The 72,089-nt window shown below is 37.7% G+C and overlaps 1 protein-coding gene and 1 long non-coding RNA gene across 2 annotated transcripts; both read right to left on the minus strand.

Moving 5' to 3' along the window:
• Positions 1-3,184: 3,184 nt before the first annotated feature.
• MTPN (myotrophin) lies at positions 3,185-58,197 on the minus strand. The gene is made up of 4 exons (XM_047694537.1): positions 57,864-58,197; positions 23,320-23,433; positions 22,479-22,562; positions 3,185-4,576 (listed from the first exon to the last, which is right to left on the minus strand). The coding sequence occupies exons 1-4, from the start codon at positions 57,933-57,935 to the stop codon at positions 4,490-4,492; spliced, it is 357 nt and encodes a 118-aa protein (XP_047550493.1). The 5' UTR covers positions 57,936-58,197; the 3' UTR covers positions 3,185-4,489.
• On the minus strand, positions 7,985-21,893 carry LOC125080622 (uncharacterized). Its single transcript, XR_007121432.1, has 3 exons — positions 21,881-21,893; positions 19,227-19,230; positions 7,985-9,440 (listed from the first exon to the last, which is right to left on the minus strand). It is a non-coding gene; the product is annotated as an uncharacterized LOC125080622 (long non-coding RNA).
• Positions 58,198-72,089: the final 13,892 nt, after the last annotated feature.

Consider the following 72,089-nt stretch of genomic DNA (forward strand, 5'->3'; position numbering starts at 1 on the left):
CTAGGAAGGCAACCTCGATGATGTCCCATTTGCAGGTTTTTAGACTCTAATGGTCTCTCACAGTAGTCCTCAAACTCGAGTGTGCATCAGAATGTCCCAGAGGGTTAGTTACACCATGGGCTGATGGGCTCAGCCCATGTTGCGATTTGGTTGGCCTGGATGGGGCACCTCAATCAAGTCCTCAGGTGGCAGTGACGTGGCTAGGCCAGGGACATTTTAGGAACCCCTGGTCTCATAGAAGGAAAAAAAAAATCCTGTAACCATCTCATCTACTCTGTTGCATCGCAGTCCTGTGGTTGCTGGTGTCTAACTGCAGGTTTTCACAGTAACTCTTAAGTGCTTTTTGTCTAGATATATGCCTTCCTTGACTAATGCTGGTCTGTTCTTCAGTGATTACAGAAGATGCCCTGTTCCCTTTTACACATATTTAACTAGATTTAAACACTTAGATGGACCCCACTTCTTTTTTTTAACATTTATTTTAGAGTGTGTGCAAGCAGGGGCAAGGGGCAGAGGGAGAGGGCGGGAATCTCAAGCTGACTCCCCAGTGAGTGTGGAGCTGGATGTGGGCTGGATCCCAGGCCCCTGAGGTCATGACCTGAGCTGAAACCAAGAGTCAGACACTTACCGAAGTAAGCCATCCAGGCACCCCTGATTCTTAAGGTTTCATTGATCAAAAAATCTGTGAATGCTCACATCTACCCCTACGCGGTGTCCCACGCTTACACCTCGGTTGGCAAGAGGAAGGTCCTGGAAGATGGCTTTTGCTGCCTTTGAGCACCTGCACATATTGTTATTATTCACTGGCGACTTCAAAAGAAAAAAACACGGCCGTTTTAGGTTGTTGACAAGATTACAACAGAACCAAGCTGAATATAATCTTGTTCAGATTTTGAGGTTCAAAGTGATTTAATGTTAAATCAGACCATTTGTTCTGAGGAGTACATGCTAAGAGAGCGCTCATGGTCAAGTAGGTCTGGCAAACCCTGGGATGTGTAGCAACCTCCGTGAGCACAGGAAAGATCTGAGCGGCTGCCCATGACTCTGGCCCGGATGCTCGAGGACATGCTGGCTAGCCCTTGCTTGAGAAAGTCAGGGTTGCCGAACATTTTGTAAGTGAGCCAGTCTGCGTCAGGAGACTGCTACAGGACCAAAGCTTCCAGATGCGGAAGAGCAGTTTATTTCAATTAAATCTTTCCTGTCTTATTTCTTTCCACTTTTTTCTAGCATCGGGGGGGTTACGAGGGGGAATATGGAGGATACCAAAGTTGGGAGTCAATCACAGGCTGGGTTGAGGGTGAGAGGAGGGCTTGGAAAGGAAGGCTGCGAGCTGAGGGAGGAAAAGCTGCCAACTCGTTCCTTGTAGCACAATTCAAGTTTATTCCATTTGTTCTTGCAACACAAAACTGAAACACAGTATTATTTAGCATTCGGATGTACATGAACTAGGATCATATGAGAAACCCAACTGTGTCAAAAGTATTACATGATGGGAAAAATGAACTCAAATATATCAAAATGCACAAAGCACTAGTCTTCCTTCAGTACTGCTTAGAAAGATATGATTGTTTCTCCATTTACGAAATAGAATCAGGACGATTTAAATTCTTAAAATTTTGCATGCAAAACACTGCAATTGCTTAGGTAGGAGGGCACTCTCACCAGCTTCTTCTATACACAACTGAGTACACAATATTGCAAGGAAGTAAAGAGCAGCTCAGTTGAAGTTTTAGGAAAAAAAAAAGTCGGTACATCTAGATTTAAGATCCATTATTTGGGGGGAAAGAAATCAATGAGTAAAGGGCCTTACTTGCAGCCTGCACACACTGTACCCGCCTACCTCTCCTTTGTGCCCCGCTGGGTGTAGAAGGTGAGCTATGCATAGAAGGGTGACTTGGGTATTGTCGGGTGCTGTGTTTGAACTCTAAGTCTACTTAGATACCAGTCTGAAGCTGCAAGGCGGGGAGGGGAGTTTGTTAGGATACTAATGTAAACAGGTAAACCACCTGTTTTTACTTGATATAGTGCATACAAAATGACTGACTTAATACAAAAACTACAGAACATGCAAGATTTCTTCTGAGATGTTAAATATTCAGCGGAGAACAAAACTTACTTAACCTTTCACTAATGCATGTAGTACCAAAAGCAGACCTGTTTTTAGCTTCCTTTACTTAATGAACATTAAGTGTTGTGAATTTCTCTGCCAAGTGGTTCAGAAATACATTATAAATAACCTAGTTAAAAAAAAAAGTGTAAACCACGTCGGCCAGTCTATTCTATGTTTCCGTTATTTTCTCAAGCAGTTGCCCCGGGGTGACGGGGCTTACAAAATGGCTGAGAAAGAAGAGGGAAGGCGAAGGAGCCTCTACTGCGACACGAACAGCAGGATGAACTGTACAAAGAACCACGTGCTTTCTACGCTGGGTGACTGAGGAAAGCAGACCAGGTTTAGGAATGACGGGACACTGCGCACTCTCTGCAACAGCCACCCGCAGCACAGCGGCTAGAAAGGAAAGGTAACAACCAGAGCGGGTAAAACCCAAGCCCTGTCAACAGCATTATGCCAAGAGGTGAAAACGAAGGTACTGAAACACCTTGTTGTTCCCAAAGTACAGACCGATAAAATGCCCTCCATCTTCATGAGGATCGCTCTGCTTCCATTCAGTCGTGTGATGAAGTCCGTTTGCAGACTTCTAATCCAACTCTAATAAGCTGTATTAAGACAGCAGAATTAGCCAAATATATCGAAGTATTTAAACCGCTATTTTAGGATTCTTTTCTTGGATGCAGGAAAATTACAGGGTTAGGCTAGCTGTAAGCAAAAAGCCACAAGATTTAAAAAAAAAAAAAAATTTCATGGGGAAAAATACACATGCACACACGCGCACACACACGCACACACCCACCCTAACAACCGATCAGCAACCAATCACTCAAATTTGTTATTAGCTGGCTACTCTTGATACTAGTTTAACCCTGCTTTAGAATGCTACATTGCCTTACAAAATCCTAATTCTTTGTTATCCATAATCTGAATACAAGCCCCTAACCCAACCCCCCCCCTTTAAAAATTTGAGGTACATTCAATTATTGCATGATTTGGCTAAGGAAAAACCCTAACATTTTTAGCAAGCTTTTATGGATGGCAAGTCAAAGGAGTCAATATTTTAAATGCGAGATAGCAAATTTAAGGGTGTATGTTTTAATTCGTTGTACTGCTCACGAAATGAACATCTGAACATGTGTCTGAGTATTTCCTGCAGGTCAGAACACCCATTGTAGGGCCCTGTATTTTTAAGAACACAGAATACGTTTTGAAGGGGTCACATTAAATGCGATGCATGGTTTAGTAAAGAAACAAAAGATCTGTTATGCAGGTGGGCTGGCATATGTTCAGCAGAAGCCGACTGACAAGGTGGGGAAACCTGGTAATGAGCATACTTTTGAAGGGACAGGGCTCGGTTTGTCCAGATCGTAAATCTCACCCGAGTGACAGCTTTGGTGCAGTAATCCGCATCCAAGGTGGGTCTGAGAGAGGATTTCCAAAGAATGTTCCTTGATTCTCCAAACATAACCGAGGCCAATCCATTCAAAGAGCAAATAAAGAAAATCCAGAGGTACTAAGACAACCGTTCTCTATAGGATACTAACAGGCTATGGCTATGATTCTAAGTTTAAATCCCCTTTTACTACCAGCAGGAGGTTGAAAGTGTTTCAATGTTATATAAACGTCTGAATCTAGAGGAGAAAAAAATATGCACACTGGAATGATTTCTCCTTTAGGCTTCCAAAATTTAAGATTTTATAAATAAAACTAGTCAGTTTTATCTAAAGATACATGAAATCCATGTGAAAGGGGAGAGGAAATCCAAAGTTGAGTCATCCGGGAATTTAGGAGTGTGCCCCCTCACCTTAACTGAGCTCCCATGTAAAGCTGAAAGTCGCTGAGGGAAGATTTGGTCGCCGACCACGGGCAGCGCTCTTAACTACGCCAGGAGGCCCCCAGGAGAGTGCGTCTTAAGGCAGAAGGCTAGAGCTGATTGCTTATCTCCGCACCCGGAGTTCGGTCCCAGCAGCCGCCGCCGCTCGCGCAGTTTCGGCTACCCCGCACGGAGAGCTGGCCTTGGTAGGATCAGACCCTCGACACCATCTCATGAATAAACTAGCTAGGGAGCTGAAAGGGTCAAATGGTACTGGTAGGTTTTGTCTTTGCTCTCCCTTGGGCATAAGCTGTATGTTTTGTCGGAAATGGAAAAGAGGCGGACTTGATCAGGAATCCGAGTAAAAGCCTGATCACGGTTTTTTTCCTCTCTTCCCAAACATTGTTTTTTTCTGGTAGTCTGATTTGTTATGAATTTCTCTCTCCCCTCACCCCTCTTAAAGTATTTAGCTGAAGAAGCTGGCAGATAGAGAGTGACAGACAGACAGGCAGCAGTGTGAGGCCACAGGAGAGCCCTTCTTCCAGAGCTGTCAGCCCATCCGTCCGTCACTGAAGAAGGGCTTTGATCGCCTGGTTGTCCGTGGCTTCAAAGGCAGTTAGTCCGTCTGGACCTTTCACGGTCTTATCAGCACCCTGAAAAGAGAGGAAATGGCCATTAATACTGAATGAGTCCGCCGGAACACAGAGACTCCATCACCTGCATAGGCTAATGTGTAGATCAAGAATCAAGAATCTCTATACTAATGGGGTCCCTTCTGCTGAAAAGAAACCCCAAACATCTGGCAAGTTTGTAGACTAAGTGGTGAAAATACCAGATTATTTTTCAGGCACCAGAAACTGTAAGCTACAAACATAACTTGCCAATAATATAGGCAACGACTGCCTTTCATTTCTACTATCATGCATTCACTAAGCTTTAGAAAAGAGTTTCCCTAGGTGCAATATGGGGAAAATCACTTTGGCTAAAGGGAAGTATTACTGTGGCAAAATTACTTCTTTGCAACACCTTGTGGAGAGTGCATAAATACTACATGTCTATTTCTACAATTCAGAGCTTACAAACCATTTACTTGAGACACGTTCCTAAAGAACGCTGTGGAACTCTCCCATTAACCTAGGGAACTTCTCATCATGCTCACATGCCATGTGCCATGTCGTTATACATGCCGGGTTCTAGACAGAGAATGCCTTACCCCTGTGCTCTGGGAGAGTCATTCATTCAACAAGTATTTAGTGAATGTGTAGACACTGTGTAAGGAGCTGGAAAATCCAAGAAAAACAAGATAGTCTGCAAGTCTGGCTAGCGTGGGAGACAAAGGAACCAATACGACAGAGGTGGACGAGAATCCTAGTGTTACGCACATGCATGAGAGCTCTGTTAGCCAAACCGGGGTGTGAGAGGAGGGTGTCAGGGAGAAAGGCTTCTAACAAGGCAGTGCTTGAGCTGGGTCTTGATGAATAAGACCAAACTGATCAGGTAAACCAAGAAGAGGACACCTTAGGAAGTGTTCCATTATTACAAAGTCCTCTTCAATAGGATTATAAAAACCTTTATTTCCTCATTTTCTAATTGAATATAACTGCTTCATGGAACACATGGAAATCCTAGTCAAGTGGAAATCTGAGAGAACTTCAGTGGGTCAGTCCTCTATGGGCTGTGGGACAGTAACTGGGATCACTGTATTCAAAACCATTTATTCGATCCCTGCTTTTTACAACGACTAGCATTAGAAACTATAATTCTGCACTAACAAAAAAGTTAAAGATTTCAGTGAAGATCGCTTGCTTTTTAGCTGCCAGAATGCATTTCCCTTCTTTTGATAACAGCATCCTAATTTCATTTTGAGGGTTCTTTGGACCCTACTGTGTGGAGTCCTAGGACTATGTAACTGAAAGGGCCATGTATTTTCCTCCGTAACATGTCAAAGATTTATTTGACCTAGTCAGGACTCTCACTTCTGGATTTTGAATCTTAATAAGGAAAAAAATCCAGTTCATTTATTCCTGTGGCATGACCCAGAGGAGATGGCCGAGGAGTTTCTGCTACCTAGAGACCTGGAGCTGCCAGAGCTCCTCCCTCTTCTGAGCCTAGTCTTCCAGCGATCCTGTTGGTTCTACGGCTAGTCCAATATCTTCAAAAATTGCTTTTTCTACCTGGTAGAGTCATTGCTGCTTTTTGTAGCAACAATAACAAAAATCTAGCTCATTTACATAAGTCACTTTTTCTCCCTAATTTTAATAGACACACCACAGAACTCAAAATACCAAAGAACTCCACAAAACTCTTAATTCTATAGGTCACATACTTTTTTAGTGTTTATCTACTCTTTTGTTCTAAATGTGCATATATAGGTATTTCTTTTAAAAATAAATGAATAATCCTAGGAGAACTAGAGTGACTTTATCTCGGACAACAGAAAAGATAAGCCAGTATTACTACCAAGAGGGGCATTTCATAAGATAAAAGGTTCAATATTCAAATTTCAAAAATGAAACTGGAGAAAACAGTTCCATTTATAATAGCATTAAAAACAATAAAATACGTAGAAATAAATCTAACAAAGTCAAACCAATTCTGAAAATGATGAACCAATTTTATTAATGTGGATAAGAATATTAAAGTGATTTTTAGTGCTTAATGCAATTACTAGCAAACTTATGTAAGTTAGTATATTTGACTGCACCCCTTCCTTGAGGAAAGCATTTTTAATCATTTGTTTTTAATTCTAGTGATTATTTTCATAGCTCTAAATAATACTCCTGTTTATTTGCATTATTAACTTTGGATATTATCTTCTTACTTCCTGCCACATGGATGAGGCTTTAGCTCACCACCACCTTCTTCCCCAGACTGTCCTATTTCTTATATTTAAAATATCCGTTTGTTTCTTTAGAGGTTTAAATAACTAGCATTTAAATTTATATTTCTTGTTCCATCAGTTCTGACAGTATCTCATCCCTCTACTTTATAAGATATTTTCTCTAATTTCCCATCATTCCCTGTACTTCTTCACTTAAGCTTTTCTATTTTGTCAAGATCAACTTTTATATTGTTCTGTAAGAATACTTTTGATTCTTTTTTACCTCTTATAGTCACCATGGTGTGTATGACATCCCCAGAACTCCCTCTTTCAACTGCTAAGTGTGTATCTTTTGACCACCTTCTTTCATTTTGTCCATTCCCCAACACCCCACTTCTGACAACCATCAATCAGCTCACTCTATGAGTCTGGGTGTGTGTGTGTGTGTGTTTAAAGACTCCACATATAAGTGATTATATAGTACTGGTCTCGGACTTATTTCACTATTATACTATGCCCTGAAGATCCATTTATGTTGCTGCAAATGGCGGAATTTCCTTAATGGCTGAATAATATTCCTGTGTGTGTGTGTGCACACGTGATTGTGTATTATACACCACATTTTCTTTATCCATTTGTTGATGGACACTTAGGTTGTTTGGATGTCTTGGCTACTGTCAATAAATGCAGCAGTGAACATGGGGCTGCAGATATCTTCTCAAGATGGTGATCTCATTTTCTTCAGATAAATACCCAGAAGTGGAATTGCTGGGTCATACGGAAGTTAATTTTTTTGAGGAAACTCCATATTGTTTTCCATGGTGGTTACACCAATTTAAATTCTCACCAACAGGGTTCCCTTTTCTTCCTATCCTTGCCGACATTTGTTGTATCTTGTCTTTTTGATGATAGCCATTCTAACAGGTGAGAAGTGAGATTGCATTGTGGTTCTGATTTGCATTTCCCTGATGACTGGGGAAGCACCTTTACCCGTACCTGCTGGCCATCTGTATGTCGTCTTTGGAAAAATGTTCACCCCTCTACCCATATTTTAATCAGATTGTGTTTCTTCTTCAATTGAGTTGTAATTCTTTATATATTTTTGGGTATTAACCCCTTATATACTAGATTTGCAAATCTTTTCTCTCATTCCATTGGTTGTCTTTTCATTTTGTTATTTCCTTTGCTGTACAGAAGGCTTTTTGTTTGAGGTAGTCCCACCTACTTAGTTTTGCTTTTCTTGCCTTTGCTTTTGGTGTCAAATTAAAAAAAAAAGAGCCAACACAGATGTTAAGGAGTTTAACCCCTACGTTTTCTTCTAGGAATATTACAGTTTTCAAGTTTTATGTTTAAGTCTTTAATCCATTTTTAGTTGATTTTTATGTAAGGTGTAAGACAGCTGTCCAGTTTTCCCAACACCATTTATTGAAGAGACTGCCGTTTTCTGACTGTATGTTCTTGGTTCCTGTATAGGAAACTAGTTGACCATATACATGTGGGTTTATTTCTGGGTGCTCTCTGCTATCCCATTTATTTCCTGTGTGTGTCTGTTTTTATGCTAACACATTACTGTTTTGATTACTATAAGCTTTAGGTTTTGAAATTATGAAGTATGATGCCACCAAATTTGTTTTTCTTTCTCAAGACTGCTTTGGCTATTTGGAATCTTCTGTGGTTCCACATACGAAGTTGGGAATTTTTTCTTCTGTATCTGTGAGAATGCCATTGGAATTTTGATAGGGACTGCACTGACAGTCGATTATTTGGGGTAATTATGTGCATTCTAACAATATAAATTGTTCTCTCAAATAGTCTAGTGCCAAGAGTATTAAGATTGGTAGGGTGGTTCCATCCCATAAGGCCATTTAGGGAATAGGCCCCTTTTCCTATGTTATTGTTCTCATCGTCTGGCTCAAGCTGGCTCACCTCTACATGTGCTTCCTCCATAATCTTTTCCTACAACAGATGTGTTCATTTTTCAGTTTTTTTCTATCATGGTAAAGAATACCACTATCTTCCACGAAATGTGCAGACATCATATAATTTTGTTTACTTCCCACATAATCAGTCACCAAGTCTTTAGAACAGACTATTCTTAACATTTCTCAGCTGTCCTTGCTACCATTACTTTCTTAGTTCAGGATTTTTATACAGAAATCCTAATTCAATAATTTCCTATCATTTCTCACTTTTTAAAAATATTTATTAGGCAAAGAGAGAGCACAGAGTGGGGGGAGGGGCAAAGGGAGAAGCAGACTCTCTACTAAGAGGGGAGCCGGATGCCAGGCCTGATCCCAGGATTCTGGGATCATGACCTCAGCCAAAGGCAGACATTTGACTGAGCCACCCAGGCACCCCTCTTTTTTCACTTCTTACACCATTTCGGTTCAGATTCCGTACACTTATTTGGGTGATGTCTGTTAAAATCCAAGTCTGATCATACTACCCCCCTACCAAAAAACCTTAATGGTATCCTAACAGAAGAGAATAGAGATAAATAATATGACAAATGAGGCATAATTTGCTATTTACCTGTCTAGCCATATTTCTTGCTAAATCCTTCCTAGTGTATGTTGTAGCTGTGAATAATTCTTTATCTTACCCTAATGCATCAAGGCCTTTGTCCCTGTGACTTTTCTATCATTGTTGCTTCTGTTTAGAATGGTCCCACAATTCTGTTAGATTCCTGGACAACACTTTAATGCACTGGCTTTCTGTATTTGTCTCCCTCTATTAGACTAGACTTTGCTCTCCCCTGCTTCAGAGGTTGAAAAGAAACTGAATCCCCAGATGCCTACAGAGCTACAGATGGCCATCTGACACAAATTTGGCCTCTCCCATGGAGGCCTTTCCTTCTTCAGTAAAGCCCCAGGAGGACAGAGTTCTTAGCTCTTTCCTCTTGTTCCTACCCAAAACACAGACACAATGCCTGGAGGTTCAGCAGTCCTCTTGTGACCATAAGGTCTGGGGAAGATGGAGAAGGGAGTGTGGGATGTTGATGACGCAGCACATCCGGCTGCCCAGCCTTGGACTACACACCTCAGACATCTTGTTATGAGTTACTTTCTTGGTTGAATCACTGTAGGAGGAGTTTTTGTTACCGATAAACTCTACTTCTCTTTAGGCAGTTACCAGTCTAATTATATTAAAAGAGTTGTCTCCCCCAAATTAGGCTGGGCTACAGGAGGGCAGGGGTCTCATTATATTCACCTCTGTACTTTTAACACCTAGAATGATGCTTGGTGTGTAACAGTTGCTCAACAAAAATGCATACGTGGGTCACAGTGCAAGGGAATATTAGTAACATCAATCTTACCCTTAGTGATCATATATACCCATCACATTAAAAGGAAAAAGACCTTTCTACCATCTTATGTATATACATACCAAATCACTATTAACTGCAAAATATTTATTTTGGATTAATTCATATGCATTTTAGAACAGTCTTGAGAAACTGCTCATTAAGAACTCCCTTATCTCATGATTTGGGGCATTTCTTTATAGTTCCATAGTAGTATGATAAAGTGCTCAGAATCTGGGAACTTTCAATTGTTTGAGTACACACTTAAATACTACCATTACCACAGAACTTACAACAATTCAATTTTGAAATCTACTAAAAACGGTAACATTAAAAAATTATTCAAATATCTATATCTACACATGTTGTATAATGTTATTTACTGGTATAGGATTTAATAACACATTTAATTTACATAATGACACAGGAGATAGAGTGAAGAATATTTCTGGGTACCCCAAAGAATCTAATGTAATACTCAATGCACCGAATGTTAGGTTTCTTTGTAGCAGTTTTGAGTTTTTATCTAATACTACAGATACATCATCTCATTTTTTCTTCACAGCAGCCCTGTAAAGTAGGTACTGTTCTTTTTTTATTTTGAAGATTTTATTTACTTATTTTTGAGAGAAAGAGAGTGAGAGAGCGAGCAGAAATGGGGGAGAAGCACACTCCCTACCAAGCAGGAAGCCTAATGCAGGACTTGATTCCAGGACCCTGGATCATGACATAAGCCAAAGGCAGACATGGAACCAACTGAGTCACGCCGGCGCCCCATTCTCTCTTTTTAATAAGAGATTTAACTCTAAGCTCAGAGAGGTTAAGGAACTTGCCCAAAGTCAGTTAGCAAGTTAAACTAGAGCTTTCTGACTATACATTTTGTGTTCCATGCTATCTTTAGTTAAAAATGACCTATGGCTTTTCTCCCTAAAAAACATCAGGGTAGACCCAGATTCAAGAATTTATTAACTTTAAGTATTTTTGTGCCTCCTACAGGAAAATGAAGAACCTTATACAATTATGTATACAGTATGTCAACTATTGAACACTTTCAAGCTAAAAACACTGTTATAGATAACCAATTCCTAAGACTATTCAACATATATTTATGAAGTATTCCATTCGTTGCTAGACATAGTTTTGGTAACATTTTACCAGAGCACAGACATCTCATTCCCCCCCGCCCCCGGACATTGCTTATGGCTGCTTTCATGCTACAACAGCAGAGCTGAGCAGCTGTAACAGAGACCATGTGCCCTGCAAAGCCCAAGATATTTGTTATTTGGTCTTTTACAGAAAATGGTTGTCAACTCCTATTCTGGGGCATTAAAGAGAACAAGAAGCCAGTTCTCTGCATATTTTCACAACCTGGAGAGGACAAAGGAAAGGCTCACGTATGCAAAACATTACTCTGTGGCAAGGACAGGCATACCTCATTTTAATGTGCTTTGCTTTATTGTACTTCAGATACTTTTTTTTTTTTTTTTAAGCAAATGGGAGGTTTGTGGAAACCCTGGATCAAACAAGTCTATCAGTGCCATTTTTCCAATAGCATTAGTTCATTTCACATCTCTGTGTCACATTTTGGTAATTCTTGCAATATTTCAAACTTTTTTCATTTTCTATTTTGGTGATCTGTGAGTGATCTGTGATCTCTGATGTTCCCACTGTAACTGTTTTGGGGCACCATGAATCGTGCCCATAGAAGATGAGGAACTTAATCGATACCCAGTGTGTGCGCTCTGACATTTCCACTGACTGGCCACTTCCCCTGTCTCCCTCTCCTCCAGCCTCCCTATTCCCTGAGACACAGTATGATATTAAGCCAATTAATAACTCTACAGTGCCTCTAAGGGTTCAAGTGAAAGCAACAGTTAGGTGCATGTTGCTCATTTGAAAGGTGGTGGTATGAGATGATCGGGGCCTACATAATGAGGTGCAGGGGGTGAACGATGTCAGCATGGCCACAGCATCAGGCTACTACTGACCTTCTTCGGACAGTCAGGAGGAGGATCATTTGAATCTGGACTGTGGCTGAGTGAGGGTAACTGAAACTGTGAAAAGTGAAACTCTGGATGGGGGGTGGGGGGACTACTGTGCTGGCTCCGTGCTGCAGGAGAGAACACTCACCAGGCTTACATGTGAAGGAACTTGCTCAAAACCACAAAAGCTATTAAGCAGCAGAACTGAGAGCTAAACTGGGTGGGGCGGGGTAGGGGGGTTTTGGTGTGGAAGCAGCAGAGCCCCAGTATACACCCCTGACAGAAACTATTCAATAATTACTCCAGACTAAAAGATCTAAATGGGAAAAAAACGAGCTTACCATGGCTTATCTGTGTATGAGACTCAGGAAACATTAAACAGTGTAACAACTGAGTTCTTCATTTGAGGCAGTAAAATTTGTGGCTGTATTAATTCTGGCCATTCAGAAAGGCATTGCGGGATTCTTTGAGAGTCATCTGTCCTAAAGCATTTTTAAAGCCAGACTTGCCCCTGTGAAATGGAAGAGAACTTGGGGGTTCTGAGCAATCAGAGAATCTGTGCGAGGAGGTATGTAAGGCTGTCTAGGTTTTACTGGGGGTGGAGCAAGGAGTAATTAGAGTGAAAAATGGTTCTACCTGCAAGCACGGACTTGTCTCTGCTGAGAGGGGGGACTTCCCAATCTTTGGCTCTTATCCATTAGATTCTCCGTTCAGCAGCAAAATCTGTACGACGGACACTTTGAAAATTTGACAATGCTGGTATTTGAGAGGGATATTCAGTTTTTATCATTAACTGGCTGCTGCATTTTAAAAGTACAATGCCAATATGTTTAGCAAAAACATTAATGTTATAAGATGGTCTTCTAAATTTTCTTAAACTGATGTTTAGTATTTTTTACTCTTTAGACCAACTGTACATAAAACACTAATAGTTTCATTTCCTTTTTATAAGAGGAAGGTATCTCATTTGTCCTACTCAAACAGGAGCAGACAACTTAGTTGTCTGCAACAGCTAGGAGTCACTACAATTAGTGTTGCACAATCAGCGGTCACCTATCTGTCATTCGGTTATAGCAGACATGTCCTGCTAAGGAGGGAACTTCGTTGACACAGTGAAGCCGAGAAATCATGGAAAACAAAAAAAAGCCCAGTTTCTTTGGCTTTCTTCCTCTCAGATACAGCTTACGGTGCTAATTACCACTAGTAACAAATGATCGTGTATAATAACAACTGAAATATGCTGTAGGTTTGTTAATCTAGGAAAACGGTAATTACCATGTTTTAAAAACTTGGATTACATCTTCAATTTACAAGATCTTCATTCTCACGTGCTAGGGTACAACTTTTTCTGTTTATTTAAAAGAATCCTTATTTTCACAGGAAGCTGAGTGGTCATTTTTTTTTTTTTTTAAAGATTTTATTTATTTATTTATTTGACAGAGAGAAATCACAAGTAGGCAGAGAGGCAGGTAGAGAGAGAGGAGGAAGCAGGCTCCGCGCTGAGCAGAGAGCCCGATGCGGGGCTCGATCCCAGGACCCTGAGATCATGACCTGAGCCGAAGGCAGCGGCTTAACCCACTGAGCCACCCAGGCGCCCCTGAGTGGTCATTTTTAATAGCGATGTGTACTTACATGGGGACAAAATAGGAACACACACCAGGGTAGATGACTCAGCTTACCTGTCTACAAAATTATAGTAAACTCAACATCTTTGAAAGAGGAATAGAAGTAAACATTTAAATATTTCCCTTTTCACCACACTGGTTTATTTAGAAGTGGTTTTCCTTAGGATTAGGAAACAAGGATACTTCTTAAAATCCAATTATCAATTATATAAATTATAAGATATTACATAAATTATAAGGAATTTTAGTATTAATATAGAAATGTTGCTATATTTTAGATAATATATATCATAACAATATTATAGGAAATGCCTAACATGACAGTGTATTAATGCTACAGGCAAACTTTCTCTCAGAAAATTAAGATACTAAAATATATGTAGCTGTGGGAAAGAAATGAATTTTGGACTTATGAGAGTCCACTGGCTAATAATAAAATTCAAGAGTATCATTTCATGATTAACTCTCTTCTAACTAACGTCTTCATGAAACAGTGCTATTGATGAGATTTTAGTCAGGAAGATCAGTAATAAACAAGGAAAATTCCAGATCACTGTCCTATCAGCTCTTGTTTGGCTCCATTAACTGATGATAAAACTTTTCAACAAATAAGTATTAACACAGGTGAATAAAAGCACCCAGAATGATAGATACATTCTCAACTTGTATCATTAGGAAAGATCACTTTCCCACTGAGGGTTGGTGTTTTAAAATGATGTGTGCTATAAATTCCAAACTATTCGTGAGCTAGAACAGGAGTGTGCTATGACCCAGATGCTTGCTTTTGCAAGTAAAGTTTTACTGGAATGCAGCCATGCCTGTCCTTTCTCCATGGCAGCTTTTTTACAACTACAGTTGACACACAATGTTACATAAGTTTCAGGTACACAACATAGTGACTGGACAACTCTATCCGATATTCCTATGCTGTACCTTTCATCCCCCTGACATATACATTCCATAGCTAGAAGCCTATACTCACCCCCCCCCAATTCCCCTTCACCCATTTTGCCCATCCTCCTGCCCCGTCCCCTCTGACAACCACCAGTTTGTTCTCTGTAATTATGGCTCTGTTTATGCTTTGTTTTGCTTCTTAGATTCCACATATAAGTGAAATCATATGGTATTTGTCTATGATTTCACTTAGCATTAATACCCTCTACATCTGTCCATGTTGCAAATGGCAAGATTCCTTTCTTTTTTATGGCTAATATTCCATTGTGTGTGTGTGTGTGTATCCTTTATTCATTCATCTCTGTATGGACAGTAGACTGCTTCCATATCTTGGCTACTGTAAATAATGCTGTCATAAACACAGGAGTGCACATACCTTTCTGTATTAATGTTTGAGTCTCCTCTGGGTAAATACCCAGTAGTGGAATTATTGGATCATATGGTATTTCTATTTTTAATTTTTCTAAGAAACCTCCATATTATTTTCCACAATAGCTGTACCAATTTATGTTTCCACCAATGGTGCACAAAAGTTATTTTCTTTCTGTGTCCTTGACAACACTTGTTATTCCTTATCTTTCTGATACTAGCCATTCTGACTGGTATAAGGTATTGTTATCTCATTGTGGTTTTGATTTTACATTTCTCTAATGATTAGTGATACTGAGCATCCTTTCATGTGTCCGCTGGCTATCTACATGCATTCTTTGGAAAAATGTCTATTTGATTATTTGGGTGTTTTTGGTGTTAAGCTGTATGTTTATATAACTTGGATATTAACCCCTTATTGAATATATAATTTTTAAATCTCTCCTTCGGTAGGTTGCCTTCTCATTTTGTTAATAGTGCCTTTCACGGTGCAAAGGCTTTTTATTTTGGTGTAGTTCCAAGAGTTTATTTTTGTTTCCCTCGCCTTAGAAAAATGTTGCTAAGGCCAATGTCAAAAAGATTACTACGTTTTTTTCTGGGAAATTTCAAGTCCCATTTACAGGTCTTTACTCCATTTTGGGTTTACTTTTTGCACTTGATATAAGAAAGTAGTCCAGTTTTACTCTTCTGTAATTGTGCAGTTTTCCCAGCATCATGTTTTGGAGACTTTCTTTTCCTCATTGTATATTTTGCCTCCTCAGTCATAGGCTTATTGACCATATTAAGCACGGGTTTGTTTCTGGACTCTATTCTGTTCCACTGAACAGAATGTGTATTTCTGTGACAGTACCATAGTGTTTCATTATAGCTTTGGAGTATTTATCTTGGAATCAGGGGTTATGATGCCTCCAGCTTTGTTCTTTCTCAAGAATGCCTTGCTATTCAGGTTTTCTGTGATTCCATACAAACTCCTGTACTTGTTTTAGTTTGTCCATGGCTGCGTTAGAGCTCCAGTGACCACATCGTCCGCAAAGTCATACATGACTGTAATAAAACGTGTGCCAACCTCTAGACTATAGATTTTTTTTTTTTATCACCTTTTAAATATCCCTTTTACTCCTCACATTTCCTGGTTGAGATCTTTTAGGGCAAAAACCCAACCAAACAAAAAACCTTATTCAACTGAGAAAATTACAATTCAAAATAATATATACTTCAACAGTCTGTTTTGCTTTGATAAAAACAAGGGGACGTCGATTAGGCTCGGCCTTTTCACGGACTGCTGTGCTGTCTGGCTGCTGCTGGTTCTACGCAGAAGTTTGTTTCACACTCTTGCTTGGGCTGCTTCCTCCTCTGCTACTGCTACATTTCCCAGGATGCCTCTTGAGCCTGCATTTTAACCTGTTTCACCTGTGTCTTTTCCCTGGTCTCTTCTCCCCAGTTTTATATAATGTTTTTCATGTACTCCTTTCCATCTTATAGGTTGTTATTTAATAATTCTATAGTAGCTTATTTTTTTTAAACTTTTTTTTTTTTTTAAAGATTTTATTTATTTGACAGAGATCACAAGCAGGCAGAGAGGCAGGCAGAGAGAGGAGGAAGCAGGCTCCCCACCGAGCAGAGAGCCCGATATGGGGCTTGATCCCAAGACCCTGGGATCACAACCTGAGCCAAAGGCAGGGGCTTTAGCCCACTGAGCCACCCAGGTGCCCTATAGTAGCTTATTTTTTTAACTTCAGTGTTTGCTTTGTATTTTCATATTCATTTAGATTTATTCACAGATTAATTTCTTGATTCTGATCCTTCTTGCGTCTCAGTTTTTCTCTTGGGTTGAAATCTGTTTCTTCCTGAAGTGCATCCAAATCTTCACTTATTTGTTACTCAGGATGCTCACCACTTCTGGGCTTACAGCAGTCTTGGATCAGCTCCTACCTTTTCAATACTCTCTTGCAATACTCTCTTGTTCATTTCAGGGAACGTTTTCTTCTTCAACTCCAACCCCTCTGCTTTCTGTGTCTCAAGGATTCATTATAACTTCTCTAATGGAGCCCTGCTTATGTTCCAAAGCAAATACTGATTCATTCATTTTAAAAACCACTTTTCTGTCATAGGAGGGAAAAAGGGGATACCATGGCATGTGCTTGTACCTCAATCTTGAAGTGGAAGTTCCACATGTATTGATCTTTTTTAAAAAAATTATTACTAGTTCAAAAATAAAAGATCGGGCCAAATAACTTTATCTACAGAAATAAATGTGTTTCATTCTTGTAACTGTCCCTGCCTGTAATTCTGATAGGGAAAGAACATGGACTTCTGAGTCATAATCCTGGAACAAATCTTAATTCCATTATATTTTGTTTAACATTGGATAGATACTTAACCGTCGTGAGCCAAATGGTTTCCTTATCCACAATATGGAGATGATTATACCTATATATTTGGGTTGACAGAAATTAAAGGTGATAAGATAAACAAATTGCTTGTACATATTATGTTCTCCACAGATATTAGCTTCTTCTTTTGTTATATGGACAATCAAGAAGTAAATGTTTCTAATTCCCACATGGGTCATAAACTTCATCTTCCATTGCATTAAATTAGAAACAAAAAAACTTGTCCAGTAAGTGATCTAGCATATCCCATAGTTTGATTTTGAATGTTCTACTAAACCTCTTTCTTTTGTTTTTGTGGTTTTTCTTTCTTTTTACCCCTATTGGTTGTAATCATACTAAGTTTTCAACTTCGTTTACTTTGGCTTTTTTTCTATACTAATGATATACCAGCGGGATAATTATTATAAATGTTAATTTGGTAAACTTTTCAAACTAAGTACTTTTAAAATGAATTCATAATAATCGATAAGGATTCAAACTTTTGACAAAAGGCAGAACCAGATTTCGTAATAGAAACATTGATTTTAACAACAAAAAAAGTGCTCTGGACTAGCCTTATTTTAGCAACGAAGGATTTTTGAAAGAGCACAGTCAATTTCCAAAAAAGTATTTGGCTAACAAAACTATAGGGTATCCATTAAAGAAGCTTATGCAATAATAAAAAATCAAAGTAATTTTGAAAAAGCAGAACTGAATTTTACTATGCTCAAAAAAAAAAAAACCCCTTTCATCTAAAATAACAGCTCTCTGCATGGGTACAATTCATCTGCCATTAACAGAGCCGTCTCTGAACGTCACTTACCTTCAAAAATCAAGGCTCAGACACAAACAAAAGAACAGTATTAGAGTCACAAGTGAAAGAAAAAATAAGCTAGTTAAAAGTGAAACAACCAACTTACAATCAATAATGGAGCAACATTGTATATAATTACAGAGACCCTTCTAAGAAAACATATTAAGGCCTAATGTACATGCAAATCAAGGCAGAAAATGGAATCTTGTAGCAATGTCTCAATGACCTGGAGCATCATGCTTTGGAAATAAGGAATACCAATGATGGTTTGGGACTTCTCTAGCAAAACAATAACTGTTTTGTTTCTCCTATGGAGAAAGAATGGCTTATCTGAAAGAAACAGAGTATGAGATATGGCTAAAAAGAAAGAGCATGCTTAGGAGCATCTCATTAAATGATCACAGAGCCTAAGCTAAAAAGGATCCCTTTTTAGTTTTTTAAATTAGGTTTTTATTAGGGTGTTTTTATTTTCAGAGAAAACCTGAGCTGCATCAAAAAATATCAGGAAAAGAGAGACAAGGGGGGGGTAGAAATCTTGTTTTATCTTTTATTCTGACTTACAAATTTGTATTTTGGGCTGTAATTGACATATAACATTTGTATTAAAGTTGTATTAGTTTGCTTTGATACATGCATATATTGCTAAATGATTATTACACTAAAGTTGAGTTAACATCTATTACCTCCTCACATAGTTTTTTTTTCTTGTGATGAGAACTTTAAGATTTACTTAGTAATTTTCAAATTTATAAGACAGTATTATTACTGTTTCTTTTACTATACACGTAGCAGACAGGTTGAGGCCAGGGGAATTAAATTAAGTCCATGCTGAGGAACAGAGCTGAGAAGCGAAGAGAAATCAGATCCTGGTAATATGGCTTAAGCCCCAGGGTCAGGCTGTGTGCCTCAACTGTAGGTATATGAGTCAACAGGATCTTTTTACTGTTTTAAGCCTATCTGAGCTGGATTTAGTTACGTGCAATATAAAGAATTCTAATAAAATATTGGAATTACATAAATCTTTAAGAAATTATAAATCAATACTTGTAGCCTGTGACAAACAGTTCTGAATATGGTAAGCAAAAATATTTTCCCAGGGATGAAATGGTCCACTAGTTTTCAAAGGTACTTTTTTTTTTTTTTTTTTTTGAGGAGAAAAATAAGGTATTTTTATTCTGTGCTTCCCACAGCAAGGGAGTCAGCCACCAAGCCTTGCATTTTGGCAGACTCAAAGGCAGGTGGGGCAAGTGATACCTTCACGGAGTACTGATAAAAGGAAGACTTTCAGAAGCTGTCAGCTTTCAAAAGAATCTTTCCATGGGTGTGAGGGAGGAATGGACAGGGAGGAGGAAGACAGAATGACTAGAAATCTCTGTGAGCATACCCTACCACAGATTCTGGATCAACTGCAGTGACCAAGAATGATATTTTCATTTGTTTGGCTTTGGGAAAACCACATCATTCATATCAGTATAATGTGTAGTATCTAAAAATTACTCTTGATTTATACCCTGTCAAAATAAAAACCCAACCCCAAGCCAGTAACAACCACACGCTTAATGAAATTTAGTAATGGTGTTTAACATGCAGCTATGGGGAAAAAAAAACCCTAATTTTAGAGAACTTGAATTAACTGCATTGAGAACAGTTTAAATCCTTAAAATCTTCAAAAAATTATCAAGAGTTAAGAGACAAATGTGCTAGCCTTCTTTCCTAATTTTTTTTAAATCTATGAAGCATAAAATCCTCTTCAGTCTTAGTTAAAATAGGAGCTACTATTTATTGATCGTTTGTCAGGTACTGGGGCAAAATACTTTATATACATTTATTTACTCATTTAATTTCGGTATCTTTCGTCCTTTAGCAGGACTTACTTTAAAATCCCAAGTGAAATGCTACAAACAGTATTTTCTAGAGTATGCCATAAAATGATAAGCTTGGGATTAATACTGGTGCCCTGTTTTATAAAGATCTTGTCTTCCATCATTTGCAACTGACTGGTTTGTTGAGACTGGAATTTGAACTCCATCTTAGAGTTAACACTGGAAAATTCCAAACTTACCAGGACCGCAAGTATATCAAGACACCAGATGACGTGGAAGGCCCTTATTTAAAGCAAACTGCCCCTAATAATCTTACTTGGTATGTACAACAGAAAATGAAGCTTACACATTTCATACCAGGGCTACTCAAAGTGCAGTTTGTGAACCTGGCACCAGTCTGCAAACTTAGTAGTCTAGGACATTATCTACATCACTAAGTATAATGCTTAGTTCAGCTAACTTGGTTTTTTCATAGCAAGATATTCTTGATGAAGGAGACTGGACTGATTTAGAGTTTAGCCCAAGCTCCTTATCCATCATGAACTGGTTAACAGTTTGTGGACCAGCTATTTGGAATAACACTTGTTCTATACCTCAATTTTAAATACTGCCTCTAGTTTTCTATCCCTGATGCCACACACAATTTAACTGACCAACCATATACTTAGCCTAAACAGTCAAAAAGTAATTGAAAAAAAAAACAATAAAAATTAGCAACTGAGATAAAAAATAATAGGACACCTAGGAATAAACCTCACCGAAGAGGTGAAAGACCTGTACTCTGAAAGCTACAAAAACCGATGAAAAGAAACCAAAGATGACACAAAGAAATGACAGGACATCCCATCATGCTCATGGATTAGAAGAACAAATATTTGTTGAAATGTCTATACTACCCAAAACAATATACCCATTCAATGCAATCCCTATCAAAGTATCAACAGCATTATTCACAGAGCTAGAACAAAGAATCCTAATAATTTGTATGGAACCATGAAAGACCCCGAATAGCCAAAGCAGCACCGAAAAAGAAAAACAAAGCTGGGGGGCAACCACAAATCCAGACTTCAAGTTATATTACAAAGCTGCAGTAACCAAAACAGTATGGTGCTGGCCCCAAAATAGACACACAGATCAATGGAACAGAACAGAATACCCAGAAATGAACCCACAACTATATGGACAATTAATCTTCGACAAAGCAAGAGAGAATACCCAATAGGAAAAAAGACAGTGTCTTCAACACACAATGTTGGGAAACCTGGACAGTAACATCCAAAAGAAAGAAACTGGACCACTTTATTATACCATACATAAAAATCAATTCAAAATGGATGAGAGACCTAAATGTGAGACCTGAAACCATAATAATCCTAAAAGAGAACACAGGCAGTAATTTGACACTGGCCATAGCAACTTTCTAGATATGTCTCCTGAGGGAAGGGAAACAAAAGCAAAAATAAACCCATGCGACTACATTAAACTAAAAAGGTTCTGCACAGCAAAGGAAATGATCAACAGTGCTAAAAGGCAGCCTATAGGATGGGAGAAGATAAAGAACTTACAAAACCTAAAACCCAGAAACAAATAATCTGACTAAAAATGGGCAGAAGATACGAGCTAACATTTTTCCAAAGACAACATCCAGATGGCCAACAGACACATGACAGGTGATGTTAAATGTCTTTTCATCAGGGAAATGCAAATCAAAGTTACAATGAGATATCACCTTATACCTGTCAGAATGGCTAAAACCAACAACACAAGAAACAACAGGTGTTGGCAAGGATGTGGAGAAAGGGGAATCCTTGCACACTTTAGTGGGAAAACAAACTGGTGCAGCCACTCTGGAAAATGGTATGGAGGTTCCTCATAAGTTAAAAATACAACTACTCTATGATTCAGCGAATTGACTACTAGGTATTTACCCAAAGAATACAAAAATACTAATTCAAAGCGATATACACACCCAATGTTTACAGTGGCATTATCTACGATAGCCGAATTATGGAAACAGGCCAAGTGCCCATCAACTGAAGAATGGATAAGGAAGATGTCTACACAAACACACATATACACAGTGGAATATTACTCAGCCATGAGAAGAATGAAATCTTGCCATTTGCAACAGTACAGATGGTGTTAGTATTATGCTAAGCAAAATGAGTCAGAGAAAGACAAATACCATGATTTCACTCATTGTGGAATTTAAGAAACAAAAACAAACGAGCAAAGAGGAGAAAAAAGAGCGGCAAACCAAGAAGTAGACTCCTCACTACAGAGAACAAACTGCTGCGTTACCAGAAGGGAGGAGGGTTCTGGGATGGGGGACATAGCTGATAGGGATAAAGGAGCACACTTGTGGCGAGCACCATGTGTTGTATGCAAGTACTGAATCGCTATATTGTACACTTGAAGCTAATACTACACTGTACATCAACTAAGTGGAATTTTAAATAAAAACTTAAAAACAATTAGCAATTGACCTCACCTTTGACAGAAGCAATTTCACACAGGAAACATGACCTTCATAGACAGCAGACAGAAGAGGGGTAATATGATGTTTATCTGGAGCCTATGAAATAATGAGATAAAAAACTTTATTTTTCATTTCTCTCTTCCTTCTAGATTTATTTAGAGAACTCTCAATGTTTTCCTATTTGCCTTGTTACACAAAATTGCTTCATAGCTACAAGTTTTCCGCTTTTCAGACAGTGGCCAAGGCCCATGCCCATAAGAAATATCTCCTTGGGTATCAGTGCAGTGAAGTATAGGGCACAGGGTTTTGACCTCAACTCAGACCTTGACTCTGCTACTTATTGTATTGATTATTTAACCTCTTTGAGCCCCAAGTCCTCACTATTGTAGGAATGCCAGTGAGGTCCAGGAAGGGAAGAGGTGGGTAGAAATTAGCTGCTAAAGAGGTAAAAGACTGACACAATGGGGCCAAGTGACACGGTGTCCCCTGAAATGTATAAAGTGTATCTCACTTGTTATCATGGTTACTTAAACATTTGTCCAAAACTCTGAAAAGCTATAAAAGGCAAGAGCCGGGAGATGATTGCTCTCGTCTGACCTTCTGCCTATTGACCTTTGTCCAAAACTCCAATCTGGATTTATCCTAGGACTGCAGAGTCCTCCACTGCATGATAGCCATTTGCTACCTGTAGTTTTAAAAGTCCGTCTGTGCTGCTTATTTTTAAAAAAATTCTAAGTTACAGGAAATTCGGTATAATTTTAGACTTTATTCTTATTTTACAAGCCTATAGAAAATAATTATTCAAGGAATACAACAAATTTTTTTTCCTAAAATGACACTGTTCTTTACATACATTAATATCTGCTCCTTTCAGCAGCAGAAATTCCAGGATTTCAAGCTGCCCACAGTCTGCTGCATAATGAAGAGGCTTCCTTCCACCTTCTAGTGTCCGGTTGACATCTTCTCCCTTATAAGAGAAGCCAAATGAAAATGATATTTAGATGGATGGTAGACTGAAGATGGAACATGAAAATACCCGGTATTCTTCCCTCTTAAGTCATAAGAATTTCATGAAACAATTACATTTTTTGCAAGGTGAAATAAGTGACCAAGAAGTTGAAATTAAATTCTGCGTAGTAGCACACATACAGTATGAAGGTAATTCAATCATGTCTAGCCAAACTGAAAACGATAGACAATACTAACTCTCATGAAATACTTTATTGTACTCTAAGGAGTTCAGTCAGCATTATGTCAAGATGTGACCACAGAAGACTGGTAAGTTCAAATACTGAGAGTTTATGCTGAGCACAGGACATGTATTATAATTCAAGGAAAAGCATCATGACTTTGAAGGAAGCAGACATCATTATCACAAGTAGTTAGTATTGCTACTAAGAATCCTTTCCTTCATTTAACATTTACTAAAGCCCCACTATATGGCAGGCACCGTGCACAGAGACAAAGGTAAACAAAATCAGACATGGCTTCTGATTGGATGGAACTAACCATCTTGTGTGGGGAGGAAGATATTAATCAAATAGTCACATAATTAAACAATGTTAACAAAAAAAACCACACACACAAAATACTTACACCAAAAAAAAAAAAAATCAAAATATAACTTATAAAGGAAAGGAACTCAGTGCTGCACAAATACTATCAGAAGAACAGGACACAGCCTCCACCCCAAACTACTCGAACTCATGCAGCAATTCAGTAACGTGGCAGGATACAAAATCAATGTACAGAAATCAGTTGCTTTCTTATACACTAACAATGAAAACATAGAAAGGTAAATGAGAGAATCGATTCCATTTACTATAGCACCAAGAACCATAAGATACCTGGGAATAAACCTAACCAAAGAGGTAAAGGGTCTGTACTCGAGGAACTACAGAACACTCATGAAAGAAATTGAAGAAGACACAAAAAGATGGAAAAACATTCCATGCTCATGGATCGGAAGAATAAACATTGTTAAAATGTCTATACTGCCTATAGCAATCTATACTTTCAATGCCATCCCAATCAAAATTCCATTGGCATTTTTCAAAGAGCTGGAACAAACAATCCTAAAATTTGTATGGAACCAGAAGAGACCCCAAATTGCTACGGAAATGTTGAAAAAAAAACTGGGGGCATCACATTGCCTGATTTCAAGCTTTACTACAAAGCTGTGATCACCAAGACAGCATGGTACTGGCACAAAAACAGACACACAGACCAGTGGAACAGAGTAGAGAGCCCAGATATGGACCCGCAACTCTGTGGTCAACTAATCTTTGACAAAGCAGGAAAAAATATACAGTGGAAACAAAGTCTCTTCAATAAATGGTGTTGGGAAAATTGGACAGCTACGTATAGAAGAATGAAACTTGACCATTCTCTTACACCATATACAAAGATAAACTTGAAATGGGTAAAAGAACTCAACGTGAGGCAGGACTCTATCAAAACCCTAGAGGAGGACATAGGCAGTAACCTCTTCAACATCAGCAACAGCAACTTCTTTCAAGACGCATCTCCAAAGGCAAAGGAAACAAAAGCGAAAATGAACTTTTGGAACTTCAACGAGATCACAAGCTTCTGCACAGCAAAGGAAACAGTCAACAAAACAAAGGGGCAACCAATGGAATGGGAGAAGATATTAAGAAATGACAGTACAAAGGGTGATACCCGAGATCTATAAAGAACTCCTCAAATTCAACACACACAAAACCGATAATCACGTCAAAAAATGGGCAGAAGACGTGAACAGACACTTCTCCAAAGAAGACATACAAATGGCTAACAGACACATGAAAAAATGTTCATCATCATTAGCCATCAGGGAGCTTCAAATCAAAACCACACTGAGATACCACCTTACATCAGTCAGAATGGTCAAAATTAACAAGACAGTAAACAACAAGTGTTAGAGAGGATGTGGAGAAAGGGAAACCCTCTTACACTGTTGGTGGGAATGCAAGTTGGTGCAGCTACTTTGGAAAATAATGTGGAGAATCCTTAAGAAATAAAAATAGAGCTACCCTATGACCCTGCTATTGCACTACTGGGTATCTACCCCAAAGATACAGATGTAGTGAAAAGAAGGGCCATCTGTACCCCAATGTTCATAGCAGCAATGACCAGTCACCAAACTGTGGGAAGAGCCAAGATGCCCTTCAACAGACAAATGGATAAAGAAGATATGGTCCATATATACAATGGAATATTATGCCTCTATTAGTAATAATGAATACCCAACTTTATCAACATGGATGGGACTGGAGATTATGCTGAGTGAAATAAGTCAAGCAGAGAGAGTCAATTATCATATGGTTTCACTTATTTGTGGAGCGTAAGGAATAACATGGAAGACTGGGTGAAGGAGAGGAGAAGGGAGTTGGGGGAAATCGGAGGGAGAGACAAACCATGAAGAGACTGTTGGACTCTGAGACACAAACTGAGAGTTTTGGAGGGGAGGGGTGTGGGTGAGTTAGGTGAGCCTGGTGGTGGGCATTAAGGAGGGCACGTATCACATGGAGCGCTGAGTGTGGTGCATAAACAATGAATCCTGGAACACTGAAAAAATTAAATTAAATTAAAAAAAAAAAAAAAAAAAAAAGACCAGGACTTAATCTTGGTGATGGATGGGGAGTGGGTCATGTTGGAGAATGAACTTAAGGCCTCAAAAAAACTTTTCATTCACTGAGAAGATTCTAAGAGTAACAAATACAACCAGCCTCTTTGCTGACCAGCTACTATGGGTTTGGTACTGTGCTAGACACATAATCTCTAATCTTTAAACCAACCTTAAAGGAGAAAGTCTCTATCTAATAAATGAAAAGCCTGAAGCTAAATTAGGTTAATTAATTTACTGTGGCTTAGTTAACAAGTGAGATCTAAACTCACGTTGCCTCCAACTCAGTATCTGCCCATCTTTCTTTCTTTCTTTCTTTTTTTTTTTTTAAAGATTTTATTTATTTGTCAGAGAGAGAGGGAGAGCGAGTGAGTGCAGGCAGACAGAATGGCAGGCAGAGGCAGAGGGAGAAACAGGCTCCCCGCTGAGCAAGGAGCCCGATGCGGGACTCAATCCCAGGACGCTGGGATCATGACCTGAGCCGAAGGCAGCTGCTTAACCAACTGAGCCACCCAGGCGTCCCATCTGCCCATCTTTCTTAAGCAAAGCTCAGATTTTCAGAGTAGCAACATGTCCGAAGGAATTTATTTTCTCAACTTACCCTGGTTTGGTCAACTACTTATCAAACCATATTCTGAATCAAGATGTTCAGAACCCTATCATTCCATGGCCATTACAAGCTGTTCTTTCAAACACACTCTATATGGGTACAGAAGAAAGGTGTACAACATGCTTAAAGTCGCTGGAGATGGGGTTGAAGCTTCAACTCTATTTATTTGTAGTATGGGACCTTAGACTGGTTATTTTCCAAATCCGTTTCCTTATCTGTAAAATGGGAATAAAAATGCTTAGACCTCACAAGGTTTTAGTGCATCATTAAGCCACTCCATGCAATTTAACATAGTTTCTGACACAGTATAAAATGTTTAATTAAGGTCAGCTACTATTTCTGTGGACCCTGATGTTGGTCTATACTAGCACTAAAAGACTATCCAAACTGAGTACAGGCAGGTTTCTGCATAATGCTTGAGATTTAAAGGTATGACTTAATATAATATACTTGCTATTTGGAAACAAATTTAAATAGTAAGGGCAACTTGATATGCCGTCTTAGCCTTTACTCACAACTGCACAAATGAGAGGCTTTGAGGCAAACGGAAATACTGCTTCAGTGATTCTCAAATATATTTTTCCTTATTAGTATTTCCTTTCCATTACTAATATTAGCTAGAGAGCATTAACTGGATAGGTGCTTTTTTCATGAAAAGAAAGTACTGCTTGTAGTAGGTAATCAATAAGATGACTTCATCAAAAAGATACATTCTTGAATCAAAGTAAGTGGCCTCTTCCCACTTAGTCTAAGTATGGAAATGCACATGAAATGGAGTTGTAAGTTTAAACTTTATCCTTTATCCCTGCAGACATATCTTTACAACTCTTATTTTAGCAGACAAAAGATGACAATATCAGAAAGACTTTTGTATGACGGACAGGAAAAAAAGGATCCTCTTCTGTGGAGCCTTAGCAAAAGCTGTACTCACAGAGAAATTTGTAACACTAAAAGATCTGTACTGGAAAAGTAGGAAGGCCTCAAAATAATGATTTTTGTACTTTCACCTTAAGAAACTAGAGAGTATTACACACACACACACACACACACACACACACACACACACACAACCAACCTAGAGAGTATTATGCTAAGTGAAATAAACTAGCTGGAGAAAGAAAAATACCATATGATTTCACTCATTTGTGGAATTTAAGAAACAAACAGGCAAGCAAGCAAACAAACAATGAGCACAGGTTAAAAAAAGGGGGGGGGGGTGGCAAACCAAGAAACGGACACTTAACTACAGAGAACAAACTGATGGTTACCAGAGCAGAGGTAGGGGGGGAATGAGTGAAACAGGTGATGGGGATTAAGAACCACACTTGGAATGAGCACAGGGTGATACATGGAAATGCTGAATTACCATACAGTACATGTGAAATTAATATTACACTGTACGTTAACTAGAATTTAAATAAAAACTTAAAACTAGGGAGAAGAAAAAAGGTTTATGGAAATCCCTGTACCTTCTGCTCAATTTTGCTGTGAACCTAAGTATGCTCCAAAAAATAAAGTTTATTTTTATAAAAAGGAAAATTCAAAGTAAGCCAGAGGGAAAAATAAAAGAGCAGGAACAAACGAAACAGAAAACAAAAAAGTAATAGAAATCAAAAGCTGATTCTCTAAGATCAATATAATTGATACATATCTAACCAGAGTGATCAGAAAAATAAAGACTGGGGGTGCCCGGGTGGCTCAGTCGTTAAGTGCCTTGGGCTCAGGTCAGCATCCCAGGGTCCTGAGATCCAGCAGCACAGGAAGCCTGCTTCTCCCTCTCCCAGTCCCCTTGCTTGTGTTCCCTCTCTCACTGTGTCTCTCTCTGTCAAATAAATAAATAAAATCTTTAAAAAAAAAAAAAGTGAATACATAAAGTGCTAATATCAGACTTTACTGATAACCTTTCCACAAAGAAACTCCCAGTCCCTAGAGGGCTACAATGGTAAATTCTACCAAACATTTAAGAAAAAGAGTAATACCAATCTTCTTCCAGAAGATGGGAAGATTTCCACTCATTTTATGAGGTCAGCATTACTCTTCAAAATGCGACAATGATGATACAGAAGATCACTACAACAAAACAAAACAAAAGAATGCTACAGGAATTCATCCCTCATGAACACAAATTCTAAACAAAATTTTAGCAAATTGAATCCAAAGATATAAAAAAAAGACTATAACCATGATCAAAAGGAGTTTATCCCAGGAATACAAAGTTGGTTAAATATCTGAAAAGTCAGTCAACATAATTCATCATTTCAACAAACCAGAAAAGAAAAAACATATGATCATTTTAGTAAATGAGAAAGTACCTGACAAAACCCTAAATCTCTTTCCTGATAAAAGCTCAGCAAACTAGGAAAAGAAGAAAACTTCCTTGGTGTAATAAGGGGCTTTCATAAATAAACAAACAAACTTCAACTATCACACTACATTGGTGACATATTCAATGCTTTGCCCCTAAAAATCAGGAACAAGACATCTCTGTTCTTACCAATTCTACTCAACATAACCAGTGCAATTAGGAAAGAGACTCTCTATTTGGAGGTGACATGATCATTTATGTAGAAAATTCTATGGAAGCTACCAAAAGGCTACTAGAATTAGTAACTTTAGTGGTGTTTCAGGACACCACTGCATTTTTATATACTAGCAATGAGTACCTGTAAATCAAAACTAAAATCAGTGTTATTTACAAGAGAATCCAAAGATATAAAATACTTAGTGATAAATTAACAAAAATGTGAAATACCTATACACCGAAACTGCTAAAAAGTGCTGAAATTAGAGAGTACCTAAAGATATGGAGAGATATACCATGTTTGTTGGCTGGAACACTCAGGACTGTAAAGATGTTGATTCTCCCCAAAGTGACGCATAGATTCAATGCAATACCAGTCAAAACCACAGCAGGCTTTTTTAGAAAACTGACACACTGACCTAAATTTGATCTGAAAATGTAGAGAATCTAGACTAGCCAAAACCACTTTAAAAAGAACAATTTGGAAGGCTAGTACTACATGACTTCAAGAATTATTAGAAACTGAAGTAATCAAGAAGGTACAGCATTGCCGTAAAATTATAATTTTTTAAAAAAAGATTTTATTTATTTGACAGAATTCACAAGTAGGCAGAGAGGCAGGCAGAGAGAGAGGGGGAAGCAGCCTCCCTGCTGAACAGACAGCGCCATGTGGGACTCGATTCCACAACCCTGAGATCATGACTTAAGCCTAACGCAGAGGGCTTAACCCACTGAGCCACCCAGGCTCTCCAAAATACAGAAACCTTTATCACTATAGTGAAAGCAAGCGGATCAATGGTTGCCTGAGGGAAGAGGAGGGAGGGATTACAAAAGAGCACAGGGTAACAGATCTGTTCATTATCTTCATTGTGGTGATGATTTCACAGGTATATACATGTCAAAACTTTCAATTATACCTCAATAACAGATTTTCCTGAAACCAAATCTCTGTGGCTCTATTCCTACAAAATGGCTAACAAAGCAATATGTGAGACAGGATGAGAGCAGGGCTAACAATCTTCATGGGAGACTTAAAGAGCAATAGCTAGTTGAGTCAAGCTCCTTCACAGCTCCCTCTTGCCTTCTATATCCTATTCCTCAACTAACTACATGGAACCAGTTTTAAAGTGTGATGAGAGAGGATCAAAGTGACCCCTACCTGTTGGGTAGGCTTCAGAGATCAAAACAATTGTCTGAATTGCTGGAAAAAACATCCTTATCAAGATCCCAACTTCTAGCACTCTTTTGCCTACTCCATTCTTTACTCTGCAACTACAGAGAACCTGCTAAACACAAAATGTGATCACATCATTCCCTTTTAAAAAGTCCTCCGAATTTGAGAGGCAGGGCAGAGATTTGTGGAGGGAAGGGGGAAAAAAATGGAACAAGATGGGAAGGGGGAGGAGAGGGAGTCAACCGTTAAGAGACTCTTAATCTCAGGAAACAAACTGAGGGCTGCTGGGCCTGGGGGTGGGGTGGGGAGGATGGGGAGGGACAGGGTGGCTGGGTGATGGTCACTGGGGAGGGTATGTGCTATGGTGAGTGCTGTGAATTGTGTAAGGCTAATGAATCACAGACCTGTACCCCTGAAACAAATAATACATTATATGTTAATTTAAAAAGAAAAGAGAAAAGAGGGGCGCCTGGGTGGCTCAGTGGGTTAAAGCCTCTGCCTTCGGCTCCCGTCATGATCCCAGGGTCCTGGGATCAAGCCCCACTTCGGGCTCTCTGCTTAGCAGGGAGCCTGCTTCCTCCTCTCTCTGACTGCCTCTCTGCCTACTTGTGATCTCTGTCTGTCAAATAAATAAATAAAATCTTAAAAAAAAATTAAAAAAAAAGAGAAAAGAAAAGTCCTCTGAAGGCTATTCATCACTCCTAGAGGATAATGTCTAAACAACACAGTTTAGAAGATCTGGAGTCATCTATCTGGTGATTGCCCTTCCAACTTCAATTCCCACAGCATTCCTCCCCCAGAACCCCACTCCCCTCCCCTCCTTTGTTAACTCCTAGTAATCCTTTAGAAGCAGGCTTTAATACAACTTCCTGTGGAAAGTCATCTCTAACCACCTCAGCTCAGCTCTGAGTAATGTGAACCTCACAGGTGTGCCCAAAGCACCTTGCATTTCTCTGTCATTAACATTTATCACATTGTGCTCAAACTGCCTATATCAGTATCCGCTATGAACACAGGTCAGGTAGGTACCCGGACTCTATTACTTACTTTTGCATCTCCAAGGCCTAGTACAGTTTCTGACATATGGTAAATATTGATATGATAAAGCTTCTGGTTGAAGAAATGGTGAGGTTGCTCAAGTAATAGATTTGGAAGCAGGTCATATAGGACACCTTCCATTTCAAGCAAACAGGGATTAGCTAACTATCTAGTAACAGCAGCAGTAACTTGAAATCAATGGTGTGTTCAGCGAAGTAGAGAGAATTTCACCCCCCGCCCCCAGTCCTGATAGGTTTAACTGCAGCAGTGGTGATAAAAATACGGGAAGGAAGACAGTGCTCTATCTAGTTCCTTTCTCCTACCCCTCTGCCCATGCTCTAGGCGTTAGTGACATCACCAGAAAGGAAGTTAGACACCTGTTCTGTAATATTGATTCTAACTTAATGAAACACTGCCGGCTACAAAGAAAAATCTAACCCTAATTTTCAGTCTCCCAGATTCTGGGATTAAAGAAAGATATCCTATCTCAAGGGGTCCCTTAGCATTAAATGACAATCTGACCATGTTTTCCTTTTTCTCTTGCTTTTCCACTTTCCACAGAGACTATTTTAAGTTTCTTCCACTTTTTTTAATCGACTTTCTACTTCTCTATCTCCTCGTTCCCTTTCATTCTCAGCAGATAACCTCATCACACCCTCTGTACACAGAAGACACCTTCAGACAGCCACTCCCTCAGGAACTTCCCTCCACCACAACTTCCTACAACTGACAAATCTCTCCTCTTATCTGAAGCCAAACTCTCACCTGTGTTTTGGATATTAACTTTTCTTGTTTTCTTAGAAAATTTAATCCCTTGTTTATCCCTTTTCTTGTCTGTGTTTTCTTTTCTTTCTTTTTAAAGATTTTTATTTATTTATTTTACACAGAGAGAGATCACAAGTAGGCAGAGAGGCAGGCAGAGAGAGAGGGGGAAGTAGGTTTTCCGCTGAGCAGAGAGCCCAACGCGGGGGCTCGATCCCAGGACCCTGAGATCATGACCCGAGCCGAAGGCAGAGGTTTTAACCCACTGAGCCACCCAGGCGCCCCTTGTCTGTGGGCAGACAACCTCTCCCGCTGGACTGTCTACTTTTCATCAGTATGTGCCATCCACAACTCTTCCACTAAACAAGCAAAATACAACACGATAAGCTCTCCTTAGACCCTCCGTTAGACCTTTCACTTACGGTTCGCCTCCTCCCTCTCACAGCTAAGCTTTCCAAAAACACGGTCCATATTTGCTATCTCCAACTTCTCACCTTCTGTTCTAATTTGACTTCCACCCTCAACACTACACCATAACCATTTTCGCTGAGGTCAATGACTTCCACGTTGCAAAATGCAAAGGTTATCTCAGTCCTCACCTTAAATGACCTCACAGAAGTGACAAAGTCGATCTTTCTTCCTTTTTTAAACACACTCTCTCCTGGCTTCAGCTACACCACATTACTGACTACTGCTTCTCTGTCACCTCTCCTGACTTACCCAGGATAACCAGGTGGTTAAAATAAATTTGGGGGATCTTGGTTATAATTTCCGATTTTCATCACATGTAATTTAAACAGCTGTTAAGTTCAGCCATCCTTATACAGTCCTGTAATAATATCTATATCAAAATACTTTGACTAGAAATTTTTTTGAATAACAAATGCTTCCTTAGGGATAAAGTTTACATGTGTTTAAAGGCTTTACCATGCAGTAACACTGTGATTATAAAACTGTTTCTCATCAGGATACGTGTGTAAGTAATTATGCAGGTCACAGATAACAGCTCTGCACACACAACTCTTCACACATCTTCATACACAGGTGAAGTAATGCAAACTGACATACCTAATTTGTAATCACATCAAAGCTTGCCTAGCTTTTCCTCTCCCTTTTAATAAGAACAATCTATCCAGTTTCATTTTACTCTTTTATTCCAACAGGAAGCCTGTTGGTTGTTAAATATACAACACAGATTTTTATTCTATTACAATTATATTTTGACTTATTTTTCTTCTAAGTTGTTTTTAAGCTATTCTTATTTTCTCTAAACATGGCATATTCCAGATATGTAATATGGCAGATATAATTAACGTCACAATATTTTCTGGTGAGCAGTTTAAATTTAATACATTCTATCCAGAAGCACTACAGTGACTACGAAATGCTTTAGGATAGGTTGACTCCTGGTGCCTCTCAAGTAAGGGGGTTTAGATTATGGTGGGAGGAGAAAGTCTATGTGACATTCCAAATTGAATGGAACCCAAGAAGAGTTCTAAGATTATTCCATATTCCAGCAACTGCAGACTACCTGCTCCAATTCTTCCCTGGTCCTAATCAAAACTATTCATAGAACTAAAAGAAAAAAAAAAAGATGTGATAATGCATGACTAGTTTATATCAATAAATCAGTGAGGTCTATGTTAAGAGGAGAACCAAGTAAACTGTAAGCAATATCCTTTATTCCTATGTTGAAGCATGACATTTTAGGGCTGGACAGTGGGTGGTTTTGAAAATTAAATAACATTACTGGCATTTATGAAGGCTAATCATGCTTCATTTCTCAAGTATCACTGTTTTTTTTTTTTTTTTTTTAAGATTTTATTTATTTGACAGAGATCACAGGTAGGCAGAGAGGCAGGCAGAGAGAGAGAGGAGGAAGCAGGTTCCCTGCCGAGCAGAGAGCCCGATGTGGGGCTCAGTCCCAGGACCCGGGGATCATGACCTGAGCCGAAGGCAGAGGCTTTAACCCACTGAGCCACCCAGGTGCCCTCAAGTATCACTGTTCTGAATAACTAAGAGCCTGAGCCATACTGATAAATTCTTATCTGACTAGAAAATTATTGGTGTAATGGCCTAGTTCTACTTTTAATATCAATAAATCAGCTACTATTAACTGAGCAGCCATGTTGTGCTGGGCATGCGAATGGTACAAAAAAGTAGAATTTTTACCTAAATTTATACCATAAATACCTAAGGTAGGTGTGCCTACCTTAGAAGTCAGAGACTATATCTTGTACTTCTTTTATTACTACCACAATACCTAATATGGTACTTTTAAACCTCAATAATTTGTGATTGCTGGTTATGACAGCAGTTATAAAATGCTATACTAAGACGTAACAGTATTCGCTAAGGTGATTTGGAGAGTGTGGGTGAACACAGCATACGTGCACATGAGAGAATATGCCTGCAGAAATTAATTATGGTGTATGGATTTCTCATAGGAATTTCCTCCTGGGAATCCAGGAAGTGTTTATTTGGAAAGTACCTACCACACGACATAGTTGTGAGGTTGCACTGAAATAACGTTAAGGTGCCTGGCACATAGTGAGCACTCAATAATGCCAAACGCTTTTATTAACAAAGTCCTCAATGGTTCTCATTTGATGCCTTTCCACTCAATTTCTCCACCTTCAACAATTCAGCAAATGTCGATCAAGCACATCAATGTTCCTAAAAAGTAAGACCAATCATGCTTCTTCACTCAAAAAATTTCAACTGCTACCTTCTGTTGAATAGAAAATCCTCATCATGACATTCAAGTCCTCTTCACTTCAACCCCAACTTGCCTTTCTGGCCGTTTTACCTCATACTACACTGTTCCCAACACATCAGTGCTCTCCTGCTTCTGGGAAACTTCATGTTGTTGCCTTTCTTTGCCAGGGTTACCCGCACTTCTTTTCATGTCCTGATCTGCTGAAATTCCACTTACTTTTCGAGTCCTATTTTCTCTCATAAAACTTTTACCGATACTCTTCCCCCCCTTGATACTCTTGATATCTAATTCCCTTCTTTTAATCCTCACAGTTTTTAGTTTATGTCTCTTACTATATTTTACCTTTTTTTCAATTAGGTATTTGTTATTTATGTACTTCAATAAAAACTCCATTAAAAAAAGGAGAGTGTCTTACTTATACACATACTGCCTATGACGTCTATGGGGGACTTGTGCCAACAGTCCAATTTAATGAATTAGTGCAGTCATTTACAGCATCTTTGTCACACTATGGAACCTGCTGCTTACCATAACAACTCTACTCCCCAAAGAGGTAGTTTAAAAATATCATCAGTGGGTCTGAAAGTCACAGAGGCTCAGTGTTAGAAAGGGCTCTGAATGTCATCTAACCCAACTCCTCACTCTGTTTGAATCAGTGTTCGTGTTATGTCCAACCTAAAATTGAACCTCTCTAATGAAAGGAAACTCAAGATCTTACTGATCAGCTCATTCCCACTTTACAGTTCTGGTTCTACCCCTTGGGGACACATGGAACAAGCAGTCCCTGGTTTCATGTCAGACTACCCATTATGTTTACCAGCCACATCAAATTATAACTAAAATGAAATCTTTTTATATGATTTGCTGTTACCCTGAACTTCAGTTACAGATTTTCTGAGCATACACGCTGGGCTATTACATTAATTGCTATTAAATTTCAACTTAAAATGGCCATTTTATTTTCCTAGGCTACCAAGTTCTTTCTAGGTTCTTATTAAAAGGAATTTGTTAGTTCTGATACCCAACCTCCCTCTAGTTGTTGTACCTCACCTATCTTCATTATGGTGACCTAAGACATTTATTCGAAAATGAGAAAAGATGATGAAGGAGGCCCGCCAGTACTCAGGAAACTTCCTTTAGCTCACTACATAAAGAAATAGGCAGAGTATTTGGATACGGCCATTCAAGTAGTCTTGAATTTAGTTCATGACATTCTTATCCCACCATCCTTTACCATCATTCCCCAAAGCATAACATTAAAACATAAAAATTTCAATGGAATGATTGAGATTTCCTTTATCTAATATTAGTCTAGGAACTGCAAAAAAAGGGAAATTAGCATAGCATAAATAATAAAATCTATAAATAATCTAACTGATCCCTTCGTAAGTGATAGACAACCCCACAGCCACCACAAAAATACTTAAAAAGTAACACATTCATTAAGTAAGATTTGGAGAGAAGAGATCTTTCTTCTAGTGAGTCCTGCCATGTGAAACACAACAATTATTACTATTTTGCTGTCCTTCTGTTTAATTATTTGCTATGGAAGTAAATAACACTTATTTAACCCTGAAGTATCTTATCTTGCTACCATTCTTGACAGCTACAGAATATGCTGTTGAGCAGATGTGCCATAGTTTACCTTATTACTTTAATTCTGGAAATGTAGTTTAATACCAAATACCCTGTACCATTAAAGTTCTTATTTTATTATCATATATTTCATTTATTCCAAAGCATGCATTTTCCTGTATTTTAACATCTCTGAAATCAGGTTACAAGATAGGAAAAAAAAAGTTGGGGAAGAGAAAATGGCAAAATTCACTGAAGGCAAGATCTGCTCATAGTATCCTCATGGGAAACGGGTGAGTGTGCCATCAATTCTAGTTCAGAGTATTTCATATGTTAATAATGTAATAAAGATGCTAAATAAATTAAAACTAGTAGGAACACATTAAATCCTAATGCTAATACTAAATGTTTGGAAGTTCGCACTTCATCTAAACTGTGTCCACAAACTAACACAGAAAGCAAACTGTCTTCCAGTGTTAACTGATACATTCTCCAGGTCACATTCCTGATATGTCTGATTCAACTTCTGTGAAAATGAACAGAAAAAGACAACTCAAAAAGCTCAGAATGGGGACACCTGGGTGGCTCAGTTGGTTAAGCATGTGACTCTTGATTTCAGTGCAGGTCATGATCTCAGGGTGATGAGATCAAGCCCCATGTCAAGCTCCACTCTGGCATGTTTGCATACCCTCAATCTGGACAGCTTTCCCCTTTAAAGGGTAACTTAGAGAAAAAAAAAAAAAAAAAAAACAGTATCAGGGTGTATGAAAACTATAAGAAAACTATAACAAAGGGAAAAAAATCATACTGAAAACTCAAAATTTTAGAAAGCATTCACAGAGTGATCAAGATGGAATCCGAAAGACATGGTTTCTATGAAAAAAGTATCTTAAGAGGAAAATAAGCAAATATGCAAAGCGAACAAACAGAGATCCAGGCTTTTGGGAATAGGAAACTGGTTGAGAAAGTGAAGTATGACAGGAGAATTAAAACTGAAATTGCAAGATTAAAATCTGCACCAAAGTCAGAGCTGGGTAAAAGCCTAAATTAAGAAAACTTAAATAAAGAATTGACTATAAGCTTAAGAAATTCTCCCAGAATACCAAGGTCTGATAAACAAAAATCATTTACATGATATAATGATAGTAAAGCTAAAATCTATAAATAATACATTGTCAAAACAAGGGGAACTGCAAGTTATAAAAGTAAACTTTTTGAGTTAAAAAAAAAAGACCTGAACCTGCAGATCCTAAAAGCCCATTGGCAAAATTCAATAGAACCACCCGCCCCCAGTGCCCATTAGTATAGTTTTGCAATTTCTGTTTTACAAGGATAAAAATAAAAAAAATAAAAGATATGTTAACTCTAACGAAAATTAAATTAGCCCAGTCTCTTTCTCCAACACTGAATTCTAGAGGACAAGAGACAAACTATCTATAGTAATGCTTTCTGGAGAGGACTTGGGGATCAGGTCTAAGCCTCTGAGGAGAGTTACTGACACTGACACTACTGGGGGATGTATGAGGTGTCCTTTAAATATGTTGGAGGTAGGCAGAAGGTCTACAGAATCTCTGATCTGCAGCTGAGAGAGAATAAATTATGACTCATGCGTTCCACACCAAGCAAATCAACATTCATGTGTAAAGGCAAAGGCAGTCTTGGGCACCAGCAAATCAGAAAATACACCACTGATGTTCCCATGAGTGGAGGAGGAGGAGGTGAGCAGTATCTTAGGACTTCTAGTGCAGTAAATTCTCCAACATTTAGTCTCAGCATCCCAGAGTTATTTCTGTTTATAATGGTTCTATTTATGGGTATTTGCTAAGGCAGACAGTCTTTTAAATATTTATTAATTAGGGGTGCCTGGGTAGCTCAGTCGTTAAGCATCTGCCTTTGGCTCAGGTCATGATCCCAGGGTCCTGGGATTGGGCCCCGCATCTGGCTCCCTACTAGGCAGGAAACCTGCTTCTCATTCTCCCACTCCCCCTGCTTCTGTTCCCTCTCTCGCCGTGTCTCTCTGTCAAATAAATAAAATAAAATAAAATAAGTAATTCATTTAGAAATCACAAAAAGAAACACACTGCATGTTAACATAAATGGGATTTTTAAAAATGAAAAGTAATATATTTCTCTTCCCCTCTCCCTCAAAATGTGAAGGGTGACCCTGCATTACACTTCTTTTTTTCCAATTCTTTTTAATGTCTGCTTTAATAGGGGACAGCTGACTTCTCATACCTGCTGTCACATTCAATTTGTTCTGACATACCGTTTTGGGCAAAATATATGAAGAAAATTTGGCCTCCCACAGATATGTAGTTGAACAAGTAAAAAATATAACTTTTAAAAAAATTTTACTTGAGAGAGAGAGTGTGAAAACGAGCAGGGAGAGCAACAGAGAGGGAGAAGCAGGCTCCCAGCTGAGCAAGGAGCAGGATGTAGGGTCTGAGTCCCAGACTCAGGTCATGACCTGAACTGAAGGCAAAAGTTAATCTATCTGAACCACCCAGGCGCTCCATATTTAGCATGTTTTTAACAGCCTTTTTAGTTAATTATGGATTTTCTTTGACTCTACACTAAAACTCAACAAGCGGTAGCTTGTTAAAAATCACTCACAATGTGGAATCTCACTGTAGCAATGAACTTCATACTGTTACATTAAAACCCATCAGTCTATTTACACTTTGAATGGATCTTTTATAAATATGCATGATTTTGTAATGAATAGGTCGTTTAGAAAGTACGGGTTTACTGAGTTTCACAGATCTTCCAAATGCTGACACACTTCTTTCTTTAATATCAAAACAATCACATCCATTGATTTATACTTCCAATCTCATCACTAAAGCCGTTAAGTACTTGGAGGCTGTCAAGCTCAAAATGGCAGATGCAAATGTTCCAAATTTTGCCTTATTTCTTCGGCTCACTAACTTCATTGCAGATGCAAATGTTCCAAATTTTGCCTTATTTCTTCGGCTCACTAACTTCATTTTCAAGAAAATACCTGCCAAATATCCAAGACTGAGTAACCAAATTTATAATCTGCAGGGTTTTGCTCCATCAAATAGGCAGGGAGTTCAGGTTGCAGCTCCAACTGCAAAAGTGCTTTACGAACACTTCCCACTTGTTCACACAGAATATGAAGGAAGTGTACACCACAACCAAGAGCTAATGAAAGTGCACCGTTTAGCATTTCATCAAGGGCATCCTGAAGGGAAACTGGCACATATGTAATTGTGCATGTGTTGGGGTAAAGTTCACAATGACTAGCAGCCATAGGGCTTGGCACTGCTGCCTTGATTTTAACAGCGGCTTTACTTACCTCTGCTTCTGCACCATCAGTAGAAGTGTCAGCATAGCGAAGAGAGCAAAGAAAGTCTTAATATTCTTATGAAAATAATTCTGACCTCACGGATGTCTTGAAGAGGGGCCCAACGCCCGCCCCCCCTCCCCTCCCCCGCCAAGATCTATCAGAACTATAGTACTTTGAGAACTGCTGCTTTAGGGAAATAGAAATGAATTCAAAGTCAGAACACAAGATTAGGGAGTCTGGGCATCAAAGAATTAATGATGAAAAAAGCCAATTAAATCCTTACTTAAGCAAATATGGTTAAAAACTAGATAATACAGATATCAAAAAGAAGTCGAGAGAGAAGACAGATTTAATTTAACATGTACATACAATCACACATTTATATAAAATAGAAAGTAGGTGAGGAAATAAAAATCGACTAGATTCTATCCAACTTGAGCCTTATTAAGTGACACAATCACAACTAAATACTGTACATGGAAGACTTTAAAATAAATGCTGGCATATCCTCCATGAAATACTATGCAGAATCATTTAAGATGAAAATAACATAGTTCTTGAATGCTTACCATGTGGCCAGGCACTGTTACTAGTACATTCCAGGTATTAATTCATTTAACTATTACAAAAGCTTTAGGAAATTAGTACCACTATTCCCTTACAAGGACACTGAGGAACAATGAAAGTAATCTGTACTGCTGACATGCAGAGATGACCATTTCTGTTGAGTGAATAAAGGAATGATCCCACTTACTTCAAAACCCAGAAAAATGTTTATCTATAATCATAAAAAATTTCAAAGAATATATACAATAAATCTATTAGTTGTCATCTTTAGAGACAAGGACCATGAGAATACGCTCTCATTTTCTGAGTTGTAATAATGTTATATTTTTTAAAATTTAAAAATCCATTAAAAATTTAAAAATCCATTACTTTCCTACTCAATTAAAGCAACACATATTTTTGTTTTGAAAAACAAAAACAAAAAAGGCTATTGCTTAGCAAAATTTAGACTGAAACACTTTTTTTCTGACGAAATTTAAGTTCTAGTAGAACAAAACAAAAAAACAAAAAGTATCTTTCAAGTCATGGAAGAAAAGGAAGCCAAGAAAATAAATTCCTATGGCTTAAAAAAAAAAAAAAAAAAGCAAAATGAAAATAAGTTTAAACAAAATAAATTCAAAGTCTAAAAAGAACATTTAAACTGATCAGTTATGTTAACAAATGTGAATAGGTTTAACTATCAAATTTAAACATGAAGAATGAATTTGGGTTTTGTTAAGTAACATTGGTAAAAGAAAAGCAAACAAAAATCCAATGAGAGACACACCTAAAAACAAAATACTGTGAGAAAATGTGAAAAATAGAAACAAATGGGCAAAAATATATCAGGAACATATATCTAAAAAATTAATGAGTAATATTAATACATGACAAAGTTGAATTCAAGGCAAAGAGTAAATGTGAAAGAGATGTTCATTTTACATTTAAAAATTATGTATGTTAGTCATGAATCTACCAAAGAATAGCAAGAAACAACTGACAAAATAGCGCCGTAGTGAGAGACTAATATATTATCAGACTTTGGCAGGTAAGACTATAGCAGGCATGATTAACAATCAGTAAGACTGAATTAATAACATATCGAATTTTGTGGAAATTCAAACTTTATGGAAACTACACCTTTAACTTACAATGATTAACAAAACTTGAATGTAATAGACCAAAGAAAACCTTAGTACCTCCTGAAGTTGAAAATCTTATAGAACCTATTCTCTAACCCCACTGCAATAAAACTATAAAGTAATACCAAAAACTTTAACATAAACACAAACCAGGACCAAAAAAACACCGAAGAAGCAACAAAATAACACACAAAACACACCAATTTACACACATAAACATGCACACACACAATGGAACCAATAGCGAATGTCCTAAATTACTGATGAAGCAAAGAAGAGCTCAAGACTGGAAAATTACTGTTTTAAAAATAAAGATAAAAATATTAAATTATTATATTAAAGGTAAGAATATTACCTTTAGGCCCAAAACTGTGGAAAACTACAGCTTTTGTAAGAGTGTTAATATAAAGTTATAGGCTTTTTAAAATCTTAATTTTATTTTCACATTAGACTTTAAAAACATTTATTATTTTGCCTAGACCTCGCAACAACAAAAGTTTTAAGTATACTAATTCTGGTAACTTTCCATATTAGCTAAAAGGTAATGACAATTTTTATAAACTTAAAAATCCATTAGAAAAACCTATACAGAAACATCATCCAATCCATCTTGCTTCCAAAGAAAATTAACCTCAGAACATCTGATTTCAAATTCAAAAATCTATTTTTCTAGTATCATAAATATCAGTAATAAGAGTGCATTTAAGAGTTTTCAATGCTTGAAAAAACCCTCAGTGTTTATAATGTATGTGTACACACACACACACACACACACACACACACAGAGTCCACTATTTCCTTTAGAATAATTATCCACAAATCTGGTCAAAATATATCCTTATAAAAAATGAGTATTTGGAATGAAAACAAGAATTAACAGCATACAGCAGTTTTAGGACTAACTGCAGAAAATCTCCAAGTCTTATTTTAAAGAAGTCTTAATATTTTGAGTCAAAGTCTAGGAGCCAAAGGAGGTGCTGAATTCATCATTTATTTTAAGCAAAACCAGCAAACAAATACCTGGCTTTGGTGGTACTGTGTAATAATATGATTGTTTCTTCCGGAATAACAAATTATAAAAAAAAAAAATAATGAGCAATATTCTCTATCAAAGGTAAAGAAGTCTTATAATGATCTAAATAAATGATTTTTTTTTTTTAAAGATTTATTTATTTGGCAGACAGAGATCACAAGTAGGCAGAGAGGCAGGCGGAGGGGGTAAGGAAGCAGGCTCCCTGCCGAGCAGAGAGCCCCACACGGGGCTAGATCCCAGAACCCCAAGATCATGACCAGAGCGGAAGGCTTCAACCCACTGAGCCACCACCCAGGCGGCTTTTTCTCAGAAAACGAGAGCGCATTCTCATGGTCCTTGTCTCTAAAGATGTCATTTATTTAAATGACTTTTTACATGAGTAACTCAAAGTGGCCCGGCATCTAATTTTTGATCTCCTTATCTTTTGTGTTACACCTTAGAAACTAGTTAAAAGCACTGAAGAACCCTAATGTACTGGGTGACAAGAGTTAAATCCCAAGACAATACTGTAGCTCCCCCTCACCATGATTCAGACCCCTTTTCTGCCAGTTTGCTAATGCCAACATGAAGGGGAACTGGTTCACCTGGTCTCTGTCTGTTAACACTTTATTCCCTGTCTAGATTTTGGATGCTCTTCTTTTCCTGCCATTTAGAGACTCAAATCTTGCCAGTGACTTTCAGCTCAAGCTGATAATCCTTAATCTGATCTTGATTTCATCTTCTGGAGAGAGAATAACTACAAGCTCTTTCTATATAAACTCTTACCATCACATGCACAGCTCTAGATCTTTTATAAGACCTTCAAACTTTTTTTTCATTCCTTAGTCATTTATCTGGTCATTTATCCAACAAATATTTATACGCTCCCACTAAGAGCGAGATATTACTCTACATGGTAGAAAAGTACTGAAGTGAACAAAAAAGACACAAATTCATCAGGTCAAGTAACAGTGTAATTTGCATAGCATGAGCTGGACTATGATCACTGTGGTTCTACAAGTTTCTCTTTTGACAACAGGTTTGTGTTAAGTCATTAAAAAAAATTGAAATTCCATTTCTCTACCCCCTCAGTCTTTAAAAAAAAAAAAATACTCCTGTTCATGACATGGAATGAGAGTGGTTTATGAAATCAAACACCTAGAGACAAATCTTGGCTCTGCCATTTACTAGCTTGGTTAACCTGGGCACATTACTTAAATTTCTTCAATTCTCATTTACCTTATCTGTCAAAACAATCTTTCATGGTGTCTTTTTTAAACCAAATGTTATGAGAATTAAATAAGAAAATGTAGACAAAGCACTCTGCAAATAACTTAATATTACATGGTGGCTATTAGAATATCATTACATTTATTTGTAACACAGGACAAGTATGAGGTCTTTGGTTTGCTTTACCTATATTCTAAAGATATTGTCATTTTAATCACTTATATGGTCGAGAGAGTAATTTTTCTTCTGGTGGGTGCTAGTACTACCTCACTGTTAAGTATATCTCCTGGAAGTTTAAGGCAAATAAGTTTAAGGCAAAAGGTAGGTACAATAGTGAATAAAAAAAATCACTTCAAGGAGCTATGTGATATGAAGTGCTCTATCTCTATCATTCACAGTCCAAACAGAGAGTAGGTCCATTCACCTAATCTAGTTCACTTTGTATTTCTATTTTTCTATATCTTCCTCTCACCAGATTTCCCCAGCTTTTTTCAATATTCTCCTTATTTACTCTCCTAAATGGTTTTAATATAGAATAAAAACATATTTACAAATACGTACATACTTTCAATAATTTCAGACTGCCTCTCCTTAATGGCAAAATCTTTTTTAAATTTTTATTAATTTTTAAAAATTGTTTCTATTAACATAGAATATATTATTTGCCCCAGGGTACAGATCTGTGAATCGTCAGGCTTACATACTTCACAGTACTCATCATATCATCTACCCTCCCCAATGTCCATAACCCAACAAAATCCTTTTTTTTAAAAAAGATTTTACTTATTTATCTGAATGAGTGAGTGAGCACAAGGAGGGTGGGGTGTGAGGGAGAAGGTCAAGTAACACCTGTTACTTGACCAGATGAATTTCCTGCTGAGCAGGATGAGCCCAATGTGGGGCTTGATCCTAGGACCCTGGGATCATGTCCTGAGCTGAAGGCAGATGCTTGGACTGAGCCACCTAGGTGCCCCAATGGCAAAACCTTTTATATGCATTGTAGAACTGTGGTTTGGGCGTGATATTTATTAGGTGCAGTACTTCCTGCAGCTCTCTACAACACATCAGGTTCATTTGAATAATAAACATTCAGACTGGGATAGCATTCTTTACAGTATTTCCAAATAAAATGGTCATTTGACTCTTGGAGAGAACTCTTTTCAAGGACTTTTTTCAGGTGAAAATACACAGGTAATTTGCTTCCTTTGATCTCCAAGATACCTATGATGTTACTGCAATTGAGTTCCACCAGCATAAGAACATACTGTACTGTCACAAGAAACCAGTGTCCTCAAAAGCTACTCAACAAAGAGTAGACTAAATTAGCATATGTGTGACCATTTTGTAGCACAGCAGGTAAGTTAATACTGGACACCTGACTGACAGGAGAATGCAGTAAAACTATTGAATTTAACAAATTCTATATAGTTGAGTCAATGTACCCGGTAATTCAGTTACAGCTAAGTATTACCTTTCCCCACTCAGAGTTCAAAATTTCCTTAAGACTGTAGTATTAAGTATTTTCATAATGACAGAGCCTTTTGAGAACTGGATGAATGCTATGGCTTCTTCTTTCCTACAACTGTCCCTCTGTCCTCTCTCTTGCCCCTTGAGGGTACAAGTCCTTGCCTCAGGATACAACTTTGCCAAAAAAATTATGTAATACTGCACTAGTGATATTAGTGGATAAAAAGTACCAGAGTTATAAATTACATAGCAGTGGATTCAAATGTATAATTTACCACCGAGGAGCAAAGAAAACAAAAAAGGTGGTAACACAGGCAGACAGCACAGGAGAAAGGTAGATGGTCTGAGAAATATTTAATCACTTGCTCTTAATTCTACATATTTTCTACAGTTTTCAGTAAAGGTCTGCCATACCAAATGCATGAAACTTTCAATATTATAAATATGAACTCATTTCAAAGTAATGAACAGGAATAACACCCATAATAAGCATTCATTTAATGAGCACCTACTTAGTACATAAATAATAATGCATCCACAGAAAACATTTTAAATTGTTTTGAAGAGCAATTTTTTATTATTAGTTAAAATCCTTACTATGCTGATTCTGACCAAAATAATCACCTTCTAAAATCTACCAGGATCAGTCACCCCAGACACATTCCCAACTGTGGGTTATTTTCACTGACAAAATTACTACAAATGGTAGTACTTTTAACATATTTCAATGGCTAATGGATGCCTGAGAATCTGGCAAAGAAATTTTGAAAAAAACTGTTAGCAGAAAAAAACCACATATACCTTATGTAAAGATGAGAACTACAAAATAAAACAAAGTTCTGTGTTTTTAAAATAGTTATGCAAATAACTATGTTTTTCTGTCTCCAGGACTCTTAATTTAGGACTATTCAAGGTTCTGGAAGTATACATTCAAATTATAGTTCATTTTCATTAATTTACTTACTAGTATCACACAAAACTAATGAAAATCAAAATGTGAACTGGAAAAAATTTTAAGTGCAAACATAATGCATAACTGTTCTTAAGTATTTTTTTTTTTACCTAATAGAAGTATTAAGCATCTACTTTTTTTACTAACAAAAAAGTTTTTAAATGAGAGCCCATAGAGTTAAGAGCTCAAATCTTATGGTATAATCCCTCATCTGTACACTACACAGAACTTTCAACATAAGGTTCATTTTTTTTTTCTTCAAGATGACTACTTCTGGCACTGAAATTAATTTTATATAGCTGATTTACTTATTAAAAGCTAACTTGATTTTTCTTCTTTGGAAGATTTTAAAGCAATCAGTCACATTTAGAAATTTTCAGATGGAAATAGTGAAGTATTAAAATTCTTACTGGTGGTAGAAATTAAAATTTTAATTTAACAGAATGCATGCATTTATATGAAGACTACCAAAATTAAAAAAACCCATTCAAAATATTACGGTGGTAGCTCAATTTAGAAAGCTTAGTATGATAAAAAAAATTAGCTTCATTTTCAAGAAACTAAGTCATGGCTCCACAGCTGGAATTTTTTTTTTTTCCACAGCTGGAATTTATTCCTAAAACCTTACGTAGCTTGGGAAATATCTTTGTGTCTGGATCCAATGGTTTGCATTCCTAAAGTTTATATCTGCAAATAAAACCACAATAGGGAGAAAGAGGGAAAAGGGAAGGAAAAGAGGGGGCAAGAGAGAAGACAGACAGAAGGGAAAAAGTAATTCAATTTCTAAAATTTTAAATATGATCTCAGCAGAAATCTACTGAGTGGGGAAGGGGGTGTATATATTTTCTTAAGATTGTTTTTCTGTCACGATCATATATGAGTGACAACTTGATTATATGTTTTATTCCTGACAGAGCTGCTTCACTATTTTCCAGTACTAGCACAGAAAATCTAAAGGTAAGACAATTTAACCTCAAATCCATGTTATTATTTTGCCTATAAGCATACAAACTAAAAAAAAAAAAAACCTTCATAAGTTAATCATTTTAGTCAGGATGTGTTATGCTCCTCATTTACATTTACTGAGTTTGAATAAAATGTGGGGACCCTCTATTTCCAATTGTGGGTGTTCTTTTCAGTTGTGAAAACCTGTATTTCTATTTATCAGTTCGAACTTGTACGTTCTTTTGCTTATGCTATCTTTTGCTGGTTCGATCTCAACGCTTTACATATCATAATAATCCTCAATTTTTTCCATCTATGTATTCCATTTGTAGTTCTGAAAATTTTCAGTGCAAATGATGGAAAAGAATAGTCTTTTAGAATGAGATCAAATCTTGTCCTTCCACTTATTAGCTGTAGGATTTCAGGCAAGTTACTTAATTTTCATTTCTCTACCTATAAAATGGAGATAAAGCCTACCTGGGCAGATACGGATTAAATTATATGCATTATCTACATGTATATTACCTTATTCTGTAAGACCATACCTGACACAGAGAAAGCCCTCAAAGAGAAGGGATTCTGTTCCCATTATCTTCCATTTGAGTCTGATGTTCTATAGCATTGATTCGCCTCTATACTGTAATCAAATATGACTTTTTCTTGGCTCTTATAGCAGTCCATTATTTTTATATGGTTGTATATTCCCTAACATTAATATATTTGTATGTTTGCTTTCTGTTTTTCATGTCATGTTTTAAGAAAGAAAATAATTTATTCAGAACCCATATAAGTATCTTATTTATTGTTTGTTGTGTATACCCTTTTAACTGAGCCTACTAAAGAAAATGGATCCTCAGAAAAAATCACTGTATTCCTAGGCTTACTGAATACGCTGGGTGGTATTATAGGCGCCCAAATGATATGCTGAATGAATTATGAATGAACCAATGAAAACTGCAGTAACTAGCCTTCTCTTGAGATTCCAGAGTTTGGAAATCAAGCAAGATCCAAGCTCAGTAAATGTACAGGCATGAAGGAGGCTTCAAAACAAGAAATAAAACTAAAATCTGTCACAAGAAGCACCTGCGTAGAAGATACCACAATGGGCATAGCATGACTTCTGTTTTTGGAAACTGCATATTTTACTGCTGTTGCTAGATTCTTTACAGTGCCAGCGTCTTTGTATCAGCTCCAGGAAAAAAGCATCCAATAAGGATTATGAATTTGGGGTCTATTTTCTAAGTGCAGGTAGGAAAAAGAAATTTATCTGTATTTTTTTGGCTTTTGTTGTGGTAGGTCTTGCATTTCACCAAGATTCATACCGTATAAGAGTGAACTCCTCAAACACAGGAAGGGCCTTCAAATTCTGGGAAGCCCCACCCCCCCCAAAGATAAAAGCCCCACTACAAACACTGTATCTTAAATCAAGATGTGAAATATTCAGGGGGAGGTGATCTCCGAGTTCTCAAGTTTGAGACAAAAGATTCAAACATCTAAATGGTAACAAATGAGGCACTCCCACATGGCACTTTTTTTTTTTTTTAAATCAGTCATTAACACAAAACTCTTTTCGAATATTCAAAACTTAAAGACAAGAGCAAGACTTCCATAGAACAAGATTTGAATTTCTTAAACCACTATTTTTCTAATTCAAGTCCAGGGACTTGTCCGTCAAATCAGGAGCCTATAGCTCTCCAGTTAAAGAAACTGCAGTATAGCAGAAACACCTTAAAAAAGTTCTATGTTAGATAACACACTGGCATAAATGAGGAGTTAAGTGCACAAATAGGGAGTGCTATACAGAACAAGAACTTTAAAAATAAGCAGAAATTTACTCTGCAGATAGGGTGGGGCAAAAAAGAACATTCCAACAGAGGTAGTAACTAGTATAAAGTACAAAATACTTTATTATAAAATACCATAGTTTGGTGGTGGTGGGGGGGGGGAGCACCTGTTCTGGTTCCAGAAAACTGCCATTAAGTCCTAATCCTAATTAGCAGTATGATCTGGGTCAAGTCTTTTAATGACTTACTTTTTCTCATCTACAAAATAAGGGAGGAAGACTACATGATATTTACATAGTTCTGCTTCTAAAAAAATTTATGGTTATTATTATGAGTAACAGTGGCTAACATTTCTTGGCTAACAACCACCGGATGCCAGGGAAAATGGTACAGTCGACATATACCAAGTAGGTATTATTAACAGCCTCATTTTTCCCCAGTTGAGGAAACCCAGGTTCTGAGCGGGGAACTAATTTGCTCAACACAATCCAGTAAGTTAAGAGAGCCAGAGCTAAGAGGGTCTAATTCCAAAGCCATTACGGCTAACCCAACAATGAAATTTCAAATTCCCTAAGGAGACTGTTATTGCTTCTATTATACTATGGGTAAAGTGTTCATTATCTACAACCCCCTTTCTCTGATATCTAAATTTTTCAGAAGGTCAAGAATTTAGACCTAAGTATCATAATGTTCATTATCTTGTACAGTCAAATAGAAATCTTTCCAAAATATATCCTACACATCTCTGACTTTTTAAGTAAGAGAAAAGTAGACTAAATTTAAACTTTTCTTGAAGCTCAAGGTTAAATCCATACATGTTAATTACTGTATGGACCTCTAGAACTTTAAGCTCACATGACTCTTTGCTCCTTCATTTTCTAGGGTAAGCTTACGTTTGCTTCCTCTTTCATTGCTTTCAATAATCACAGCTCCTCTCCACCCTTGGTAGTGTTCTGTGGATCACCCCCCCCAGCAAAAAAATCAAGCTTCCAAGCTATCAAAACTATTAATATAGTAAAGATACGGCTGTAAAAAAATTAATTCTTGTCTTACTTCTCATTACAAGGTTGCCTTTGCTATGGTACCTAGAGTAACTCTTAAAATTATCAATTCAGCTATGATCAGATTACCTCAACACAACTTCACTATTTCAAATACTTCATACAGAATATTCCCACACTGTACTATATCTTCTGATCCTACCTAAAAGATTATGTTCTTCACATTACATGATGTCAACATGCAAGAAAAAAATGTATAATGCTTATGGAGACATAAGGGTCAAACTTGAGGTAGTTCCAAAAATGCTCATATTTTCCCTGAGACAACAGAAAAAAGGGAAAAAAATCTTAAAGGAACCCTCATGCAAAAATTCTAAAGAGAATATAAGAGAAAAATGGCTTCATTCCATGCTAAAATATATTATGAAGCTATAGTAATTAAAACAATTTAGTATAGATAGAACCAGAGCAAGAAATTCAAGCACAGAATTCTGCCAATGATGAATAGTTTAGATTAGTAAGGATAGAAGAATTACACAATAAATGGTATGGAAACAAACTGTTAAAAAAACAAACACTTTAAAGTAAATAGCAGAAGGATCAAATGCCTAAAATACCAAAAAAAGAAAGAAAAGAGAAGTTTTAGAAGACCAAATTTATCTATAATCTTTCAGAGAAGAAAGAGGTCTCTGTAAGTAGGAGACAATATTCAAGTCACAAAAGGGGAAAGAGTGATATATTTACCACATAAAAAATAAGGACTGTTATAGAACAATAACAAAATAGATGAAGTCAAGAGATAAAATGGAAAAAAAATTTACAAAGTATGGGACAAAACAAACTTCCTTAATTTATAAAGGGCTCATGCAAATCAATAAAAAACAGACCAACTACCTAATAGAAAAATGAACAAAAGATATGAACAAAAAATTTTGGGGAAAGAACACAAATGCTAATAAAGTTTTGATGTTTGATTTCCTCATTAAAAAATGGAATCTGAAGCAACTTATTCAAATGGCAAAAACTAAAAGTGTGATGATGCCCAGTGCTGCTGATGTTGTCACGGAATAATCAGTCTAATGTGCTTACTGATGTGTGCCTAAGTTTATAAAACTTTATCAGGAGAGTAATACAGATACAACCTCAAAAGGTGCCAAGGTATGTATACAAAGGTAACCATGATAGCACTGTTTACTTACAAAAATAAGCTGGAAAAAATATTTATCATAGAACACTAGTCAAATAAATTACGGTATATCCATAAAATAGAATACTATGCCCCAGTGAACAAAAGGGGGGGGGATGAGTAGATTTCACCGTGGAACTTAAATTATCAAGGAATTTAAAAATGCAAGTGTAGAAGTATGTACAGAATTGTTTTTAAGTGGGGAAATAGACGAGTAACTGAATTCCCAGTGTTTTTCTGAAATTACGTGAAACTGTTGGTTCACTTTGTTCACACAGACCAGAGAAGGAAATCAGAGCTGCTGCATTTTTTAATCTGTTCCTGAATTAATTTCACTTTTTAAAGTTAAAAGGAATTATCTAGGTAGTAGAATAATGGGGCAATTTTTGTCTTTTTTATTCTTTTCTGTCTTAAAAATACCTAATACAACCCATATTTAAGAAACTACTTGGGCAGGGGAAATGGGCAATGGGACACTTAGCTTCAATTTATTTTATTCAGTGCAGTGTTATCTTTTACATAGTAAAAGCTTATATTTTTATAATCAAATCAGCTTTAATAAATTATATTTTTAACTGCCTGCACTAGTGTAAGGACGACGTCTACAATTTCAAACCAAACACTATATATATACTATATATATACTAACTAACCAAACACTATATATATACTATATATATACTAATATATATATTATACGTCTACAATTTCAAACCAAACACTATATATATAGTGTATATATATATATATAGTAATATATATATATATCAGAGTGAACATTAGCCTTCCAATATAAAAAGATCTTCTTTTACATTAAAAAAAAAAAAAAAAGCCTAATAGAAAAGCGTATCTACACTAAATTTTCTCTATCTTCTGAGGGCACCTATATTTATTTATACAAGCTGATATATCTGCTTTCTGACTGAGTCACTAGCCCTGATGCAGAAAGGGCAGAATACAGTGACAAATCTTTATAAGAAAGAAGCCGGTAATTTAAAAAAGGAATGGAAAAACTGGAAACTGCCTAAAATAAATAAATGCAAGACAGATTAAAATAAGACAGCTTTTAAGTCGCCTATTTTATTAGGAAAGTGAAAAGTGATCCCAATAAGTCTTGCAATTTCTAAAGATTAGAGTTGATACTTTTCTCAGGTTCAAGAGATCCTATCCTTTCAAAGTGTGCACAACTGTGGCTCTTCAAACCTATCAGAGTGTCAAAGGCAGGTGTAATTAGAATGGGGGCTGGAAGAGGGAAAGGAAACCATAGAGAAAGGGAAGTTAGAGACCTGATGTATAGTATTTCACAGCAAGTGAAACAGAAGCACATGTAAACAAGAGAGTACATACATCAGTCCTACTGGAGGTTATAAGGGACCATTAATACATCTCACAAACGTTCACCCCTAGGATAATTGGATCCTCAACATCTACCACAAAATTCACCTCTAAGTAGTCTCAATGGATAATTATCACCCTGCTGTGATTATTTTTAAGACTTGCATAAAACTGTATCCCCTGAATTACATAGCATTCTTGAGAAATGAAGGTCAATGGTATGCTGAAGTATATAGCAAGGAGCTATGAAGTCAGAGTTCAAATCTCAGCTTCACTACTCAAGAGCTTTATGACCTTAGACAAGCTATTTAATCTTTGCTTCAGTCTCTTAATCTCTAAAATGGGGGTTTAACACCATTAACTATGCTCATGGGTTGATATGATAAGTAAATGAAATTATATTTATACATGGCATGACAGTGTTCAAGTAAAATTTTAAGAACATACTTTTTGGGAAAAAAGTGCTATTTGTTAATTGAAACCATTCTGAATAGAGATCTCAATACTTTAGTTTACTTTGTTTCTTAACGCAGACACAATTTAACCTTTTCTGCACTGCAGAGGGTCATCACTAGGAATATAAATTATAACACTGTATGACTACAGGGGCACCTGGCTGGCTCAGTCAGTAGACTGTGCAACTCTCTGAATCAGGGTTGTGGTTCAAGCCTCACACTGGGTGTAGATATTTAAAAACAAAACAAACAAAACAAAACAAAACCAAAAAAAGAACGTGTGACTATAAATACAAAAGTTTCCACAAGCTATCAAATAATCAGTCTCTTCAGAGAGTACCTTGAGCAAAGAGAGCCTCTGAGGAGATTTAAAGTTATAAGAGATGCTGTCTTTATGCTATTTCTATATTGTTACAGCTAAAAATTTCAAAAATTATAGCCATTTTTCCTATGTCTTTATTCATAATCAGAGATGACTTGTGCCTCCTTCTTGCAAGCCCCTTTCTTTTTCTTAAGGTGCTGATGCTAAGCTACTCTGAGCTAAGAAACCAGATAACCATTTCAAGGCAGACTGATACAGTGAAAAAAATACGGGCGGTAGATTCAGACAGCTCTATGTTTAAATCCTTATGCTCCTGACTTTGTGACCTTGTTATGTTGCTTAACTTCTCTAAGTTTCAATTTCCTCATCCTTAAAATGGGAATACTATTAGCTACACTGAAATGCTGGCATAAAAAGCAAATGAAAACTTAGGTCAAGATCGTGCAGAGTGTCTTCTCGTACCCGGCAATATAAATCACTCTGTTAATGGTAATCTTTATTATATAGCTAATGAAGTATATTGAAACTGTAGCTAAGTCAAGAATAAAAAGAATTTCTTGGAACATATGCTTTTAATGTGTGAAATTCCTTGGCACTGTACTAGAGATACAAAGATGAAAAAGAATATAGTATTGAATCTCCAGAGGCTCAGAGCCTAATTAAAGACAGACATGTAAACAAAGTCACAGCAATTTGATAAGTCAAACGGTAAAAGAAGCAGTGCACCATCTGAAGTCAAAATTTTTTTTTTCTGGAAGAAGTGGAATTTAAGCTCAGAGGATAAACGGGATCACCAGGTTGGGGGTTAGGGACTGAGGTGCGCAGACTTGGTTCGGGAGGATAAAAAGAGCACATGTAAAGATGTACAAGTAAGAAACAGCCTGGCACAGCCTGGAGCAGAGCGTTTGTAGAGAGAAGAGTTTAGAAAGGTAGGCATGGGCCAGATCATAATGGCCTAGTCCTCCAAACCAAGGAGTAACTGGCCCTTTTTAAAAATAATTAATGGGAAAAAATAATAATGGGGAATCACAAAGTATTTTAAGGACAGTGGAGGTGGTTGGCTGAAAAAGGTAACATGGTCAGTATTCACAATACAGAGAGATCTCCCCAACTAAGATGTGCAAACTGACGAGGAAAGAGAGGACTACCAAAGCCAAGGAAAATACAGTTCAGGCGGGAAAGATGCAGCAATTAATCACAAGTAGTAGTGATAAGAATGGTAGTAAAGAGAGAGATGAAGTGGGTAGTCTTGACAACACTGAGTAGTTGGGGAAAATCCCCCAATTTCTCATTTGGGCAAATTGCTGGGTCAGGAGGTCATTAGTCAAAATGGAGACAACAAAAATGAAAAAGTTTCTGAGAAGACAGTGTGGGCTCAATCTGGATTTTATGTGAACAAAGGCGTCCATTTGGCAGATGGGAGCTCAGGTGAAAGCAGAATTAACTGCGACAGAAGAAATGGACATAGAGGTAGAAATGGCAGATGAGGCAAAGGTATGTCACCCAGAACAAGTACAGAGATTGAGGATGGGGCTACGAGTATCTATTACTGCAGCTCATGAAGATCTCGCTCTCTGGCTTTCGCTTGTTTTCCAACTGGACAAATGAATTTTATGTAAGTGAGATGTTACTTATAGTTTTCATACTTCTTTAAAAGCATGAAAATTGCCCCCTACAAGTCTGCTGAATGTAGATGCTTAAGTCTACTGAGCACCGTGTCCAGCTTCTTCATTATCGGGCCAGACCTAGCAGAGTGCTTGGGACCTGAAAGATGCCTAACAAGTAGTCTTTAGGTCAATCGAGAAGCCAAAGTGTCTTAGATACTCTTTTAATGTTCCAGATGAACATTTAATACAGATTAACCTAAAATTTTCTTTATATGCTGCTTTTTACATTTAGTAACATAGATTTTTCAATGATCTGAAGACTCTGAATTTACTTTTCAGAGTTAAGAACTCACTCAAAACCAGTAATTTATGCCTATTCTTATTTCTGATTTCTGTATAGAAGTCAATAGCAGGTAGAAAAGTAAGATTATTGGTTTTTTAAAAAAAGATTTTATTTATTTGAAAGAGAGAGAGAGAAAGCACAAGCCGGGGGAGTGGGAGAGGGAGAAGCAGGCTCTGGGAGCTTGATGTGGGGCTTGATCTCAGGACCCAGAAATCATGACCTGAGCCAAAGGCAGACGCTTAACCGACCAAGCCACCCAGGGGCCCCAGATTATTGATTTATTTAAAATATTAGTTTTAAAAAGGGAAAATACTAAAATACTTCACCTAAGGGTTCATTCTTATGTATTAACAATGTGAGAGATCTTCATAGGAGTACTGAAGAGAATATTTTTAAAGACTCACCACTTAGAAGGAAAATTAGATGAGTCCAAACTTCCTTTATGTACTTTGTTTACATACTTTTACTCAGATAAATGCACATTACATAAACTCAGTATCATAATGAGCGTTCATAAATTGGTAGATGAAAAGGATGAGGCAATGAATAAGCAGGGAAGATGGCTGCTGAGCTGAAGAAACCATGTTATAAGCACTTGAGAGTATGAATAGCACTGTAAGGGAACGCAGTCAGTAAACACTGGAGTGGTGGGTTTTGGCGGTTTGGGGTTTTGGGGGTATTTTTCACTAACAAAAGATATTTTAAGAGACTCGAGTTACTCAATAAAACTAAGGAAAAAGCTTGGGATTCATAGGATTATAGTCAAACTTTTCAGATAAGCCAGTTCTTAATACTTCCTTTTGCTTTTCTTTGAAGGCCTAGCCTCCCTCTCATGCATCTCTCTTTTGATGAGAATAGGCAGTAGGGTAGTAATAGGGAAAGAACAAAAATCAAACCGAACATAATGACCTGATTTTGATACTCTTAAAAAAAAATTGGGTAATGTTCTCCTAGAATCTTGATATCAAATACTTTCACAATTACAGTTTATATTGGGAAAGACTGCATGGAGCAGTTAAAAGAGCCTAAGTTTTGGAGTCAGCAGTTCTGGCTTCATTATCTGTTATCTCTGTAACTTTGGATTTTTAAGTACCCTGCATCTCAGTACTGTAAAATGTATCTGTAAAATGGGATTAATAAAAGGACTTTCACAAGACTCACAAGGATGATATAAAATAATGGATCAGGAAGACACCACATAAATGGTATTGTTTTGTAGCTGCAAGCTCCATTAATATTTACCAACTTTTCATATTTCAGGTATATCAAATAACCTAGCTTCTGCCATAACAGAAAGACAAAAGCCCACTCGATTCCAGAGTACCGTAGTGTCCCATCACTGGAAAGTGTACCATGGATTAAAGTATCCCAGTAATGTTTTCCTTTCAATCTTACATTGAAACATCCAATAAGTCAGGTTTCAGACTGCCACTAGCTGAGAAGGCAGCAAATGGTGTCCTACGAATCCACTGCAAATAACAACAAAACACATATTCTGCATGCAAAAGTCTAAACTGTAATGGTATTAAATGAGTAAAAACTAGCAGTGGTTTGCCTTGCACAATCCTGCAAGTGTTAAGAAACACTGCTTCTGCTTAGTTCCTTCCTAACACAGATCTCTGAAGCAAAAACAACCAGTGGTCATATCCTTTGAAGAGCTAAAATCCAGATCCAATTCTCACACTTATAGAAGGTGAGCAAGATGTCCTCCTTGGTTATGTCATAAAATTCTATTTTTCAGAAGACACCCTCCACGGTTATGTCATAAGGTTATACTTTTGTTTTGGGAGATTTGTTTTTACATTACCATCATATTATAATCACAGGTCAGTTCTCTAACGATTACAAAAGGCAGTTTCAGGGTCCGGAGACAGGTCAGCTTGGGATTCTAAGCTTACCATTCCACCACAAAGCAGATTCAACTTTCTATTCTGAGTTTAGGTTTGAAATGAGCTTTCTTCATCACGATTTTACCCCTAAACACACTGTGACTACACTGCATACTATCTATTACATGTTTGAGTATTTCAGATGGGATCGAGGATAAACATGGAGTAACTAAAGTCAACGTGCTTGACCGAAAACTATTCTGATTATCTTAAACACTGCCGGGTGCTGACTGACACCCTCACCACTTGAAGCAAATACCTATTTGTTGTAGTGTGGGAGAGGAAAAAGGCCACACCCAAAGTTAAGACTTCACAGTGAAGTGATACCGAGTTTCAAAATTTCAACCATTGCTATTTTCGGCACTCTTTTCAGGGTCAATGTATCCGTCAAATTCTCAACAGGTTCAAAGTTCAAGAAAACGTTCCTCTGATTCTAATCACTTAGGTTACTTCATTCAGCAACCGGCAGGTCCAAGATGGAGAATTACCTCCATTCAGGAAAGATTTAAGTAACTCCACCATAGAAGACGACCCAACTCAAATGACCAGGGCTCAGAAGTGACTCTCAAAGAGGGTTACCACTCCTCCCCTCCCCCAGGGAGCAGGCGGACAAGAAGAGTCTGACTGTATCACACCAACCAGTTACCTGACAGAACGCGACCGTGGTATCCGGACCCTTCCTTCGGTTCAGACGCTCCCAGGCTCCCCTCTCTCCTCGGTGCCACCTCCATCCAGGCTGTCTCTCCTCCCCCAACCCCCACCCCCGCCGGCCCAGCTCCCGTCCGCTTCCCGAGCCTCATCGGCATCCCACCTCCGTGCTCTCGCGCACTCCACTCGTCGCGCTTACCTTCGCCACATAGTCTTTCACCTCATCCAAGTCTCCGTTTTTCAGGGCCCACATGAACTCCTTGTCGCACATCACTGCAGCGGGGCGAGCAGCCTGGCCGGGTAGAAGACGAGGAGGCGGTGGTAGCAGCAAGCGGATACCGCGGGGCGAGAGGGAGACAGGGCCGCGCGGAGCTGGAGAGGGGAAGAGAAGGCGGGGAAGGCTGCCAGGCGGGCGAGGCAGTTGGCCGCGGCGACCGTTGGGGCGGGAGAAAGAAAGTTCTTTTGCGGCCACCGGGCCCAGCAAAGCAGGTTCCGCCTGGCCGAAGAGAAGCAGGAGCGTTTGCACTTCCGGTTCACTCCCAGCTAGGATCCTCCCCCAACTTCCTCTTCCTCTTCCCTTGGGCGGAACGCCCCGCTCGGGACCCCGCCCTGACGGCTCGCGGCGGAGCGCTCCACGTGCGCAGGCGCAGTGGCGAGGCAGGCTGACGGACCGGGTCCGGGGGGAGTGGGCGGGACTGAGAGGCCAGTGAAGCGAGTTCGTGGGCTGCAAGGGCCCAGGGCGGAGGCCCAGTTAGGCTAGTTCAGGTAGAACCAGGATGTTTTTCGCACACCACACACGTGGGGAAAAACTTTTTTAAAACACAGCTTTGGAGGGCACCTTGCTCACATTCTAAGTGTCCTGTAGGAATGTTGGATTTGAATTCCTTTCTCTTTTCGTTCCCTCCTTTACCTTTTTCTTACCCTCTTTCCTTCCTTTTCTGTTACTTCGCTTTCTTCTTACACTATCAGGCATCCCTGGGCTCCTCCTCCATGCTAGACTCTGTTAGCCACTGAGGGTATAGTAAGAAAGATGGATAAACCAATGCCTGCCGTCAAAGACCTCTTCAATACTTAAGATAACCGTGTGAATTCAGTAAAATAACCATGTATGATGTTGTTTGGAGCGAGAAAACTTCAGTGTGTGGTGGGGGAAAATTTTTACTCATCTCCCAGACTAACAAATTACGTCCAGGATTAGGAATTCAGCTTGATGCCTTAGGATAAAGCAAACCCAACTGTACAATTTGCGTTTTTATTTATTTTTTATTTTCTGTTTCTTCATTTGTTTTTAATGGGTTGAAGCTTCAGGGCCATTCTCGTGAAGCCAGTTCTACTCTTCTTAGAGTTTGGGTGTGTTTTACCGTAGGGCATAGCCTCTAGGTGAATTGTGCCCAACCCTAATGACCCAGACATGCACACATAAACATAGATCCAATAAAAACTTACTGGAACTATTACATGTATATAAAAGACTATTATTTATGGCCCACTAAGTAAATAAGCCAAGCTACTAACTATGCTTGCCATATAGTATAGGGGTTCAGATCATAGCCTCTGGAAACAGATTGCTTGGTTTTGTATACAGGACCCAATCCTTACTAATTTTGTAAGGCAAAAGTTATTTAACCCTTCTCTGTTCAGTTTGCTACATATGTTTAATGTGAACAATAATGTTCAATAAATGTGATTTTTTTTTGCTATGGTTTAGAAATAGTAAATGGAGATAGGTTTCAAATCAAAAGAAAAATCAAATATTTAGTAGCTACCTTGATTGATGTTCTGTTAATTTGACTTTCTGACAAAAACACAGATCCATCAACCTAATGGTGATACATTTCTGGAAAAAAATCTCAAGGAATAATTTGTAAGGCAAATCCTAGAGTCCCTACATCTTCTTGATCTCCCACTCCCACCTGTGTGATCTTCAAGTTAGATCATGATGACAGCTCTTGATTTATGTTTATATCTCTAGCTCAGACTTCTACAAATCATTCTTTTCTTTTTTAAAACATTTTTTAAAAAGATTTTATTTATTTATTTGACAGAGAGAGAGAGAGATCACAAGTAGGCAGAGAGGAAGAGGGAAGCAGGCTCCCCGCTGAGCAGGGAGCCCGAATGTGGGGCTCGATCCCAGGACCCTGAGATCACGACCCGAGCCGAAGGCAGTGGCCCAACCCACCGAGCCACCCAGGTGCCCCTACGAACCATTCTTATATTTAATTTCTTAGCCATTCAAATGTTTCAAAACTAACATGGGATTTGGTCTCCTCTAGATTCTAAACCTAGTTGTCCCTGTAGACTTCCCCTTCTCTGTGAATGACATCACCAACCACATGTCACTAGAATCAGAAACATGTGACAAAGATTCTCTCCTTGACCAAACTGACGTCAGCCTCCTCTGAGAGCCTGTTCTCAGCTGGGCCTCAACCTTGACATATAAAAACTTGAACCAACACTAATGTAGTTTCTAACAGATCAAGGCCACATCCTAAGATGACCCCAGACCCTTTAAAGTGTCTGCCTGAGAAAACTCAAGGCTGCCAATTTTTTTTTCTTTTCATTTCAGCTGATACTTGAGGTTAGGGCCTCTGTCTCCCAGTCTCTGTTGGAAGGTAGAACCCTAGCTTCAGTGATCGCCAGCTAGCATACACAGCTGGCCTACTTGCATTTACTCAGTTGAGCCCCCACTTGCCTCCGCTTTCCTCTCTCATTCTTCCTTTAAAATACCCATTCATCTCTGTACATATCAAAGTTGAGTTCATTTCACATTGGATTCTTTTTACCTATGTAATAGTTTGTCAGAAGTTCAGACATAACAGAAGCAAAGCGAATGAATCACCGGAAGTAGTAATTAGTCAAAGTTTATTGTGCACATACCAAAAAGACAGTTGCAAACCAGGAGCACTCAAACCAAAGCAAGTAATGAGGCTCAGGGGTATGTTGCTATAAAAGCAGCGTATGTAGTGGAAAAGCAGACTACTCTTCACAGTGGCTGGTTATAATATTAGAATTCTCTTAAATGATAGGGCACTGCTCTTATCAACCTTGGGAAACAGTTCAAGCTTTACTTGTGATTTTCAGAGGTGTAAGTAAGAAATGACCAAGGTCAAGTTAGTCTTGCAAAATAAGTTAAATTAATCTTTGTTTGTATAACTGAACTGGTATTTCTGCTCAGGGACTTTTCAAGGCTGGTCTCCATTTTTTATTGTAACAAGTTGTTACCAATAAAAATCTGTTCCTACCACTTTACTAGTATCCGGATTTATTTATCTTTGACAATGGAACTCATAAATAACTCCTATCATTCCTGATCTTTCTCTCTTAATACATCAGTAAAGCCTCCAAAATATATCTTAAATTGTTCACCACTTACAGTCTTCACTACTGATCCCCTTCCATGAACCTTCCCAACCCCACCACCTGTCTTCGTGGCTACAGTACCCTCCCAGTTGGTCTCCCATTTCCCTCTCTTTTCCTAGTAATTCCTCACATAGCCAGAGTTACCTTTTTCAAACATAAATCAAACAGGCTCTTTTCACCCTAAGACCTTTCAATGGCTGCCCATTGCATTTAGGATAAAATCCTAATTCTTTTCTACAGCCTTCAGGTCTTCTGTGATCTGATTCTGACGTCTCTCCCATCTTATGACACAACGCTCCTATCCTCATTGCTTCTTGGGTTCCTCAAAATCTTGTCTTCTGTCAGTTTTAGGAAAAATCAATCTCATTCCACCCAAGGGCTAATGTGCTTTTTCCCTAACAAGAATGTTCTTTTCATTCTTGCTTACTCCTTCTGAACTTCAAGGTCTCAATGCAGATGTTACATCATCAGATCTCCCAGACCACCCACTTTAAGTAGGTCCCTCAATTACTTCTACCATATAGCCTAGTTTTTTCCCCTTTTACCTCACTTATCACAGATTTTTCATTTCTTTTTGTTTGTTGACCTACTTTGCTAGGTATTCATGGTGCTCAAAAACTATTTTCTTTTGTCTACCATCCCAAGCACAAGAGAGAATGGCTCTTCCTGGCTTCCTTGTGGTTGGATAATGTCATGTAACTAATTTTGGCCTATTAGTTATGAGCAGAAGTAATATGAGTCACTTTCAGGCTTGCCAATGCCAGACCCTTCAGAGCTCTTGATTTCCTCTGTTACAGCCACCAGCAACATTCAAGACAACAGCTATCATCAGCCTGAGTTTCTGAGTGACTCTATTGAACAAAGCTCCCCTACCATTCCACAATGGATATGCAGCAAACTTTTCAGCCACTGAGATTTTAATATTTATTAGTGAGTAACACTGAGCCAATCTTGACTGATGCAGAAATTATTGTCAGAAGAGAGCTGTTACTAGAACAAAAGTCTTAAATAGACGACTTTGGCTTGTGGACTAAACAGTACACAATAAAGGAAGTGATATTAGAAGCCATAAGGATGATGATTCATATTCACAGGAGTGAAACATTTGGCAAAACAATCTCCCATGTAGCATAGTGAAGTCTGGAAGGCAGATAATGTACCCTGTACATTTGTAGCTCTAGTGGAAGAGGCTGGACAATGGAAAGCTGGTTGCACATGTTGGTAACTATGTTTTTGTCGGGCGGGGGCATATTTTTATTTATTTTTCCCTGCTTAACTGAGATATAGTTGACATATAACATTGTGAAAGTTTAAGGTATACGAGGTGATGATATGATATATACATATATTGCAAAAATGATTATCTTAGTAAGGATGTGTGTGTGTGTGTGTGTGTGTGTGGTGAGAATTTTTAAGATCTATTCTCTTAGCTCCTTTCAGGTATATAATACAGTATGTAATGTAGTCATCATGCTATACATTAGATCCTCAGAATGTAACACCTCATAACCAGAATTTTGTTCCTTTTGGCTACTTTCACCCATTTCTCCCAACCCCTAACCTCTGGCCACCACCAATCTATTCTCTTTTTCTGTTTGGTGTTTTAGATTCTGCATATAAGTAAGGTCAAGATCATAGAGTATTTGTCTTCCTCTGCCTGACTTCTTTCAGTTAGCATAATATCTTCAAAATTCATCCATGTTGTCTCAGATGGCTAGATTTCCTTCCTATTTATGCCTAAATAATAGTCCATGGTGTGTATGTACCACATTTTCTTTAGGCATTCATGTCAGTGGACACTGAACTGTTTTTCATCTCTTGGCTATTGTAAATAATGCTGCAGTGAACATGGGGGTGCAGACGTCAGTTTGGGATAGTGGTTTCATTTCCTTTGCATATATAGCCAGAATTGGAACTGCTGGATCATACTGTTGTTCTATTTTTAGTTTTTTTGAGGAACCTCCATACTGTTTTCCAAGTGGCTGCCTCAATTCACATTCCCATCAACAGTACACAAGGGTGGCTTTTTCTTCACATCCTCTCCAACACTTATTAACTCTTGGCTTTTTCATGATATCCATTCTAACAGCGTGAGGAGATCTCTCACTGTGGTTTTGACTAGCATTTCCCAGGTGATTAATGGTGTTGAGCACCTTTTCATGTAGCTGTTGGCCATTTGCATATTTTCTTTGGAAAATGCTTTTTCAAGTCTTTTGCCCATTTTTAAATTGGACACTTTGTTATTTTGTTATAGAGTTGTATGAATTCCATGTATATTTTGATATTAACCCCTTATCAGATATATAATTTATAAATATTTTCTCTAATTCTGTAGATTATCTTTTCATTTTGTTGATTATTTCTTTTTCTGTGCAGAAGCTTTTTGTTTCATACATTCCCACGTGTTTATTTTTACTTTTGTTCCCTGTGTTTTGGGCATCATATGTAAAAACTCATCATCGAGACAAATGTCAAGAAACATTTTCCTTATGTTTTCTTCTAGGAGTTTTATGGTTTCAAGTCTTACATTTAAGTCTTTAATCTACTCAAAGTTAATTTTTAAGTGGTGCAAGACACTGGTCTAATTTCATTCTTTTGCATGTGGCTGTCCAGTTTTGTCAGTACCATGTATTGAAAAGACTGTATTTTCCCCACTGAGTCTCCTTGGCTTCCTTTTCAAATGTTAGTTCATTTGTGGGTTGATTTCTGGGCTCTCTATTTTGTTGCATTGGTCTATGTGTCTGTCTTTATGCCAGTACGATTTGTTTTGGTTGCTATGGCTTTGTAATATGTTTTGAAACCAGGAAGAGTGATGGCTCCAGCTTTGTCCTTTCTGAGGACTGCTTTGACTATTTGAGGTCTTTTGTGGTTCCACACTAATTTTAGGATTTTTTTATATCTATTTCAGTAAAAAATGCTGTTGGAATTTTTATAGGGGTTGCATTAAATCTACAGATTGCTCTAGGTAGTATAGACATTTTGACAATATTAATTTTTCCAATCCATGAACATGGGATATCATTGCATTTGTTTGTATCCTCTTCAATTTCTTTTGCTGTGTCATACAGTTTTCAGTGTACAGATCTTTTGTCTTCTTGGTTAAATTTATTCCTAATTAAATTATTTTTTGATGTTATTGGGATTGTTTTATTTCTTTTTTAGATAGTTCACTGTTAAGTGTATAGAAATGCAACTGATTTTTATATGTTGATTTTGTATCATGCAACTTTACTGAATTCAAAGATTAATTTTAACAGTTTTTGGTAGAGTTTTTAGGGTTTTACATATGTAAGATCATGTCATCTGTAAACAATTTTACTTCTTCCTTTCAAATTTGGATGCCTTTTTTTTTTCTTGTCTGATTATTTTCTCTAGGACTTCCAGTACTATGTGAACGAGTGGTGAGAGTGGACATCCTTATTTTGTTCCTAAGCTTAAAGGAAAAGTTTCAATCTTTCATCTTTGACTATGATGTTAGCTCTGGACTTGTCATATACAGCTTTTGTTATATTGGGGTACCTTCTTTTAATACCCAGTTGTTGAGTTTTGTCATGAAAAGATGTTGAATGCTTCACCTTCACCTATTAATGTGATCATGATCTTTGTCTTTCATTCTTTTAATGTGATGTTTCCCATTTATTGATTTGTGTATGTTGAGCCATCCTTGTATCCCAGGAATAAATACATTTGATCATGGTGTATGAACCTTTTAATGTTCTATTGAATCAACTTGCTAATATTTTGTTGAGAATTTTTATATATTATAGATTTATTTATATTTATATGTATTTCTATATTTATATACTTATCAGTATAGAAAACTTATTAGTTTTCTTTTCTAATAGTATCCTTATTTGGCTTTGGCATCCAGTTAATTCTGGCCTTTTAAAATGAGTTTGGGAGTATTCCCTTCTGTTCAATGTTTTAGAAAAGTTTCAGAAGAATTGTTATTAATCTTTTGAGTATTTTGGTAGAATTTACAACTGAAACCAAAATCCTGGACTTTGTTGGGAGGTTTTTGAATACTGATTCAGTCTCTTACTTTCTTACTCATTATTGGTCTATTTAGATTTTCTATTTCTTCATGATTCATTCTTGGTAGGTTGTATTTTTCTAGGAATTTATCCATTTTTCTATGTTATTCTAGAACAAGCTAGGCATATAATTGTTCATAGCAGTCTCTTATGACCCTTTGTATTTGTGTGGTATTTATTGTAACATTTCCTCTCCCCTTTCTATTTTATTTATTTGAGTTCTCTTTTTTTTTTTTTTCTTGGATAGTCAGGCTAAGGTTTGTGAAGATTGTTTATCTTTTCAAAGAGTCAACTCTTATTTTGTTAATGTTTTCTATTGTTTTCTTGTTCTCTATTTATGCTATAGTTTTTATTATTTCCTTCCTTCTCATGTTGAACTTAGTTTATTCTTCTTTTTTAGTTCCTTGAGGTGTAATGTTAGGTTTATTTGAGATCTTTCTTTCTTCTTAACGTATGCATCTATAGCCATAAATTTTCCTGTTAGAACTGCTTTTGCTGCATCTCTTAAGTTTTGGTATTTTTGTTTCCATTTTCATCTGTCTCAAGTTTTTTTTTTAATTTCTCTTTTGATTTCTTCTTTGATCCATTGGTTGTTCAAGAGTGCATTGTATAATTCCCATAGATTTGTGGATTTTCCAGCTTTCCTTTTGTTTCTAGTTTCATACCACTATGGTTGGAAAAGATACTTCATATAATTTATGTCTTCTTAAATTTGTTGAGACATATGATCTATCCTAAAAGATGTTTCATGTACATTTGATAAGAATCAAGGATATGACAAATCAATGTGACAATGATATATATATATGTATATATATATATACATATATATATATGACAATGATATATCAAATCAAGGATATGACAGCCACATTCATGACTAAAATCTCTGAGTAGATTGAAGTGGTGCCAGTAAATCCTTTCAGTTGAATTAAATGATACAGGGCTTCCCACTAACAAAAGCTGATGGGCTCAAGCTTCCCACAAGAGACATTAAAGAAAAATGTGTGTCCCAGAAAGCACAGTGGCTGTGCCTATGGCACATGGAACAGACTTGACTCAAATGTAGAAGAAGTTGACTATATTTATTAGGGTGGTGCCAAAATATCTAGCAGTGAGTACTAAAGGAAACTGTAAATGAGACTTGAAATGACCCTTGGGCCTCAACTTTCTGTGAGTAAGGATGAGCAGAAAGTAGTCTGAGAAAGCTGTTCAAAAACTGAGAAGGACATATTCTCCAATGCTCACTTAATCCAAGGACATGGAGGATAATGGAAATGAACTCTTCTAGAAGGTAGAAGGTAGAGCTAAGGACCACAGAAAGCAATACAGTGGGAGAGGAGAGCCTACCATGAATCAGAATTGGTACTTAACCAAGGAACATTCCCCACCCTAGTGTCTAAGACCCTCAATGTCTGGCTGGCAGGATTCCACAGTTGCCATGGACCAACAATGGCTACTATTCTTCTCCCTTTTAAATGGGAGTATTTATGATAGTTATCCTGTTCCTATTCTACCATTATATATTAGGAGTTGGGTGGAGAGGTAGGGAGGATAGTGCAGATATTTTGTTTATTTAATTCATATGTCTCCAGATCAAGAGAAGATATATCTAAGCCTAAGTATTGGACGTTTCTTGGACTTTGAGCTTGACACTGATAGAACTTTTAGGGTTATTTCCCTGGAGAGGGTATGCATGTATTTTGCAAATGGGAAGAAAGATAAACCTAATATCTAATGATTAGAAGGGCAGATTGTTGTCACTAGTCTCATCTGCTCATGTTTCCCACTTTGGAACTCTCTCTGGTCCCCTAGTAGTTAGGTGGGTCTATGTGACTAGTTCTGGCAAAAGACTTATGAACATCAATGCTATTAAATCACTTCTAGGTCAGAACATTTAAACATTTAAATGCCTTTTTTTACCTCCTCCCAATGTACTTTTTCCAATAGGCAACCCTCAACCTGAGTTCCTGAATTCCCCTGTCAACCTGTGATAGGCATGTAACCTCAGTGAGAAATAAACCTTTTGTTTTAAGCTACTAAGATCTGGGGGTTTGTATATCATTGCAGAATAATCTAGCCTATTCTGAATTCTGCAATGATATACAAACCCCCAGATCTTAGTAGCTTAAAACAAAAGGTTTATTTCTCACTTTATAGATATTTTATAATCTAGCCTATTCTGAATAAAATATCAACTTATTGTCTGCCTCTCACATTAGAAGGTAGGCCTAATGAGGACAAGAATCTTGTCTATCTTGCTGCAAGTTATATACTGAATATTTATCCCTATGCTGTCTCATAGCAGGTGCTCAAAAATATTCAATGAATTATTGAATGGATTAATCTCATAGTATAATCAAGAACCTTAATTAACCAAGAGTCATATCTGAAAAAGCAGTCATTTCACCTTTGCATGGTGGTGATCCAAAACAATGAATACAAACAGGGTCTAAATAGTTTTTAAAAAGAATTTTGAGACCTGTTTCAAAATACACACACAAAATCATATTCTTAAATAGGGCCATAACAATTTTAACTAAGACCATGTCCTTTTATTTTCACATAACAAGAGTAATATATGAAAGCATACTTATTTTTAAAATTTTAAGAAATATCATTGTATGTACAGTAAAATGAGAAAATACACTTTATTGCAGTCTCTGATCTCTCCCTTACATCACACCATTACTTTCCCATAGGTTAGCATTGACAGTGTTTAGCAGAACTGGTAAGCTGTAATACGCCCTTTTAATTTGAGATAGTAAAATTGGATCTGTGAGTATTATTGTGATATTGTGACTTATAAGAAATATATATTTTGTTTTTGTTGTGTTTCTGGTGCAGAGTTCCTGAAACCCTTGGAATTTCCTGAGTGATGAGAGCTATAAAGGTGTCTTTTGTTACATTAACAAGGTGACTTTTGGACCCCACCTAGGGATGGGGCTTGTTGCCAAGAGAACCAACCACCTTCTGACCTTTGGGGCAGGAGAAGGGGCTGAAGATTGAATCAATCTATCAGTCATGCTCCTGTAATGAAGCCTCCATAAAACCCCCAAAGAATGGGGTTCGTAGAGCTTCTGGGTTGGTTGGTGAACATGCAGAGGTGCTAGGAGAATTACGCACCTGGAGAAGGCATGGAAGCTCTACATCCTTTCCCCATCCTGTTCCCTGCATCTCTTCCATCTGGCTGTTCTTGAGTTTTATATTTTATAATGAACTAGTAATTTAGTAAATAAAATGTTTCTCTGAGTTCTGTGAACCACTCTAGCAAAATTGAACCAAAGGAGAGGGTTGTGGGAACCTCTAGGCTATAGGCAATCAAAAGCACAGGTGACAACCTGGGCTTACACTGAGTCTGAAGTTGTGTGTGTGTGTGTATGTGTGTGTGTTGAGGGGATAGTCTTGTAGGACTGAACCCTTAATTGGTGGAATCTGATGCCATCTCTGGGTAGACAGTGTCAGAGTTGAGTTGGATTGTAGGACACCCAGTTGGTATCTAAACATTTCTAGGAAAATACACCAAAAGGAATCGAATATTAATCATGCCAGTCTCTGAGTTATATGAGTATGGTTGATTTTTTGCTTTCTTCCCTATGCTTTTTAATATTTTCTAAATTTTTGATCAACAAATATAAATTCAAGAATCAAAAAAAAAGAAATTATTTTATTAAGTTGTATATCTATGTAGAGCAGAACTTATGTCCAATGAAATAAATTGGAGGGGTTTGAGATATTGCAGTAAAAAGTTTATGAAAGTGAGGTGACAAGAAAGAGTAATGAGGTGGATATAGCTCTACCAGATATTCAAACATAATATGAATTTACAACAAATAATTAATTCAGTAAATATTCAGTGCTGGACACTATTTTAAGAATCCAGAAGAAAGTGGGCGCCTGGGTGGCTCAGTGGGTTAAGCCGCTGCCTTCGGCTCAGGTCATGATCTCAGGGTCCTGGGATCGAGGTCCGCATCAGGCTCTCTGCTCAGCGGGGAGCCTGCTTCCCTCTCTCTCTCTCTCTCTCTCTGCCTGCTTCTCTGTCTACTTGTGATCTCTCTCTGTCAAATAAATAAATAAATAAAATCTTTAAAAAAAAAAAGAATCCAGAAGAAAGTGGTAACTAAGATAAGATTCCTGTTTTCATGAAGACAAATATTCTAGTGGGGGAGAAAGATAATAAACAAATTAATGAGATGATTTAGGTGTATTTAGTGCTATGAAGAAACTAAAGGAGAGTATTATAATAGTGACTGTTGTTGGAAGGAGGCCATGTTAGCTAGAAGCCTCCTTGAGAGCAGAGCGTTTGAGCTGAGACTGGGATGAGGATTGAGCCGCTCAACCTTCCACAGGGAGAGCATTCCAAGTGAAAGGAGCAGCAATTGCAAAGGCCAAGGAAGGTTATTAGCTTGATAGAATCAGGGATTGGGTGGGGCTCAGATAGCAGGAATGTGTAAGTCAAAGTCTGTGCTAGTCCTAACAATAATGTGGGTTTGCTGAATGTCTTGTAGGGATTTTGGGGGTGGAGGGTGGGGGAAGAAACTATGGCCTATAGAATATTCCTGATAAACTTTTCAAACATCAAAATGCAGTGCTAAAGGCCATGCAGTATTGAAATGGCATTAACAGGGGCATCTGGGTGGCTCAATGGGTTAAGACGCTGCCTTCAGCTCAGGTCATGATCTCAGGGTCCTGGGATCGAGTCCCGCATTGCATTGGGCTCTCTGCTCAGCAGGGAGCCTGCTTTCCTCTCTCTCTGCCTGCCTCTCTGCCTACTTGTGATCTATCTCTGTCAAATAAATAAAATCTTTAAAAAAATGGCATTAACATCACACAGAATATCTACTTGAGCATAAAATTCAGCTTCCCACATCTCTTGCTTCTCTCAATCTCACATTTACGTCCTGTGCCTCATGCAGACTCAGTGTCATGCACAGCAAAGACCCTTACAGTTCAACAATTTCAAGATGAAGTCAAGGAATCCTGTACTTCATCATGACCTGATTAAGCCTTCTAAAATAAGTGCATGGTACCAGCACCCATGCCAGGCAGCAGGTGCTGATGAATCAGTGAGCCATGGTCCAAGACCAGAGTTGGGCCAGAGGGCCAGCATACAGGCCATGTTGTACATGTGTGGCTATGGATCTGGGAGGCCACCACACTTGCGGTACCTTTAGTTCAATTGTTTTACCAATGTGGGCTGCACACACAACCAGAGTGAGTGAGTACTGTGCTAGACAGAGCTGCCTATGTGCTTCTGCTTTAGAGGATCTAGACTCATTTTTAGGATGGGAGTAAATAAAGCTTAAACAGCTTCAGTGTGGAAGGTGAAGGACATCAGGGGCCAGGAAATATACAGCTCTGATCCTTCAGAGTGTCCCTTCCAAGGACTGGATCATGGTGGCAATAGCAGACTCAGAGTTTGGTTGGCTTAGCTGAAAGGAAGGAGCCATTCTGGGAAGATGCTGAGTTAAGCTGGCCAAACAGAGACATTTAGTTCAGATAAAGGAAGATCTGGACTTACTGTAGACTCTCACTTCTAAAAACTTAAATCTTCTAAGACGTTTGAATTTCTTTGTTCTGAATCATGTGTCATTTTTTAATATTTAATTCATACAGGATAATTTACTGTTATTGCCTTGGTTATGGAAACAATTATATTGTTTGGACAAAACACTATCAGTACAAAAGTATGCTGTTTGATTTTATTAATCCCTTCTTAAATGGATTCCTGCGCCAGACCCCAGGACTCATCTTTGGCAGTACCTGAATTTTTCGCACATTCCTGGGTTGAAATGAATGGTCTCTGAAGTGTTAACTGCAATGTTGAGCCTGTAATAGGAAAGGCAAATGTCATATTGCCACAAGGGACGGCAATTGCTGAAACGGACCCTTAGGTAGCTTTCCTAGACCGGATGGATTAAGAGACAGCGATTTAGCTCTCAAAGTCTGCCACACTGAGTTGAGGTTGTGACACAACTCAAGACTTCTTGAAGGAAGAGTTAAAATTTTGTTGGACTGTAAAACACCCATCTGCCTACAAGAGCGGACACCAGTAAATTGCCAGTGCTGATTATGATAACATCATGGAGACTATATAAAGTCTGATCACATGCATCAGAAGTAACTTCCAAAAACATTCTTGTAGCTGGGGGGAAATGGATTTTTGATTCAAGACACACATATCGGAATGTCTGCATTTGTAACATTCCTGACTATCATAATTCTGAAATGTTTTTCTTTGTATATACTCATTAAAGGATACATCTGGGGGGAAAGAATCATATTTTATAAAACTGAAATATTACTAGGGAACATAGACAAGTGAATACTAGTGTGTGTAACTGGGTAAAAAACACCTACAATTCACTTTGTTGCGAATAGACTCACTCATTCCACAGTCTCTGAAGTAGTATTTCATGCTGCTGACTCTGGGCAGTAACCCAGGGGAACAATATGAGGAAGAGATGACTGTGTCTCCATAGCCCAACCATCAAAAAGCTCTGTGCTTCCAATAGGGAACTCATTAATATCTTCAAAAGCTCACAATCAATGGACTATGACTGTTCTTTTGTGACTTCTTTCTTTGTAGCTTTCCTTGTGTCATTTGTTTTCCCATCTAATTCTGGAGGATAGAAACAATTGAACTGAAGTTCTATGGGAAAGAGTCAAATGGCTAGATCTTACAGTGACTCTGAATAATGATCTCAATGGGGCAAGACTCTCCAAGGTAGATGGAAAGAGGCTGATTATTTTTGCTAAGTTTAGGGAAATTTACTAAGAGAAAAAGAAGACAACAGTTCAAACTTCCATGAACTGTGTTTACATAAAACAAACTATCCAAGTCGTCAATAAGAAGTCTTATAAATGTTAAGACTAACAAAAATATTATATATCAATACGTGCGACACATTTATACTTATTTTCTGTGGCTTGGAGTATATTTCTTTTTCAAAGATGACATAAGTTAATTTATTGTTTGTTCTTTCTTTGCTTTGTTTGACGCTATTTTTTCAACCATGAATCGTAAGATT

This window comes from Lutra lutra, chromosome 11, assembly GCF_902655055.1.
Source record: "Lutra lutra chromosome 11, mLutLut1.2, whole genome shotgun sequence".
NCBI lineage: Eukaryota > Metazoa > Chordata > Mammalia > Carnivora > Mustelidae > Lutra > Lutra lutra.

What these genes read in the sequence shown, in the direction of transcription:
- MTPN (XM_047694537.1), bottom strand. Translation starts at nt 57,935, where the DNA reads ATGTGCGACAAGGAGTTCATGTGGGCCCTGAAAAACGGAGACTTGGAT. An exon ending in TGAAAGACTATGTGGCGAAG is followed by an intron (nt 23,434 to 57,863) that starts GTAAGCGCGACG and finishes TTCTCTTATAAG; the next exon opens with GGAGAAGATGTCAACCGGAC. An exon ending in TGAAATTGCTTCTGTCAAAG is followed by an intron (nt 4,577 to 22,478) that starts GTGAGGTCAATT and finishes CTCTCTTTTCAG; the next exon opens with GGTGCTGATAAGACCGTGAA.